Source organism: Vicugna pacos, chromosome 14, assembly GCF_048564905.1.
Source record: "Vicugna pacos chromosome 14, VicPac4, whole genome shotgun sequence".
Classification (NCBI taxonomy): Eukaryota; Metazoa; Chordata; class Mammalia; order Artiodactyla; family Camelidae; genus Vicugna; species Vicugna pacos.
Genome location: NC_133000.1, coordinates 44,438,392 through 44,510,480, shown reverse-complemented (window position 1 = coordinate 44,510,480; position 72,089 = coordinate 44,438,392).

The following is a 72,089-nucleotide window of genomic DNA, read 5'->3' as shown; positions in this document are numbered from 1 at the left end:
TCGAGATTTGCAGATACTAACTAATATATATAAAATAGATAAACAAGTTCATACTGTATAGCACAGGGAACTGTATTCAGTATCTTGTAATAACTTATGGTAAAAAATAATATGAAAAAGAATATATATATGTTCATATATTACAAAGCATTATGCTGTATATCAGAAATTAACACAACATTGTAAATTGACTATACTTCAATGAAACATATATATACAGGAATAAAAGGAATGAGGAAGTGTAATGTTCTCATGGGCATGAAAAGAAGAAAACTATGGACAAACATTAGACTCAGCCATGGCTATTGCTAGAAATTAATTTCTCCTTCTCAGCAATACTACCTGGTGACTCTTTTAGACATTTCTGCAGCCTGATCATTACTGAGGAACTTACTGTCTGCTGAGCATTATGGTTGACACTCAGTGGGAAGAAAAGATGGGAAAAATTGTTCCTACCCTGGTCTTCTTGCCTCCAGCAGGATTTCTCAACCTTGAAAATTATTAACATTTTGGGCTCCTTAATTCTCGGCTGTGGTGGTTGTCCTATATGTGCACTGTATTATGTTTAGCAATATCTCTGGTTCTACTCACTGGTTGACAGATTTCACCAATCAAAATAGAATCCTGATATTGCCAAGTGTTCCCAGGGAGTCAGGAGTAGGGGAGGTAGCAAAGTTGTTGTTGCATGGTTTATAGCCATACAAATACAAGGCCTGCCAGGCTAAGCTTTTGATGTTCCTGTTTTGTTTGTTTGGAGAGGGAGGAAGTCATTTTGATGGGAGCATCTGGGCAAGTCTTTTGGAGAAGATGTGATTGGCTGAGGACTTTGAAGAAAGGACACATTTTTGACAGGGTAAATGTGAGTTGGCCATGGAGGTAAAGGATTTGAAGCAAAATCTTAAAAGTAGACTAAAACAAGGTGAGTTTTTAGAGAACAGCCAGTGATGTGATGCAGAGAGGTGATGTGAAATTATCTTTGCTTATAAATAATGAAATGGTAAGTTCACACAGATAATAAAGACAATGACATTGGGTTTTTTCTTACATTTACTAGGAAACCAATGTAAAGTGTAATTTCCATTTATGAATAGAATAGGGGTTAGAGAGAATTTAGAGAAGATGCTCAGCCAGTGTTTCAAAGGCTAGGAAATAAAGTCTGAAATTTTAAGTTTTAAGAACAAGAAATAATTTAAGAAACAAGAGGTTGGGGAAATTTTATGATGTGCCTTCAACTGATGTACATCCCCCATTGAAACCTGGGGTGGAGATAGAGTGGAACTAGCCAAACATCCCGTCTGTTCCCCAGTGCTTTATACCCCTCTGTAGGTTTGTGGGCTCTGTGACCTCGCCAACAGGATGTGGGGAAGTGATGTGCCAAATCAGGAAGAGCAGTGAGCGACCTCACAGCTGGATGTTCCACTGTTACAGCAGTCTGGAAAATCAGTGCTCCACATGGTGTGGCTGAACGATGAAGTCGCCTCCGTTACCTTGTGTCTCTATGTGACCACATGGAACAGAGTCTCCAGTCAGCCCACATTGCACATTTATTCTGCTGTAACTAAGAAATTCTTCTCTGTTGTATTTAGCCTCTGACCTTTGGGAGATTTTATTTGCCACAGCACTAATGAACCCATTTGGACTAATACAAAGCATCCTGTGAAAAAAAGTTCAATTCAGCACTGAGGAGAAATTCAGCTCAAATGGAAGTAAGAGAAACTCTAAAGTGAGAGAGTTAATAAACTCATCAATTCTATAAAAATCACAAAAATGGGGAAAGTAAGTCTCTATCTAATTCAGTTTTTTAAAATGTGATCTTAGGCAAAAGTTAAGTATTGGAATTAATAACTCTTTGAGATCTCCTTTTGCACTGAGATTCTGAGTTTGGTCCTAATCTTCTTTTCTAAGTTTATTTCCTACGGTTCACCCGTATAAACCATCTTCTCTAGCCAAATAGCTTCAAAACTTTCCTTGCTCCAGATTTATTCATACATCCTTTCATCCCCAACCCCCCACCAAATCTCTCCTTTTTATCTCTACTTATCCAATTTCTATCTACCTCTCAAGGCTTATTTCCATCCACTCCTACATGAGACCTTCCCAGACTCTGACTTGATATAGTTTTTCTTCTAAACTATTAGTCTTGGGATTTATTCATATATTGTTTGTGGAAATCACTTATTTCTGGCTTAGCCTGTATTTCTTTTCATTTCCATGCCATCCTGAGAAATGTGTTAAGGATTCCTGAGAGACAGAAGTTCTATTGCTCAGTGGACAAAGTATTTTGCATGTGGTAAATAGTTGATAAAGATTTAATGACTGCTGTTGTCCTGTGGTTTTCATCCTGAACTATCCAACATAAATTCCATTTTTAAATCAAACATATTCATTTCCTTTTGTCATCTGCGTAGTTAATGTCATTTCTTTTCTTTTCTTTTCTTTTTCGCTAATATCATTTCTAGTGTGACATCATGTAATATCTAAAGGCAGGTCAGAGAGGTACAATAGGAAAGTTTCCATATGCCAGCACTTCCATGTAGATGGAATTGAAACACATGTCCTCTGGACAATGAACTTATGTGACACTTGTTGGCTCTTTATGTCACAACTGACTCTACTCAAATAAATTTATTCTTTGTTTTTATTTAAAAAATTATTGAAATATAATTGATTTACAATATTAGTTTCAGATGTACAGCAAAGTGATTCAGGTGTATATATACATACATATATATTTTTTCTTTTCAGATTCTTTTCCAGTATATGTTATTATAAGAAATTGAATATAGTTTCTTGTGTTATACAGTAAGTCCTTGTTGTTTATCTGTTTTGTATATACTAATGTGTGTCTGTTAATCCCCAACCCCTAATTTATCCCTCCCTGCCCTTTCCCCTTTGGTAACCATAGTTTGTTTTCTATGTCCATAAGTATGTTTTTGGCTTGTAAACAGAATCTGTATTTTTTTTTTTTAGATTCCACATATAAGTGATATGATATGATATTTGTCTTTCTCTGTCTGACTTACTTCACTCAATATGATAATCTCTAGGTCTATCCATGTTGCTGCAAATGACATTATTTCATCTGACCACCCTTATATTCTTTGTCCTCACTGACAGAATGTATTAAGACAAACTCTAATAATCAGAACACTTACAAAGGACAGACAGAAGATTCACAGAAATGCTGGAACTCCAATGCTAAGTAGAAATTAGGATAGAAAAGAAAGGACCCGAGATGAAGAACAATGTGGTTACTGTGTGACTATTATATCTTGTGATGTATCACAGAATAATTAGAACTCCATGCCAACCAGCAAAACAATTGTGGCAGGCCAAAGCTCTAGCCTCTCTGCTTCCAAACAAAAAGGTTTTCAGGAGCTGAAAGATACTTGCCCACCCACCACTGGCAGCGTAGGTAACAGTCAGAGAAAAGTTAGAACATGTTAAAAGAACCAGTTTATTTACAATGCTTTTGACCTAACTCTTCAAGTGCTTCAAGATTCAGCCTGGTGAATTTCTACTACACAGCCTTTTTTGTACTGACTTCATATATGAGTAAATCCTAGATATTCTTACCTGAAAGATCAGGTTTTATGAATATAATCAAATAGGAATAGTCACCCTTCAGTTACTTTTTGTCCAAAAATGCAAAGCAGTGAATGAAAACATTTGCCATGAATGTTTTCTTTAATTTTATTTTTTAATTCCAGTTATTTTTAAGGCAATGCATTTCCAGATTTCTTGATTGGGGTCAAAAGTTGTTGCAAATCTGAGTCCACCCAAACATGAGCATTGAATGAATATTTACCTTTTTTTTTTAATTTCACCAAAAAGAAAAGAGACATCAGTGTACACTCTGAATGAGACAAGCATTTATGTTTAATACTATTAAGAGGCCAGTTGTTACCAGATGATGCTGTGATGATCACGAAATCAATTTTGTGAATAAAACTATAAATTCAGGAAAATATATTAATGGCTCAATATTTTCCATATTAACTATCCTTCACCCAAATCTACTTCTGAAGTTAAACAGAATATGTGTGAAAGGATCACAGCAGAAGAAACATGTATTCTTTCAAACTTTTGAAACCTCATAGGAACTCTGTTTCCAAGCATGAAGTTTAATGTGAGGTTCTTAGTACAAAGCCCAGATCTTTTGTTTATTTTCTTAGAAATGTTTTAGGTCAAATCCACCATTCCAGCTCTGCCAGAGTGTGCTATAAGGGCAAGCTCTTTGAGTTTAAAGAGTAAAACAAGAGAATTCTTGTCCTACATGTGCTCCATCGTGACCAGGGGTCATTTCTTTGAATGTGCTTTCTGAGTTTTCTCCTCTGTGTCGTTTCCCTTAAAAAGTTAAAGGTTAAATAAAGTTGGAAACAAAACAAAAATAAGAGATTAGTCTTCATTTTTGGATTTTAAATAATAGTGGCAAAAAAAATGGTACTGAGCTCCTTGCCGCTTGGTAATTGCCCAAAAATAATAAGGATGACAAGAAATTGAAAGAAATAGAAAAAAATCCCTCCATCTTTGACGCAATTAGAAAACCTCTGTAACCTGAGCCACAGTGTATGTGGAAGGGCTGCCAGGTATGCAGAAGGTCAAACAAGAGTGCAGGAAAATGCAAAGAAAAGATGCCCCTGACTGCAGAGCTTAGACAAAGACAACAGGCACAATTTTTCAAAAAAGTAGCCACTTTATGGGGGAAAAGTGTGTGGCATTACGTTGTTTGGAAACATGGGAACAGGGTCTTGGGTTGGTCCTAGTTGCTTCTCAAGACCCAGTCTGGTACAAGGAAAGGCAGGGGCAGTGGATGTAACAGAGGAACCACATGGCTTGTCTTTTTGGCAAAAGCTGCCTTTTGGTGAAGCAGGCCGAAGAGGAGACTTGACTTTGTAATTAACACCACAGCTATCAATCTTGGTTGGCTAAGAGGAGGAAAAAAGGAATTTGTTCCCATACACTCCCCGATTTCATCAGGAGAAGTACTACCAATGCTTGGACAGGGCCCTGAGCACTCTCAACCCCCAAGACAAATGTCACTAAAATAGCAGCTTCAGAAAGTATTCATCTCACTCAAAGATAAATAATTATGTTAAAGAATAGGACAAGTCTCTACAAAGACACTGCAAGGGAAAAGAAGACAAAAATGAGTAGGGAAAAAAGGATAGAAGAAGAACTCTCCTAAGAAATATTTGCCATGGAGGATATAAAAATTGTGATTAAACATTGCGATTAAACATTGTGATTAAAATTCGTGACACAAATTTTAAAAAACACCTAATGATGCAAAACATCTCTATGAATCAGGATCTCACTGCAGAGAACAAGGTGGAAATAGAACAAGGTACCCGAAGCAGATGAAACGTGAACTGACAGGACTAAAAAAAAAAGCTGAAGAGAAAACAAAATAGCCACAAAAATGAAGATTGTATCAGAAGCCATGCAAAAGGGAATAATGATTGCTGAAGTCACAGTATGGGACAGGGGTTTCAAGATTTTATTAAATATGAATGAACGAGAAGTTAAAAGTGACTAAAGAAACAGAAGACAGGAAATACAGACAAGGGGGATACAACATATTCATAATTAGTGTCCCTCAGGAAGAAGTTATAACAGAAAATAAAAATAATGATTGAATATAACTTCCTAGAAGTAATGATAAGTCACAGGTGACCCCAAAATGAATCAAGAAACTACTGTAAAATGTCTGGAAGTTATTTGTGAATGTGTTTAAATAAGTCTAAAACAAAAATAATTACAAAACAGATTGTTAAAGTTATAGACCTGTCAGTGCAGATATTTATAGACCTGTCAGTGCAGATATAAGTAACAAAAGCTGGGAAGGGGGAGAGGAAAATATAAGCTGTAGTTAGCTACACTAAAATGAAGTAATACTGGAATGGGTTGGGCTGTTGATCCAATATGATTGGTGTCCTTGCAAGAAGAGGGAAATTTAGACACAATGACACAAAGACAAGAACACTGTGTAAAGACAGAGACACCCAAGGAGAGCACCATGTGACAATGGAGGTCAATTACAGAATATCTACAGAATGATATGTCTGCAAGTCACAGAAGGCCAAGAATGGATGGCCATCATCAGAAGCTAGAGAGAGGCAAGGAAAGATTCTTCCCTAAAATTTTCAAACGGAGAATAGCTCTGCTAACACCTTTTTTGGACTTCTAGCCTTCCAAGCTGGGATACAATAAATTTCTATTATTTTTAAGCCACCTGACTTGTGGTTCTTTCTTGCAGCAGCCCTAGGACACTAATGCAGACAGAAAAGAGTTAGGAGACTTTAAGACCAGAGATTTTCAATATGCTGTCACCATCACTGGTTATCCCCATACTTTTGGTAACTTTTTTGGTCACGTGCAGCAGGGCACTGTGAGTGAGGAAGGAAGAGGGAGCAGACCTTGGCAAGTCTGTGGTTGGAGGGAAGATCACCACAGTGGGGAGCCAAGACCTGGACATCCAGTATTCCCCAAGGGGGGAAATGGGAGCTGGAGGGGCCAGGGGGACATAAAATAATTGAAAATACCCAGACATATTGGAAGTGGGCCCCAGGCATCCTGCTGTTGGTGGGACGGATCCCTAAGTCATTTAGCTGGATACTAAGTTGGATTATAGTAAGAAAGAAACCGTAAGGAGTTCTGTTAAAAGTTAGGAGTAGCTTTCTTGCAGGAAAATGAAAAAAGAAGGCATTTCTTTGTACTTAAAAAAGAAAAAAAAAATGGGAGTAGTGGAGAATCAGCTTAAAGATGGAGGGTCTAAAGGAAACTGAAGAAACTGTGAACTCTTCACAGTGATTCCTTGGAGACCCCACCCATGAACCACCTCCCTGCTAGAGCCAGGGTGGAATGCGTGGGACTCTGGTCCCACTGCCATGAGCTGGGGAGAATTTAACCCTCTGTAATAAACGGGACGTATATTCCCGTGCCCTAAAGGAGACCCCAAATGCATTTTCTCTCAGAAATATCACAATAGAAAGTATTTGAACTGTAACTATTCTTCTTTTGGATAAATAGGCCGTTGAGGACTTTTCTAGAAAGTCAATTTCTCTTCATCACAATGCTTCAGTGGGGAAAATGCCATCCCTCACTAATGCATCTTTGTGACGTGACATGCTCAGATTGAGAGTTCTCTGAGCATATGTTTATGTCTAAGGTCGAGTAAGCGTGTTTCATGGACTCAAATCAGAGGGCCCAGGTGTTAGTCCTGGTACTGCCATGACTTTCTATAAATTACCTTAATTTTTCTCTCTCTAAAATGGGTGTGCTAAATTCACTGTCAATTTCTTAGGATTGAGAAGTTTGTCAAATGGGAAAGTGTTTCAAATCCTTCACATTTATATTAATTTTTTTTATTCTGAGAGAAAATCTTATAACCAAAAACTTCTAGATCGCTTCATCCGAGGAATTTAAAATCAACTCTCTCACAGTTTGACTACTTTCTGTCAGTGCTTGTTTTTGCTTCATGGTAAGTCAGTGACCCTATCAAAGATGAAAGTTCCAAATTGTAAGTGGGATCTGCACAAAGTTGTGTTTTGTTGCATTTGTACAAACGAGAAGCAGTTTTTACAGTCCAAACACACCTTTTAATCTTTTTAATAACAAATGTGGTTTTAACTGTATAAAGTCATCAAGGCTTTTGGAATATTGAGGTAATGCTGGACTGCTAGAAAGAACAACCCAGAAACTTTGAAATTTAAGATCAGATGAGGTAAACAAATAAGGAAATCAGGGAGCCGCCTTGACAAACATTATGTTCATGGTCACAGTACACCAATTTATATTAATTTCTATTTTAATCACTCTCTGCTTTTAAACAGAATTGCAAAAACTATTTACATTGGAATTTCCCCAAGATGACTTCAAAGTCAAAATTACACTACCTAATTCCCTGTATTTCATAAAATTTGGGTTTCATTGAGAATTAAAAAAAAAGATAGGAAAATCTCTATAAAATCAAAAGTAAAGAGAAATCTATTCAAGTTAAAGAGCAAAGAGGAAAACAAACCTGGCTTTGAGCTGATTTCATATTTCAATTTGGAGTCACGAACCACAGATACAACAATATTTCATATGATGACCTTTTGATCTATGCCTTTTTTTTTTCTTTTGGTTCTTTTTCACCAAACGTAGTTTTGATGTCTGGCCCCAGCTCAGGTATTTATTCAGCTTCATTTACTTTCTTATTATGTCCAGGTTTTCTGTCAATACTGCATTTGGAGAACAGATTTTCAAGATTGTGCACAATAGCCTTCCTAGCACTGATGTCTGGGCAGAAATTGGGATATTGGTGTCAGATTGTTCCTATTGATCCCTGTTTGTTTCTTTGTTGAGCGAAGCATCAGAGACAGCTATGCTTGTATTTATAAACTCTGCCTCCTTGGTCTTGAGGGCATAATTCGAATGGCAGAACTGAGCCCCTAAAGTCTCGTGACCAATCGCAAGCTCTCTCCCACCTTGGGGTGGGGGGTGCCCAATCAGAAGGTGATTCTGAAATTTCCAACACAATGGAGCGAGACTCCCAAGAATTCGAGCTATACTTTTGTAACCTTCAGTAGTTTCTGTGTTTTGACCTTACTGAACAGCTGTTAAAGGAATTATTCTTTCATGCTTGGCAGTTTTGTTTTGCGACTATCTTAAAATTCCCCGTAAACAGAGATACAGCGATCTGCATGAGCCCATTTCAGGAGAGTGAAGTCTGACTTTTTATTGCAGACATAGTATTTTATTGTATTGTCCTAGCTTCTGTTATCATCCACCTTTGTAAAAAGATTGTAAATGGAATGCTATGCTGCTGTCTGTCGTAAAATTATAACTTCGTCTACTTCCAAAAATGTGCAGGTGTCTCTATGTCTAGATTCTGCTACTGAAATGGCAGAATGTCTATTTCGACTGAATTATTAGACTATATATTTGTCATGCTCAGTTTTGAGATTGAAAGGCTGAGACAGATTGTAAAATTATCTCATCAAATTGTAAGGGATAAGTGAGACAGAGGTGACGCAGGGACTCAAGGCACAGAAATATTTTGGAAAGTACTGTATAAAGACTGGTAATATGACGACTGTGTATTGTGTAGACAGTGTGCCTCTGTGTTGTATATAATTGTGTAAGAGACCAGTGAGCGGATAGTATGATAGGAGCTTCTGGAATTCTGGTTGCAGACATTACTAGGATATAACCAAGATGTGCTACTATTTCTAGAAAGTGTAAGAATGAAATCTTGGCCAATAATTTATTTGCCCTCAGAGTCCCTTCAAATGGAAGACCTTTTAAAAACCCGAAAACTACCAGATTTAGAGATTTTTAGAGGTCATTTATTTTACCCCAGTGCTCACACAAGACAGGACATGACACCTCACTGCCAGGTAATATCCCATCTTCTGGGCCTCAGAAGAAGCGAGTTCTGCAGCGAACTACCTCGTGCTGACACACAGCGACCCTCCCTGCCAGTGTGCACTGTGTCCAGGCCTCATTGCTCAAATTTCCCTAGATCTGGACACCATAGCTCTACCCATAAAACTTTTCACACCCTGGAAGATTGCTAAATTATCTCTGACTTCTCATTTAGAGGAGAAATAATTCTCGTTCTTTTAGCTTTCCCTCAAAGGTATTAGCCTTCAAATCTTTTATCACTTTCATTGCTCTCCCTTGGAACCTGTCCAAGTATTTCACAGGCCTCTAAAGTTTCAGAACTTCGGCCTGGAAGCCATGTTCTGACAAGTGAGAGGATGACCTCGAATTTAGCAGAACACACATTTTCAACATTCCTGGAGCATTGCGTTTGCTCTTGTAAACTACAGTGCATACAAAGCACGTGATCTGCTCTTCCATATCACCCTTTGTGAATCTCTAGTATTTCTAAAATATAGCAGAGAGACATTTCCCGTCTCGGAGTTGTGTGTCATATTTCTCCCCCAGAAGAGATGGAAGCAGACAACCAATACCCAGAGTCACCAAGAAAAGAGCAGATTTATTCTATTTAGCAACACCTGACAAAGATGATAAAATAGAAAACAAATATGAAACAAGCCAGGGAAGGCCTGCTTGTTATATGGGATGAAAGAAAGGTGGAACTAAAAAGTGACAGATTGAAGTGGTCTTTGAAAATGATTGTTATGAACATTTCAGCATCATTTTCAAGAGTATGACGTGTTGCCCTGATCCATGGTGTGCACCGCTCTTCCAGCCTCAGAGGGGAGAGCCCAGCCCAGTGGTTTGTGGGGTGGCTGCCTGTGTGTCCACCCTGGTGAGCTCTGAACTGGGAAACCTGGTCTACCTGCCAAAAGCCAATTTGCTGAAAATGGCTTGGATCTAAACAAAAGTTAACTTATTTGCACTAAAGAACAAGGATGATTCACATTTTTGTTCATTTAGTGCAGTGATTCTTGACTGTTTTTTTTTTTTTAAAAGAATCTTCGAAAGTGCTGTATGAGCTAGTCCCTTTCTCCCTCTCCAGGCATCTTGCAGCTCCTCCCCACTTACACGCCACTGCTCACAGCCCCACCGAACTGCCTTCAGTTCCTCAGACTCACCGTGCTCATTTCACCCTGGGCCAGTCCTCTTTTCCCTCTCATATAGCTGACTCCACTCACCGTTCAGTATCAGATTAGTGTCAGCTCTGCTAGAAAGCCTTTTCTGAACTCCCTTGACTCGTCCAAGAACTCTCACTGGGGGCTCCAAGAGCATCCATATGTCCTCTCCTAAAGCTTACCCTGGTTCATCATAACACCTTATGAATTTGTCTTCCTCCGTAGGCTGGAAGACCTGGGAAGGCAGGACCATCTTGTTCTTGTTTTTCGTAGTATGCCCAAGAACTAACATAGTGCTTGGCATGGAGGTAAGTTCTATACATTTGTCGGATAAACAACTACCAACACCAGCATTATCTCATTAAATCACAAATATAATTGAGTTACTTTTCCCCCTTAAAAACTTTGATCATTTTTTAAATTAAAGTATAGTCAAATTTGCAATGTTGTGTTAATTTCTGTTGTACAGCATAGTGATTCTTTTATATATATATTTGCCATTACAAGGTATTGAATATAGTTCCTTGTGCTATACACTAGGACCTTGTTTATTTTATATATAGTAGTTAGTATCTACAAATCTCGAATTCCCAGTTTACCCCTTTCCATCCCCTTCCCCTACCCCCATAACCATAAGTTTGTTTCCTATGTCTGTGAGTCTGTTGATTATTAATTGACTACAGAATCCAGCGCAACAGTCTTACAAAGCACTTTTTGTCCTTCACGATATACCCACAACATAACATTTTACATTCCCTCTCTCAATTTTACATCTATATTCTCTCTTTATATATCAAAGAACTAATTCTTGCCTTATATATTGACATACCTTCTGCTCAGCCTCACATCCTTTTGATCTGACATTTTACTCCAGCCTCTACTGAAGCAAAGAGCTGAGCGAAGTTACCCCCTGACATCTCACTTCAGCTTCCCAGCCTCTCTCTCATTCCCTACCCCGAGGCTTCTCTGCCACCTGCCCTTGAGATTCCCATGGGAATAGTTCAGCCAAGGGAGCTAACACATCTGGGGCCACCTCTGACCCTTGCGGGCAGTAAATAGAGCCGTGTTCCATCTGCTGAGAAGACAAATCTGGCGTACAGTCCACACGTCCCTCTGAGGATCCTGAAGGGTCTTCAGCTGCGGTCGTCCCTGGTGGCAAGGAGCTCAGGACAACATCTTTGGAGTGGCTTTTCCTCCTTTACACTTTTACAGTTCCTTTTTTTCCCCACTCATGTTCCATGTATTTGCTTTACAAAATAAACTAGCTGCCAGCAAGTCTTACTTGGTTTTGGAAAAACCCAGGGCTCAAATATCTTAATACACCACGTGCATCTTTACACTTTCCATTCCCTCTGCCTGGAATTCTTCCTGCCCAGTCCACCCCAAGCTTTTTTCTCTTTTGAAGTTCCTAGTCATCATCCAAACCCTTACCACAAATGGCATCTTTACAGTGAAGCATTCCTTGACTTCTAGACTTAACTAGTACATTCTCTGAGCCCTGACTGCATTTTGTATGTGTTTCTTTTACATCTCACACGTAATCACGTTTCACAAAGCCAGGAGAATTTGCAAATGACATGTATTCACTCATTTAACTTACATTTGTTTATAAAATATTTTAACAAATGCTTGTGTGTATAGGTATTTTGAAAGGGATCTAAGTAAATAAATTTTTTACTATTGATATTCAAAATTAGACATTGTATTAAATAAACTCTATTTGTATATTTCCTTTGACTCAGACTGAACTGATAGAGTGTCATCTACTTTACATTGAGCAATATCCTGTGTGGATTATTTGGTGGTTCATTCCTTTAAAGAGGTTATACCTATTAGCATAAAAGATTATTTTTCCTGCTGGCTGAAGGAGACAGGGGACCCCACAGGCACTTGTGGGTGCCCCAGTGGCCTTGAGGGACAGTTGGGGGTGAGGTTGACAGAGCCAGAGAAAGATGAAGTACAGCCCCAGTGCTGGGGGCTGCACACCAGGCATTATTAGCTGAGGGGTTATTTTCACACTCAGGCAGCGTTGTGCATGCAGGTCTCCACGTGACCTTGTGACCTTGTGCGACAGAGTGGAAGCTGCCAGTGTCCTTGTCTTCCACATAATCCGGACACTAATGCAACGTAGCAAAAGCAAAGCACAGACCACGAGACCAGAGAGAAGAGACCAATGCTTGGCCCCCTGGAGACCTCGCTGGGTCCCCAGGGCTGCTTCGTAGGGGTGGCAGAAACAGTTCAATTTCAGTACTGGCTCTTTCTGTGACACTGTAGTACCCATCTGGGAAGGGCCAGAGAAACTCTGTGTACAGAAGTTTACTACCCCGAGGTACAACTTTGGTGGCAGAAGAGATTAAAAATACGTTTTTCTCAATTCCCTCAAGTATATAAGAATCAGTAAAGATTATGTGTCATTTTCTCAAGTCTAAACCGAATACAAAAATGTTGTTTGGGCTGAGGACTAGACGTGCTACTTTTCACCTTAAGGTGTTAATGTATGTTGATTCCTCCCGGGTATATCGTATGCGTATATGGATGTCTCTTTTTACTGCCTCTGTTAATTGGTACTTTTTAACTTCTCATGTAAAACCACTTGTAAGGCTACGTTTAATGCAAAAACCTGCCTGACTCCTTAAATTATGAAAATCTTATTCCTCAAAAGTCAATAATCTCAGGGCCCTATGAATTTATTATAAATATTAAGCTTTGAATAATGTAAGCTGATCCTACCTGATGGGATTTCGTTCCTGTCTTCCTCTCACAACATATTAGAACTACCCATGATCCTCTGGGTAAACCCCAGTGGATGAAAGGGACTTCGCGGGGGAGGTGGATCCTTTGGAGGTTTGATGCCTCGGTGGACGGCGCGTCCTCTCCAAGCTAGTCAGCTCATGTGCTTGAATAGCCTTGTGGTTTTATACGGGGACCTCTTAATCACTTGTTAGCCTGTTTTTTAACTGGATTTGTTTGGAACCAGAATAGTTCTGATTAGAAGCAGGAGTTTTAGAAATGATATTATATTAATTATCGGGAAATATCAGTTATTTAAGGTTCTTATTGCAAATTACATTTTTGATAAGATAATTTGAGATCTCTGAATACCACAGAGAATGTTTTATTAGAATGATATTATACCATCATCACAATAATAAATGCCTTATTATAAAAGTTCAAACACATTTATTCATTATTTAGAAACCAGAAAGAATATTTTAATAATTCATTTTTTTCTTTAGTAGGCATATTTCAAAACAAAGAGACACTGATTTTACGGAATGATGATATACTCTACACTCCAGGTTGGGAGAGAATGTATATTTTGATTTTTTTAAGTGGTACAGTAAAGCATGTAAAAGCTACAAAATCATCCTTTCCATATTCCCAACACTTACTGGAGTGTAGCAGCCAGCTGTAACTTCAAAGGCATCTGTAGTCATTAGGCTTCTTAATGAAGTGACATAACAGAATGAAGCAAGGTTAAGTTGAAATAGTCGGTCCAAGTTTGCCTACGTAATTAAGGCTCTGAGACAATGATGCTGATTGTCTTTTGCACTACACAGTAGAGAGTTGTCTCCTATAGACTCTAAAAAGCATGGCCATTGTTCTTTGCACAGCTGTTTAGTCTCCAAAACAGACCTGGTGAAAGGACAGAGGCTGACAGCTCTGGAATTCCTCAGCAGGACAGCAGATCCAGGAAGGGGCATTAGAAGCCTCCAGTGAACTTCTGAAGGGGATATATTCACAGTGAGAATGAACCCTGGCCTACTGAATTCAGGTTGCTCTGTGCAGCAGGATAAAAGATGGATGTCTTAAAAACACCCGTTAGTCTCCTGGGTGAGACCTCTTGGTTATGTGTTCTTGCTCTAGAGCTGCACTTCTCAAACTTTAAGGGGGCAAGGGAATTACCCAGAGAGCTTCTTTCAAGGGTGGCTCCCCTGAATATCCTGATTCATAAAAATGGGGCAGGGCCCAGGAACCTAAATATTCACGAACACTTAAGCTGAGTCTGAGATAAGTGTTCGAGGCCACACTTTGAGGGCCGTAGTGTTACTGAGTCCAAGCTCATACTGTTTGCTGCACTACAGGCCACTATGTTGAGAGACAGGTTGTTGGGGCAAGGAATAGTGACTTTATTCTGAAAGCCAGCTCACCGAGGAAATGGTGGACTACTGTCCCAAAGAACCGTCTTACTCGAATTAGAATTCAGGCTCTGGGCAACATTCTCAACTTATAGCCAAAGCAGTAGAATACAAAGGTGAAAGTAAAAGAAACAGATCCAATTTGGAGTCAGATTTGTTCTGCCTTACAACGAGAGAAGTGACTTAAATTTGACACTGTGAGCACACTGCCCACCAAATTTGTCTTTAAATGGTTTCTCTGCTGCCTCAACTGCAAATTCAAGAGTTACTGGTCAAAAATTCAATGGACAGTTTTCATTCTCGCCCCACCCTTTTTCTTTTTTTATTTAAATCCAGGAGTTTAAAGATTTAAAAAATTCTATTGGAGTGGGGAGGGTGTAGCTCAAGTGGTAGAGTGCATGTTTAGCATGCATGAGGTCTTGGGTTCAATCCCCAGTACCTCCATTAAAAAAATTAAACAGATAAACCAAATCCCGCCCCCCCCCCAAAAAAAAAACTGAAAAAAAATTCTATGGTAAAGTTTTTACCAAGAGAGTGAAAGAGCCCAAGAGGAGAGTTTCTCACATCCACTCCCTCATTTCCATTTTCCTTGCGCAAGGGGGACCACTTTCACCTTTGTAAGCTGGTTATTTTGCATCTATAATCATATCGCTAAACAACATTCTTGTATTTCTTCTATCTGTTCATTTTTCAGTTTTAGTCACTTGTGGACTTCCTTTCGTCCCCTGCTCCTTCCTTACATGAGCATCTTTCCTATTGACCGACCCCCATTCTCTCCATATAGTGAGATCATAATATTTTTTTCTTTTTTTTAACTGTAGCTTAAATGGATTTGTTCACCCATTTATTCACTCAGTAAATATTCCTTTCTTTTTTTATTGAAGTGTAGTCAATTTACAACATGTCACTTTCTGGTGTACAGCATGTTTCAGTCACACATATACATACATATATTTGTTTTCATGTTCTTTTTCATTACAGGTAACTACAAGATATTGAATCTAGTTCCCATGGTATGCAGTAGAAACTTGCTATTTATCTCTTTTATATACAGTAGTATCAGCAAATCTCGAACTCCCAGTTTATCCCTTCCCACCCTTGTCCCCTACTGGTAACCATAAGTTTGTTTTCTATGTCTGTGAATCTTTCTTTTTTTTTTTTAATGGAGGAACTGGAGATTGAACCCAGGCCCTTGTGCATGCTAATCACAGGTTCTATCACCAAGTTATACCCTTTCCCCCGAGATCATAATTTAGATTTGGTACATATTCCTGCACAATTTTTTCCTGGACTTAATAGCTGACTTTTTTTTTTTTTTGCTTCATTTGCTGTGTTTATCACTAATTCTACTCCAAACACTTGTACTTGTCTAAATTTCTTCTCTGTCTAGTCCAGTGCATCTGGAATAAATGTATCAGTTTTATCCTGTAGAAGACATCACTCAGGAGTTTTATGACCTGCTCCCATCTGGAGGGGTTGGTCTCTACATGTCTGAGCAGTTGTCTTCTTGGGATCCCCTTCCCCAGCTTGTCCCTTTGTTTCTGTGTCATTTCGGAGCTCCTGCACCCTGTACTCTGTATTTTCCTCTTTCCTTGCTTTACTTACTCATTTTGAAGGACATATTCATGGCATCCTGCACAGAAGATACAAAGACAGTTGTTTTTTGAGAACATGCATATCTGAAAATGTCTTTTTTCTATCCTAAAAGTACTTATTTAACCCCACTACTAGAGCTACGTGATACATCTAATCCCTAAGTCTTTTGATTTTTTTTCTTTGTGGTAAAAATTGAGTTATATTTTGTGATAGTTTTGGCTTTTCATGTTGCCATTTAAAATCCCGTTCTATAGAGTATAATAGTCCTAGATTGTATACATATTTCCTTGTCAGTTTCCAAACTGTTTCACTGTTATCCGTTCTCATGTTATCTCCATCTTTGTAGGTTTATGTCTTTTCCAAAACAAATCCCTTTACTTTATAAACTCCCTAAAATGAAGGATGTGAAGAGGGAGTCAAAATCAATATCATCTTCCCTCTGCCCTCTCTACATGGAAGCAACCTATTTTATTCATCTATGTTGACCTCTCAACAGCATCGAACACAGTTACTCATAGTTTTCCTTCTTAAAATACTCTTCATTTTGCTTCCAGGACAGCATTCTTTTCCAGTTTCTCTTTTTTTCTGGCAGCTCTTTTTCAGTCATCCTTAAAGACTCATGACTCTTCTCTACCTAGACTTTCAATGTTTTGGCTCCCTCCAAGTTCAGTTTTGTGCCTCTTTTTTCACTTTTTACTCTCTTCCCAGGCAGTATTACATTTTCCCTGTTTCACGAACCATTCTATTGGTGATCCTAAAATGTATATATTTGTTCTTTCCTCCAAACATTTTTGAAACTCTCAACTGGTATCACTACTTGGATATCCTACATGCTTCTCAGTGTCCTTTTCTTGGTCTTCTATTGACCTTTATCTTTATAAATAGCACGGTACAGTGTCCTCTTACTCAGACATCTTTGATGTCTCCCTCTTCCTAAAGGATCCCCTGTGGTATATCCATCATTAGTTTCTTCTGTTTTCACCACCAAAATATCCTTCCATCTGCATCACCACCCTCCTGGTCATCTCTTACCTGGTTGAGTGTATTAGCTGGCCAAATAGTCCTCTTACTTTTATCCTTGTTCTTCTCTAAACTTCTCTTCACAGGGCAGCCAGGGTGGTCTTTCAAACTACAGAGTTGATTCCCTCATCTTCACACTGTCTTCACTGCCATCACCCACACCCCTCAACCCACATAATCCTTGCCATTTTTTTCCGTTGCTTTTTCAATAAACACCCAAGTTCGTAACATGTGCTGTGCCTCATTTCTCACCTCATCCAATAGCCCCATCCCTCTTGCTTTCTTTATTCCAGTCAGCACCCATGGAGTGCTTTTAATTCCTCAAAAGTGATGGGTTTCCTTCTGCTGCAGGACCATTGTCCATGCTCTTTCCTCTGCAGGAATGTTTTTCTCCCATCCCACCTCCTTCATCAATGAACACATTCAGCTCAAATATCACTTTCTGAGTGCCTTTCCTGACCCCACCCCGGATATCTTTGAAGGAACTTCTAGCTTTCTTAAGAGTGTGTAGTCATCCTTTGGGTCACTTAACATAACTTTAATTCCACATTTATCCAAATTATTTTTACTAGTGTCAGTCTACACTCTTGAAGAAGAATTAACATTGATTTAAGGGTATCTGGATTTGATTTATTCCACTGTTATTTGGTATTCCTAACAGCACTAAGTAAAAGTGATTTGATGGCCTTTCTAGTGTTTTGGGGACAAAGAAACTATGTTTCTAAGTGACTTTCAGATTTCGTAAGCTACAATCATATAAATACTCTCCCTGGGCTAAAGGAAAATAATAATTAAAGCTGTGCTTCAAGAGTGAGCAGAAGCTTACTGGTTGTATTAGTTTCCTTGAGTTACCATAACAAATAGCCACAAACTGGATGGCTCCTAACAGCAGAAATTCCTTCCTTCACAGCTCTGGAGGCCAGAAGTCCGAAACTAAGGTGTCAGCAGCATCTCACTTCCTATGGAGGTTCTAGGGAAGAATCTTTCCTTCGGTCTTCTGGCTTCTATTGGTTGTTGGCATCCTCTGTGTCTGCATCACTCCAATCTCTGCTTTCATTTTTTATGAACTTCTCCTCTTTCTGTCTTCTTGTCTGTCTCTTTTGAGGAAACTTATTATTAGATTTAAGTCCCATCCAGATGTCCAGGATGATCCTATCCTGAGATCTTTAGCATAATTGTATCTACAAAGACCCTTTTCCAAATAAGTTCCCATTCACAGATTCCAGGTGGATGTATCTTTTGGGGCCACCATTCAACCCACTACACAGGATGAGGGAATAGACTCTGAAATTGTAGTATTTAATGGCCGGGTTAGGGAGGTAAAATGAGAGAGTGAAGATTGAGGAAAAGCCAGTTGTCCATCAGGATCTGTGAGAGGTGGGGTTGAGAAGGAGAGAGGGTGTGGGTGTAGGGGTAGAGGGCAGGGTGTGGATGTGTAACAGAGAGTAACAAACCTGACTCCATTATTTGATCTATTCCTTTAGCTCTAACCCTTGTGCTCTGTTGCCTGGGCGTGGTCATACTGGCTCTGCACCTTTGTAAAAGTGTACTCCCTCTAGTCTGAAATAGACAGGAGAGTCCATTCTCAAGGCTCTGACCTCTAATGGTATAAGACTTTCCCATTCATACAGAGATAAAAAGTTACAGAACAGAGAATAACAATTGTCTTGTTGGAGGATTACTGGAACATTGTGACCAGACCTATGTGGACAGCTGCAAAAACAATGGATTTTGGCACCAAGAAGTTCACAACAACCAGCCACATCCCCTCCCCTTTTAGTATAAAAGAAGCCTGAGATCTAACTCAGGTAAGATGGTTCTTTGGGACTCTAGTCCATCATCTTCTCTTTTCCTGAATAAAATTTCTATTCCTTGTCCCAAAAACTGGCCTCTTGATTTATTGGCCTTTTGTGCAGTGATGACCAGTAAGAGCTTGGACTAAGTAACAGATGTGGTGCTGGGAAAAGCTCCCCAGGTAATTATACTCCTCCTAGTTGAGAACCCCTGTCTTATAGAATAAGTTTCAAATAAATGTTATCCTCCCCTAGGTTTGGTACACATTATACTTGCTTATGGGGATCCTAGGAGCAAAGCACACTTTAACAACTGTTTAAGGTAATTTTTGAACTTAGCAGGGGACATCTCCAGGGAAAGAAGCTTCTCCACTTTGCCACACATACATGTAGCCTCCAGAACTCCAGAGGACTGGAAATTCAGCAAAGATTGTTAACATAGAAGACAAAAGCAGTCACACGAAAGAATAGGAAGCCCTTAAGTGGGAGGCTAGGAAATGGCTGTAAGGGGTTTCATGGGAGATTTACTGTAACTATAAGAAATAATTTACTTCTCCTTCAATATTTATTGAATTTGAATCAGTTTGTTAGTGAAAAATGTCCAACCTATCAATGATTTCCTTAAAATGAAGACAGGTTTTTATCTGGCCAGTGTGGCAAAGTTGTGGTCTTACTAAAAGGATGAGGAAAGAGACAAAAGGCCATTGCTGGGTCCTCTGAGCAAAAGCATCAATGTTGCCTGGGAGTTCCATAGAAGTTCGGAAGCTCGGGCCTCAGCACAGACCTGCTAAATCTTAATGTGCATTGAAACAAGGTCCCCACATTTTTTGAATATACATCATCATCTGAGAGGCACTGGAGTAAACTAATTTTGTGTACCCCTGCTTCTGTGAAAAAAATGAAGCAGGTGGTCAACGGGCCACCCTGTAGCTCCTATGAAGGCCTGGCTGCATTAAAGTCTCCTCTTTGATTACAAGCATCAACATGAATCAATTCCCCAGCTTGGTCCAAGATGATCTTTCCAAAGTTTTGCATTGCCAGTGGGAATGTGGCATTAGGCAGGCCAATGAAGAGACTCCTCCAAAAGGAAGTAGGAAGGCTTGCTATTTTGTGAAGAGTTTCATCAAGCAGGAACCAGGAATCCATTCTTACTGAGAAACTATCAGACTGGCTGCTTAGTGAAACTCCTTTTCTTCCCTCACACACTCTAATACAATTCTAAGTAACCTGGCTTCCATCCCAGGGTGTCTCCTGTGTTGGAGTGCAGGCTACAGACACTATGACCCACGCAGTCACGTCACCTCTTCCTTTTAAAAATGTTTTTTGGTAACAAAAGCTCACTCGTTCTCAGAACAATGGCTGTGGAAGAAAGTTACAGGATTCAGTTCTGGAACAACTGCACAGACCAACCTGGCTGAACTTGTTTCGTTTAAGAGCTAATCAAATCTGTATCATCATACAAACTTTTCTGCTTGCTTGGCCTTGTTTTAAAAAACAATACCTTCTAGCTGTTGGGATTAAATCCAGTATTACACAACACAAAGGTGAACCTTTTAGAAAATACTGCTCAGTATAAACATGAACAGTGGAATCAGGCTTCCAACACTAAGCATTTTCATCCTGAAAAATTGCTCAATAATTTTTCTGTACTAGTCATAATTTTAATTAAAACATTTTAATCGGCCTGTGCTTAGAGACGCAGGTGGAAAGCAATGTTAAACAAATCCATAGGAGAGAAAGTGACAAAGGCCTATGGAAGGTGGGGTCCAAGGGTGCAGTTTCATGGTTTATTGAGATGAAAAACCTTGCAAAAGTGAAAACAAGAGAGCAATACTTTTGACCTTTTGACTTGGAAAATTTTCTAGACCAAGGCTTTGATTTGTAAGGTGTAGGAAAAACATTTGTCATTGCCATTTATAGTTCTTTAAGTGTTTCTGAAAGGAAATAATTTTTTTAATGAGAAATCATTACTGAGGAACTAATAATTTCATTTACTACCATTTCTAGAAATGAATTATGCTTGTAAAACATACTTTAGTCATCTGATTATCTGATTGAAAAACTACAGAAAAAGGATTTTTTTAGAAACAATTTTTGAATTGCCATATATTTCATCTCTTTAAAAATCTCTGTATATGAAAATGAGGACCCGAAACTAGCCTAGCAGCAAAGCAAAGGGGCTAAGTGATCAGACTTTCTTATCAGATACAACTCACTTGAGCTTTCACTAAACCACTTGTTAGCTCTGTGACCCTGGGCAAATTACTGAACCACTCTGTGCTTCACTGACCTCATTTTAAGAAGAGAGAGAAAAATAACATGACATACATAACACAATGAGGCTGTTCTGCAGATTAAGTGAGAAAATATATATAGTGTGCTTGATAGACTGGCACTTAGTAAGGGGTAATAAATATTATCTGACTAATGTGTACTATTATTTTGATCACTTATTATACTTAAGATAACTGACACAAAAAAACAGCATTTTTTAAAAGTATATGAAAATGTGAATTAACAACTATATTTTAATAAAAGCCACATTCCAGTTTCTGATGAAGAAGGTATAGGGTGGGGGAGGGTGTAGCTCAGTGGTAGAGCACATGCTTAGCATGCATGAGGTTCTGGGTTCAATCCCCACTACCTCCATTAAAAATAATAAATAATAAATAAATAAATAAATAAATAAATCCAATTCCCCCCAAAAAACTTTTTAAAAGAATAAGTGGATTTTATTCAATTTCAATGTTTTTTTTAAAAAAACTGTATAATAAAGCAATTCCTTTGAGACCTATGCACATAAAGCTATTTTTATTTAAAAAAAAAACAAAACAGAAAAGCTACCTTAATGTTTAGTATAAGACTTTAAGCTGAAATAGAATTTGATAATTTAATTATATTCCTTGTAGTTATATTTAAGTTAGTGTAATTCAAGGATTTTATGTACGAAAATGAGGAACTCAGTAAATTAAAATAAAACATATAGATAGTAAATTTTCAGCACTTCCTAGGTGCCAGACACAGATTACACAGGCTAATACAATTAATCATTACAAGGATCATATGAGTGAGGTACTCATTTTACAGATAGATAAACTGAGTGATGGGAAATTCATACAATTTGCCTAAGGTCTCAGGGTTAATAGGGAATGGGACAGTTCTCAAGCCGAGTGACCTGGGTCTAGAGCATGTCCTTAAGCATCACACTGTGTGACTTGACTAATACCTACAGGTTAACAATCAGAAATGCTTATAGAGCAATCAATCAACATCGCAACTGACTACATCTCCCCAAAATGTACATTCTGGCTTTCAATTATCCAAAGTTGACACGTTTGCTATAGTTTAATAAGATAAGTGTATTCCTAATTAGAGTAGGTAAAATTTGATTCCTCTTTCTTTCTTTTCTTTTCTTTTCTTTTTTTTTTTAAGTTTCTGATTTAGTTTTGGTTATAGTTTGCTTTATTCCGCTATCCCACTTTCTACATCTCTCCTACTGTTTCAGTAACATTTCTGTTTCAAATGTCAGTGTTCATTTGTGATGATCTCTTATCCAGGAATTATCACGTGAGCTGGCATCTGTTTGCTTCTCAGTGCCCTGTCCCTGCTCCCTGGCTTGGCCTCTGAGGCTGCCTCTTAATATGCTGTTATGAGGTGAACTGTGTCCCCACTGAAGACATGCTGAAGTCCTACTTCCAGCACCTCAGCATGTGCCCTTATTTGGAAATAGGGTCTTTGCAGAAATAATTAGTTAAAATGAGGTCTAAGGATTCTGTAACCAATTGCAGTGTTTTCTCCATATTTCTAATAATTTTCCAGATACCAGCTGAGTGTTCTACTACTCAACTCAATTCTGATACTATTTACCCTGAGATAACATCATAACTCACAGGTTAAGGGTTCAGTCCCACAAGACTGCCCCCATCTCCACACACATACACTTCAGACAGCAGTCAAAAGTCCAGGATGTCACCTGTACTTCTGATCAACCAGCTTTAGATCAGAAGTTCCCACAACCCCTTTCTTGGGTTCAATTAATTTGCTAGAGTGGCTCAGAGAACTCAGAGAAACATTTTACTTACCAGATTACCAGTGTTTTACAAAACAGTACAACTCAGGAATAGCCAGATGGAAAAGATGCATAGGGCAAGACATAAGGAAAGGGTATGAAGATTCCATGCCCTCTCCAGGCACACCAAGCTCCCCAAATCTCCCCATGTTCACCATCCCAGAAGCCCTCCAAATCCTGTCTTCTGAGGTTTTTATAGAGACTTCATTACATAGTCATGATTGACTGAATCATTGGCCACTGGTGACTGAGTCAACTTCCAGGCCCTCTCTCCTCCCCAGCAGTTGGGCAGTAGGACTAAAAGTTCCAACCCTCTAATTACAAGGTTGGGTCTCTTGGCAACCAGTCCCCATCCTTAGTTGTAGTCCAAAAGTCACCTCATTCACATAATAAAAGACTCTCTCTTTTTCCATCATAGAGAATTTCAAGGATTTTCAGGAACTCTGCGCCAGAATTATGTCGAGCACCAAAAATATATTTCTTATTATAAATCTTAACACCACAGGCCATAACAGGGTAGAATGGGCCCTTGATCCAACATGGCTGGTGTCCTTATAAGAAAAGGGAAATTTGGCCACAGAGACAGACACACAGGGAGAAAGCCATGTGATGACAGAGGCAGAGATTGAAGTGATTCAGCTGCAAACCAAGGAAGGCCAAGGATTGCTGGCCACCAGCAGAAGCTAGAAGAGGCAGAGAAGGATCCTATCCCTAGTCTCAGTGGGACCATGCCCTGCAGACAGCTTGATTTTGAACTACTAGTTTCCAGAACTGCGAGAATTCATTCCTGTTGTTTTACACCACCCAGTTGGTGGCAGTACTTTGTTACAGCAGCCTTCGGAAACTAAGACAAATGCCCCCAAGTGTTTGTTTGTTTGTTTTTGGCTCTCATTTTAGTATTCCTCCCTCTTCAAACCCTGATATCTCATTCTTTTGGATCAAGGATCTCAGAGCTCTCCAAATAGAAAGTTAGCTAATTTGAGCGTTAGCTAATTTGAGCGTTAACATGAGAAGGAGAGAAGGCAGTCTAAATAGAACACTCGATCTTACCAGGTAATGGAGCTCATTTTCAACAATCCCTTTTGGTGAGAATGTTTACACATGTGTTCTCTCATCTAAAGAAGCAACGCTGATGTCAAGAATTTCAGGCTGGGAGGAAAGAGGGCAGGATCGGAGGAAGCAGAGAGGGTAAGGTCTTGGGGCTAGTCCCTAACTACTGTTCTGGTAGGTTCACATTATCCATTTTTAATATTCTTTCCTGGCCCTCACTGTGATTAGTAGGGATCTGGGATGAATCTCTGTCTTACATAGTTGCAGAGCCTGGATTATAGTGTTTCTCTACACCTCTTCCCCCAACACCATCTTCAGTTTACACGGAGACAACATTTCCAACACCTGGACCTCACTTTTCCTTCATCTCCTTAACCTTAGCCACTCTCTTCTATTCTAGGGTAGCTGTCACCAGACAAGGCCGTCGTCTTGAAGTTATCATCACTCACAACCATTTCCAAAATCTTACATCTTAGAATAACCCCTCCCTTGAATTCTCCAAATCCCTCATTTTGTAACCAAGCAGGACCCTGTGGGGACTTCTAGGGTCAGATCCCTCCCCTGTACGCTCTGCTGTAGTTCCTCTCCAAAGCACCCAGATAACAGTATCTCATGTAGATTCCCTGAGTTTTTCAGATGCTAAAAACCACCACCAAAGCGAAGAAATTAGCTACTTGATGATCGAGAGCATGTGGTCCCCAGACCTTCTGGTGCCTAGGGGTTGACGGTGTTGACCACCCTGTTACCTCAACATCAACCAATCAGAGAATTGTGCACAAGCTGATCATGTACCTTATGACCCCCCCCCCAACCTGGCCTTAAAATATGCTTTGCTGAAACCCTTTGGGAAGTTTGGGGTTTTCATGCCGTGAGCCACCCTGTCTTCCTTGCTCAGCCCTGAAAGAAACCTTTCTCTGCTCCAAACTGATGTTTTAGTTTCTTTATCCTCTAGGTGCATCAGACACGCTCACTTGTATTTGGTAACAGTTTTAAAAAAGAAGTATGCTTTGTTATTCATATTACAAGCCCTCCACCCACTTCCTAGAATCTTAGAGATCACCGCCCATCCCCACAGTCTGCTTTCCTTCCCTTCACTGACTCCTGCCCAATCCTTTATAGGGAGCTTAACCTTCCTTCCCAAACCCTCACCCCCTTACCTTTTGTCCAAAAGGACATTTGCCCTGTTTGACTGCAACACTGTTTTTCCACCCATGCATTCAGGCTGCTGACCATTTCTGGAGAAAGCTAATCTGTTATTTCCTGCATAACCTTATGTTTATCCAATGGAAAGGATACGAGGTCCTCACACTCAACATTCCTTTACAGTATGACTTGATTCCTAGTCATGCTCCCTATAGGATCCTGAGAAATTTGTAGAACCATGCTTGAAGCCACAAAACACAAATACACCCTTGCCTTCGTGCATACCTTCCAGAGGTAGCTGTGTACCTACCTCGTCTTTTGATCTGAAGATCTCTAATTTTCCTGTTCTTTCTACGTGAAAGACTTTTAAAATTATACACAGATGACGTACATGTATAATGATTTACGCAGAGTGAGATGGACTCTGTGAGAAAGTCTGGGCTTGAAAAATTTAATTCAGAGTTGTATTTGCTAAACCCAGAAGCCACGGACCTGAGGTAAAGATGACTAACTATACTGAATAGTTCCAAGAAATTTCTTTTAAACTTATTTTTTCCACTCAAAAGTGCTTTTAAAAGTCTTGAGAGACAATAAGGGAAATACAATAAGACAAAACAACATCACTAACAATTCTCCAGACTCTACTGCCATCCATCTCGAGGGCACCCATCATACTGACGGACACAAGTTAGGAAATTAAAAGGTATGTTGTGTGAGCACTTGTATGTGGCTTGGCACACCTTTTACCCAAATCTGCCCGCTTAGTAATTAAAAGAGCGAGTGTTTATTTATCTATCTATTTATTTATTTTACTACAATACTGTTTTATAGACCTGGCAGCCAAAGACAGCACCTGGAAACTTACCTCATTCTCCCTAGGATCCCAGCCTCCACAGCTGTCCTTAATTTTGCTGAATGAAAAACATTGAATGGTTCTCCCAGTGCTTTTTAAAAATCACTGAACACCATTTTACCAAAAAACAGGCTGGGTGTACTGAGAGTTGGTATGCTGATTAGAAAAGATAACTTTATTTTCTTGTTCTGTCTTAAGTATTTCAAATACTGGAAGAAAGGAGTGAAAAAACATTAGCTCCTGTCTGTAGATACAGAACAGAACTGGTGGAGGGACAATGGGAAATTTGAAATAGAACTAATTATTAATTCTAGAATAACATGTATAATCACTAAAATGGAAAGAAAATATTCAAGTACCATACAGATTTTGAGACAATTTATAAACTGGAAGATAATATATCTAATCAGACATAGAAATAACTTCTTCCAAGAGTAGTAAAATAGATGTTTCTGCCCCTTTACAATACCTTGCCTCGTATGGAATGACTTTAATTCCTAATCTAGGCATTTCTTTAAGATATTTTGACATTATGTTTGCAGCAACATGGATGGACCTAGAGATGATCATACTAAGGAAGTAAGTCAGACAGAGAAAGAGAAATATCATATGCTATGACTTTTGTATGGGATCTAAAAAAATGACACAAATGAACTTATTCACAAAACAGAAAATGACCTAAAGACATAGAAAACACACTTATGGTTACCAAAGGGGAAAGGGGTGAGAGGGATAAATTGGGAGTTTGGGATTAGCAGATACAAACTACTATATACAGAATAGATGAACAATGAAGTCCTACTGTATAACACAGGGAACTATATTCAATATTTTATAATAGCCAATAATGTAAACATATGAAAAAGAATATATATGTATAACTGAATCACTATGCTATACACCAGAAACTAACACAACATTGTGAAACAACTATACTTTAATTTTAAAAAAGGAAAAAAGAGATATTTTAATATTATGAGGCCATGCATGAAAAAAATTCTATTAAAGGAATTTTGTAATGCCAATTATATACTTTAAGTGAATACATCTTTTATTCTTTTTTTTTTTTTTTTTTTACTTTGGGGATTTTGTTATTATGTTCTTCGGGTGTGAACTGAAAATCAGTTTGATTATGATGGATATAAATACTTATGATTGTCGTGTATTAAGCATTTAATTATTACCAGGCCCTATGTGAAGTACATTACATACACTGATCATCTAATTCTCCAACAAGTCTATGAGGAAGTGGTGTTAATTTCCCCTTCAGCAGATAAGGAAATTGAGTCTTGGACTAAATTTCCTAAGATAGCTAGCCAGTTAGTGTTGGGACTTGAACTCACATAGCCCATCTCTGGAGTCCATACTTTCAACAACAATGTTATCTTAACTCCGTGCATATGGACAGTCAGAGAGCTAAAGCAATTAGTTTGGATTCTGTAATGAATCCAGTTTTATCTACACGCAATCAAACAACTGATTCTCCCTTAGTATTTTTAGCTTTTTTTCACTCAACTGCTCCTTTCAAACCTACTACATCCTACACATTCAACAATCTCTCTTAATCTCCCTTCTGGTTTTGCTTTTGTTTGTTTGTTTGTTTGTTTACCCCCATACTGTTTCAGAACATTCACAAATAATTTTTAAACTTTCTTCAGAATGCCTTGACATAATAGTTGAGTTCTAAAACTCACTACAAAAGTCAAAAGGTTAAGCCAACTTGTGACTTGGGCTAGAACTTGAAGATGTAGGAAAGAATGTGTTTTTCAGTCTCCTAGCTTTGCAAATAAACAATTGTCTTTCTCATCCACTTTTATTAGTCTACTGGTTTGACAATATACTGCTGAGAGAGCAGAATTTGAGAGAAACGTTTAGCTTTGAATCATCAATGAATATCTTTGACTGCTATTGGATTTCCCTAGAGCAGGTAGATCCAACTTCAGGTTAATTTTAAGTCTTTACCATTGTGCTGACTGTTCAAAATGGTCTACAGTTTACATGTCTGTTGTGTTTATGTGAATGTTTCCAGAGTACAGTCATCAGCATCCTGAACTTCCTAAATGTCTGTCGCAAGAAATTTTACGACTCTTAAAACCTCTTAGGTGAGAAAGTTTTCTGAAAGGTTGAAAATTCAGCCAAATGGTAGCTTCCAGGTTTCCTATTCCACCTAAATCTTGTCTTTCTTTGGAAAGTGGTTTGAGTACAGTTTATCTCATACTGTCCAATAAGGCTTAGATAGATGGTACAAAACCTCCATTGTAACTCTCAGAGAAGACGGTAGCCAATAGTTCGTTATGTACTGGCTAATTAAATTAATATAGGGAGACACTGATGCTTGACAAATAAAATGTGGTAAAGATATATTTACTGAGCCTTTACAATCACTGAAATGTGGATTGTTTTAGTAGAGGTATCACACAATAGAATTAGGTGATTTGCTTTTAAAACAATGCAATTGAAGTTTATCTTCAGTCTTCCTGATATAATGATACTTCAAGAATAATGCTTTAATTTTTCCAGAAACTTAAAGTAAGAATCTCCTGGAAGCTTGCCATTTTTGGCTGGTATAATATTTCCCAATTATCTGTATTTTCCCACTATAATTTCATCATCTTTGTCACATATACCCCTATGCTTAGAAAAAGTAATTAGTGGTTAATGAAAACAATTGGCTCATTAAAAAAGGAGAAGTTCCCTCCAAGGGAGTTTTAGGAAACATGGAAAGATTTTTAAGTCTATCGAATTCATGCACTTGCCTTAGTTTAGACTTCTTGTGCCATATATTTTTGACAGTAAGACATCCTCACTGCTACCTAAAGGGCAGAGAGTGGGGCTGGGTGGGAAGAAGAGGATGTAGGAGGGACAATTTACATACAAAATGTAGAAAAAATTCATAGCACAAGTGATTGTGTATCAAGCATAACATTGGTTGGGAAATCGTACAAAAGGAAGCACAGTATTTCCTAAGACATCATGACCCTGTAACATTTTGTCATGCCAACTTCATGACATCATAATGTCATTATTATGACAATAACAAAAACTAGCTTTCTTATATTAGAATAACTTCATTTTTTCTATGGTATTTGTAGTAGTCTTCTAGGACTGCCATAGTGAAGTACCATTTTCTGGGTGGCTTGAACTTATTTTCCCACAATTCTGGAGACTAGCAGTTCAAGATTAAAGTGTCAGTGGGGTTGGTTGCTTCTGAGGGCTCCCTCCTTGGCTTGTAGAAAGCTATCTTTTCCCTGTGTTTCACAAGGTCTTCCTTCTGTGTCCTAATCTCCTCTTCCTGTAGGGATGCCAGTCATATCAAATTAGGGTACACCCCAATTGACCTCATTTAACCTTAATTATCTCTTTAAAGACCTTATCTCTCCAAATACAGCCACATTCTGTGGTACTGGGAATTAGGATTCAATATATAAATTTGGGTTGATATAATTCAACCCATAACACTATATAAATATTTATATTAACTTAGTGTATAGATTTTTATTTGTAAAGCCTGCTCCCATCACTCAAATTTCCTATATATCTCATGTTTCTGTAAGCATGACATGTTAAGTTCTTCTTGGTTTCATAGAAAATCTATTTTTATACATAACAGATGTGTGATCATGGGAGAAATATTTGTTAGATTATAGCTCAGGTCATTTAATAGATATTTGACATATTTTCCCAGATGTATTTTAAACATTTAATGTGCTTTTATGTGTTTAAACCAAATGTTCTACTTAAGGCCTCAAAAAATGCTAGCCAATCACACATATTTCAGTACATTGGTACCAGCTAGCTTTTATGTCATAAAATAAGGTGTTTAATAAATTTCCAGTGAACTTTCAAAGTCAAATTTTAGAGAACTCCCTCCAATTGTAGAAACAACCAGAACATGTTCAAAAAATTAAGTAGAATGTTTATATGTTGGACCTGTGAGCATGTGGTCTCTGTGTGACCATATAAGAGTTTTGGCTCTCATCTGAAAAAATTGATGAGCATCTTTTAATCATATTTTAAAATTAATTTTACATGTGCATTAAAATATTGATTTCAATAAGTTTTTTATATAACAATAATGAAATTTTGATATGTAATAGTAATATTTTAAACATTTAGAAAGTAAACTTCCATGCTATTTTAAAAAAAAATTGTTGCCTTTTTTCTTCAATGTAACATTCACACATTTTATTCAATGTTGTATTCAACTTAGAGCCAAAAAAATATACTTTAAAAAGTTTTGTTGCTAAACTTGCACATTTTATAAATTCTGGAGAGACAACCGATCTTTTCCAGCAGATCCTGAGAAACTTCTGCACCAAGCTTGCTATCCAAAATAACTCTTCTTTTCTGATTAATTTTTAGCTCTGCCATAAAAAAGTGTTTATAAAACATTAATGGGCAATTTAACTTCAGTTTCTGGAGAGAGAATTCTGCTGCATCAGATCTTATATTTGCCACAATACAGCATTCCCCTTCCCAATACTTGGACTTATTTCCCTGTAGGTCTCACCATCTGCTATTGATGCCTGTCTGAAGGAGGAAATCCCTCCTCAAGCAATTCTTGTTCAAATATTACTCTTTAATACTACTACCTTCCCAGGTTACAAATTGTTCCTCTATATTTGTACCCCAAAGTCAAATCAGTAGATAACTATCTTCAAAGACATTTAATGACCAAGTGCCTTTTAATCCATTAAACCCAAAAGCAAAAAAGAAGAGAAAGTATTAGAAGTTTCAAAATTCTAAAGAAGAAAGCTACCTAGGATGTTGTATATCACAAACAGATATTTCTTAAATAGCCAAAACAATTTTTCCCCCAAAAAAATCCTTTAGGAATTTGTATTGTTCCCGTAAATATGTATCATTTGATCTTTTGCGAAGTCATGGGGCTATATTGGATTTTTTAATCTTTCATTTTTGGTTACCCTTAAGTTACACTATACATTTGAAAATCCTCAATGTGGAACATGTTTTATGTATTTTCTCAATTTAATGACGTGGGATTTGTCAGGTAACTTTCATTTTTGTGAATGTAGAAAAGGTAAAACTATCATTTCAGGAACCACAAGAAAGTCTTGTTATATCTCCTTAATTCATTTTAAAACATGACTTTCACAGGTTTTCTCTTTTTTATCATTCCCCAATGCACCGCCCTGACCCCCGATCCAGCAGCTTACTTAGCAAACTCTTACCTTTCATTCCCATGAATTCCCTGCTCACTCCCTGAGTCACTTTCCCTAAGAAACTTTCCTCATCTCCAGGATAAGTTTTTATATTTTCCTCTCTATGTTCTATTTTTCTTTTGCACCTGGAATTCCTTTAACTGATAATTCAGTGCTATTCTGAGACTTAGCCCCTTCTGACATGATGAATGCAAGTTTAATACATGAATGTGCAAATTCAAGAAGGAACCTAGTTAATATCCTCTTAGATCTACGTCTTCACAGCCTCCAAACATACCTCATATATCAAAAAATTAGACCAGCATGTAGGAAGTTTGAATTCAGGAAAAATGACAATCTTAACTGAAACAAAGCAAACTATGAAAACAATGTACATTTGAAATATAAGTGCTTTCTAAAAAGATTGTCAACAACTGCTAGGAGCCAGCTTCTGAAACTTGAAGACCAGCTTCCTGGGGCCCAGGTTATCCATTTAGAGTCGAAAGAACACTTTGTCTTTTGTCTGGCTGGGATTTATTCTCATGTGCCTGTAGAAAGTGATGAAATACCTGTTTCTCTGACACACCTCAACTGCCCCAGGAAAGAGTTAATGTGGACAAACCCCTTCAGAGAAAGAGATTCCAATATATTTTTAAAACACTCTTTTTACTTGATAATCAAAAAGTTTTTTTTTTTTCAAATCTAATCTAAATCCCATCCACTCGTACCTCTGTCACTCTATCAATAGAAAGAGAGGCACATCATGGGTCAGCAAAACTAGAACATATAAGTTCTAGGATATATTATAAAACATAGTAAGTAATAGTGGGAGGCCAAAGGCACAACCCTGCCACTAAATAACCCGTGTATGTCCTCACAGCCATCATCTGTGGAAAGTGATGCAAGTCAGTTGACTTTGGAAGGGCTCTCATTCTTGGGGCAATCACCCATCAAAGTTTTCTTCTCCATGAGTGATACAATCAGAATCTGTTACACTAGACAAAACTTGCTGTTCCCCAAGCTTGAGGGCAAATCTTTCAGCCTTCAGAAAAGAATTTATCAGTTTCCCTCCCACTGAAAATCAAGAGCTGTCATGAATGCCCTGTGCCCAGAGCCTGCCTTGAATAGCTCCACATCCACCCTTAGTCTGATAAAGCATATTATCTGTCCAGTGTGTTTGAGCTAAGATATTGCTTCTGCAAACACTCGTCTTAACATCCCCAGCCGCTCTAGGGCTGTGGCCCACCATGACTGCAAGATTTGGGGTACTCTTTTGGTGATACTTGCTCTCTCATAAGTGATATTTGGGGCATATATATTCTATAGTCAACCTATTTTCAGAAAGCATAATAAAACAGCAGTTTTGATTTTATGACCTGGAAAATTATTAATAAGGTATAAGATAAATATGTAGTATATGAAAAATAAGTAAACCCATAAATGCCACATTTTAGAGATTTATACATGAACTATTATCTTCAATAAAAAGCAAGCAGATTCAGCAAAAATGTCCTGAGAAGTGCTTTAATCTAGTACTGATCATGACATTTTTTCTTTTACAAGATAATAGATCTAGACATTAAAGAGACCTCTGGATAGACTCCCTCTGGAAGGGCTGGGTTGACAAATAGGAATTCTAAAACTGACTCCATGATACTGAATTTCTCAAAAGTAATTGACCATTCTAGTCAAATAAAGCTGGTGTTATATTAAGAGATATTCTAGACTGTCCTTCTATAGAAAATGATTTTTTTTCACAAATATTCACATGCTAATTTGGAAATACAATAAGATGATTTCCATTGAGTAAAGTATGCTTTTCTTGGAAGTTTCATTACTGCTTTAAAAAATTATTTACTCTCTTGAACCTAAATTTGAAACTTGATTGCCCTTAATTTGGAAAGACTGCCATTTCAAATCTAGGTCTATTCCAGAGAAAAGACTGCTTTGTTTTATTCAGCTTATGTCTCCATGTCCTTTGATTATTTCAGTAGACTACAGCTTATTTACTTTAAACACATCCTAATTGCTATCAGTTGTACATTCAAGCTGACTTTCAAAAGAGGCAATCAGGGGATATGGGGCTGGCTGTGTATAAGCAGTTGCTTAAGTACACACAAATTAGTATTATGCATCTAATAATCTTTTAGTTTTAGTGATTAGACCCATATTCAAAGTACTTAAAGTAAAAAGTTGTGCATGCTTTCCTAAGTAACAAGATGCACTGAAATCCTAGTACATGCTCCAAAGTGAATTGATAACATGAACTTTATACTTCTAGCCCTCACTGAATGCAGTCAGAAACTGAAGCTCAAGAACTTCGGTAGATAGTTATACACTATATAATTATCTATAGCTATATAATGTATAACTATATATTATAAATGTATGTGTGTGTGTGTGTGTGTGTATACACACACATAAATATGCATCTATCTATTTATCTATCTACCTATAGAGGGAGAAAAAGAGAAAAAGTTTTCAGTCATCTATTGTTGCATCACAAACTACATCAAAACTTTAATGGCCTAAAAATACCAATCATTTTCTTGTGTACATGGTTTTGTGGGTTTGTAATTAGGGCAGGGAATTGCAGGAGTAATTCATTCCTTCTGCTTGATGACTAGCGCCTCAGATGGGGAGGAACAAATGAACAAGTTGGCTGTGTCAAAGAAAAATCTCACCAGAGTTAAACAGGCAAGGAAGACTTTATTCAAGACTATTGCAATAAAGGAGAGAAACTGAATTCAACTCTACTGAAACAAAAGGGGAGAGGCAGTTAAATGCTTACGTGAGCTGGTAAAAGTACTGGGGAACATTAAAGGGGAGGCTGGTCAATGTGATTGGCCATTTGTGCTTGCTAAGTCAGGCAATTACCGTCCCACAGAGATTGGAAGATGGGAGCTCTGTCTTTCTTGATGTTTACATTTCAAAAAGATGGCTCCCAGCCTTGAGAAAGGCATTCCTGGGTTGTAAAACTGGCAAAAAGCTGAGAGATTTACATCTCAAAGGGACAAAGAATTTACAGTTGCAAGTGTTCTAAAGTGAAGGATCTAAGAAAAGTGAGGTCAGTGGCTTAGAGTCAAGAAGAAATCTTCCTAAAGTTTAGTCAGGCTGAGGTTAACATTAAGGTTGCCTTGGTCAGTTATTGTAATTTGACCAGGTCCATGTCTAAGGCCTTGTTTCTGATGTCAACTGGTTTCCTTAGATCTTCTCCACACCATGTCTGCTGGCCCTGGAATATCCAAGAGGTCTTCTTTACTCATGTCTGGGTCCTGGACTGGGATGCCGGAACAGTGGACGTGTTTGGGTTTCTTTCCCTCCTCACAGACTCTCCATATAGTTGCTTCTGCTTCCTTGTAATGTGATGATCTCTTGATGGTCTTATTTCTCACATGGACAAAAACTACAATGCTTCTCACGGCCTAGTATCTGAAGTCCCAGAATGTCAATTCCACCACATTTTATTGGTCAAGTCACTTAGTCCAGATTCAAGGGGAAGGAAATTCTCCTCCATCTCTCAATAGCAGGAGTAGCAAAGAACTCATGGCTATCTTTAATCTGCCACTGTTCGCTATATGGAGCAACACAGCCATTCCTGCAGTTAGTTATATGTTGGAGGTCATATGACAGAAGGATATTACCTGAGCCTTCCATACAAGTATGGAATAAGGTTTAAAGCATAACTAAAAATGAATGTTACTTCAGAAGACAAATGCAACAAGTGTTGAATGGGAAATTGATTGACCTGAATCCTACTACAGGGTTTCTTACAATTAGCTGTCTGACCTTAAGTAAATTAGTTAATCTTGAAGGCTCCTTCCTAGTCTAAAATTCTGTTACTCCAATTACCAGTATTGCTTTGATTTGTATTGTTAAGCATGCACTGAGAACACATATAAAAGACCCAGGAACCACTCTCATTAATTCACCATTAAAACTTTGATCATGGTAATTTAAGTACTTTGAAACCCTAGGAAGAAAAATGATATATCAGGGAGCAATATGGTTATTGAAAATAGTAATAGAAAATACATTTCTTCTTGATGAATCTGTTCCAGATGCATTTCACCATTGCACTCCTGCTCCTAGGTACAGTGGGGAGGTTTCTGTTTGGTTTTGACTTTATCAGACTCCCAGGTAGAGCATTCTCACCTTTGCAGAAGTAGGAGTCATCTCATTGATTGTCTTGAGTAAAAGGAAATGGCTCATGCATCTTTTCTACATTATAACAAATGTCCTTTTGCATTATAATTGAATGGTGATTGTTGTGTTCAATCAATGGGAAAGGTTAAAGGAGCTCTTCTGCCAGCATTTTTAATGGAGAAGTCGATTAAGATTCAGTTTAATCATTCTGGCTGCCTCAGAATTAAAGCAACAAAGACCATCAATGGCACTATAATTACTAGTCTTTCTGTAAGTTTACACTGCTATTTATGCAGCTATAAATTTTATTATAATGCACAATGCATCTAGGTTAACTTGCTTTATTTGCAATGTAAAATATTTGCTTTAACTGTATGAAGAAAAGAAATTGTTCTGATAAAGTATATAAAATTCAGCCCAATAATTGTTTTAAAAGCCTGAGAGTCCAAGTGAATCAGTATGATACTCTGTGTTAAATAGTTTAAGGTCATGGCCTTAACCTTGGGACACTTGAGACATATTTCAGTTTATTGAACATGGAGACTAACATCTCTCCCAGGTGACTGTAAAGGGTCAAATGTATTATTCTAATCCCTGTTCCAAACAGAGAAAAGGTCATTATACAGTACCTACTGCATGTTGTAAAGAATGAAAAATTCACACTGGGGGCGTGGGTGCAAATCTATTTTAGACTTGGCCTTTAAAATGTTTTTTAAATTGAATGATTAAGTGGTGATGAACCAGAAAAAATACCTTGAAATTGATCCCATTTATTAATTAGTTTGCACATGTAAAAGGTCTTTCTATAAATAGTCAGAAGACTAGAGAAAAATGTTCTTCTTGAATGGAGGGATGACTTTCAAATTAACCTTTTTTTTTGACTATAGAAATAATGCTTATAAATGTACTTATTACCATTCAATACTTTGCATAATTCAATATATATATAGAGAGAGAGGCCTATGGAGGAGTTTATGTCTTAAAAGTTTATACTTGGCCTACAGTTAACAAGCCAGTTGTAGGTAGTGACACTAAAGAGAGGAATTAACTGAAGAAAATATAGAATTTGTATCCTTGCCTTGAAAAGGTCCGCTTTGCCATGATCTTTGTAGAGATATTTTGAAAAGCAATGCTTTTTAGTGAATTTGGGATATTAGGAGTTCAATTAAAGAGCCCAAAGGGCAAAAGAGAAGGAAATTTGTGAGGTGAGAATGAGCATTATTTATCATTTAATTTATATTGGAATATGGAGCCTACTGAAGAAAGACGCACAGGAAGGAAAATAAGCAGCTATCATTCTCTAAGAAAAAGAAATAATTCACACCTTTCCAGCTACTTAGATCTTCCACAACTTTCTTCCGATAAATGGACAAGAAAAAAAATTTCATTTTCAGTGTTGAAGAGAAACCTCATTCTCGACAGCTTTGTTGCATTACATAATAGTTGGAAAAACTAAGGGCCTGTGAAATGCACCATCTTGTCAGAGTTCCAGATCTAACTAGTAGAGAACAGGACTGGAATCCATGTCTGTGTCCCTCTAACTTCTTGACTTTGTCATATTTGTTGGTGTCAAGCTACATTCTAGAGTTAATGTTTGACTTCTGCATGCTTCAATTCTACACATATTTTGCTTTGGGATATATCCAATCATTAGTCTTTTCAAAACAACTTTTGCCTTTTGATTTCTTTACAGGAAACCAAGAGAAGGAAACTAATATTTTTGGTGGACCTTCTATACGCTTATGCATGTGAGGTGTTTTAGATACATTGGAAATTTTAATCTTCTTAATAGCCTTATCTAGTAAGTATGATTGACTTAGTTTTTAATATAGAAACAGGTTCAGAGAGGTAAATACCCTACCCAAGTTTATGAATTCTACAGTTGCAAGACCACGGTTTTTTGGACTTAAAATCCATGTTGTTTCCATAAAAATGTGTGTGTCCTTGGTAACAGTAGTTACAATGCCTTCGAGTTTAGACAATAAAATATTCATACTACACCTTTGATTGTCAGAGAAATCCATATCAATTGATTTTTTAAATTATGCATGCATTTTTATAAGTTTTTTCCTTTCATTTGTGAACACACAATGCAATTCAATTTCACTAATAAAGTGCTCTGTTTTTTCTGTTGAAATTATGAAAATTGGATTTCATTGTAAAGTGTATTAGGAAAGATAGATAATTACAGTCAAGGAAAAGCTCTTATAATAACAAATTCTTTGGAAGTATATAAACATTTTCCTATTACATCTAAATAATTTACTTCCAATATCTAAATGACAGTACAAATGACCAAAATTTCTACTAGAATGCTCTAAGAATTGTACATGAGGTATTATAAATAATCTTGACTACTAGTAGATTTAACTTTGTTTAAAAATGTGTGTCTATTGATGCAAAGCTCATGAAAACCAAAATATCAAAAAATGAAAAGATTTGGCTCATAAAAACCAAAAACATTGCATCATTAAGCCTATGCTAATTCAAGTTCTTATTCTATATAGAATTTGTGTGTTAAATATGCAAAGCAGGCCTATTGCTTGGTCAGAAGTTAATTCATTTACTTGAACCTAGATAAAATTTAGTTCTATCTAATCATGACAATTTAATAGACATTCTCTCTAATTAGGGCTTTGTAGTATATAAATATAGAATTAAATCTAATTAAGCAAAAAAAAATACCCCTTGTTCTGTACAGTATTTTATAAAGGCCTATTTACCATATATATGTGGAGAGTAGGCAAAGAATTCCAGCAAGAATACATTTCCTTTTGTCCTTTATTGGTCATTGACATTTTCATTGGTTTTGGGTTAAATAGCACAGGGCCATTGCAGAAGATTTTCAGTTTCAATCTGACTCTTAGCAAATTCTGTAATTTCTTGCTTGTATGAGATTATCATTCCATAGTAACACTCCAAGATGTGTAGTAACATCAGTCTGATCCAGAGAATCTCAGGGCCAACTCAGAGCATTTGTTTACCAGAAATAATCAAGATCAACAGGTATTTGAAGCAACCCATTGATAATGGCCACAACATGAATGATACAAATACTCTCTACAGTTATTTAGGATCTTGATGAGGACATTTACAAAATATCTGGTCTTTACTGGATTTGTTTACCATATTAAGATGTTGCACTTTCTCCTGCAGCAAAAGAGAAGTATCAAGTTTTAAGGCAGGACAAAACCAGATCTGTATTTAGAAAGATAACTCTGGTGATGTTACAAAGATTAGTTTGTTGAAAAGAGTTACCTAAGTCAGATAGATAATTTGTGAGGCTGTTGCTTACAGCAAGATGAGAGAAAGAGTTAGCAATAGAGTTGGAAGCTGGGAAGACAGCTGGAGTGGGAGGTTGGGGGAGAGGAGACAATATATCAAGAACTAAAAGAAGCTGGTTGAGTGGGTACCAGTGGGATAACAGGGTTTAGGGAGAGGTAAATGACTCTAAGGGGTCTAACTTAGACAAATAAGTGGATTGAACTATCATTTCAATGAATGGTGAGAACTTACTATATTATTTTTCTCTTTATTTCTAATATTATTTGAACATATTCTCCATTTTAATAAAATACCACAGATAGCAATTGTCTTTTTTTTTATTTAAATTAGGAAAATGGTGGCCAAATTAATGAGAAGTCATTATCTGGTAAAGCATATCCTTTAAGGTTTCCTCAATGGACTGCTTATGCTTTGACCTTCAACTTCAAACTCAATCTACCAAACTCTAATTAATGATAGCCATGCTAGAGTGTTTACAGTGATGTATACTGATGTCTGAAACATATATGAAAAGGACTCAAGACAAAATTAACTGACTTATAAATATGTGATAAAACCAATGAAGCAACATGTTAATAATCATAGAATTTAAGAGATAGGTATACGAAGTATTTACTGTGTAATTCTTTCAACTTAGTGTTTGAAAATATTCATAATACTTTATTGGGAAAAAAATCACTCTACCAGTCTTCCATCTTCCCAGTTCTTTTTCCACCCCAAATCATTTTCTGGAAATTGATATACATGCCCCCAACCATGAGGGTAGGCCAGTGACCTTCACTAAGCTAATCATGATACTTCATTGACATAGCTAGGATTATTTGTCTCTGAATAGTCACATGATTTACCACAAACCAATTGGAATCTTTTTCAAACATGTTTCTTCTGAAGATAATGGGGAAGAGACTGTATCCTTCTCAGAGAAGGAGCAAAGTTGTGTACATTAAAGCAAGTAATCCCCAGATTTCCTGGAGAAACATGAGAGAATGAATCTAATGCCAAGCAAAAGCAAGAAAGTGGGTCTACTATGTGCTGAGACATTCTGTCTCCAGAGATATTATAACTCTTGTTCAGGTTCCTAAAATCACTGTTACAACCCTGATTCCTGCAGCTCTTCCTTGAGTATTGTGAGCAACTCCAGAACACTTCCAATGAATCTTCCCTTTTGAAATATTACTTCAATTACTCTAGTTTAAGTTGGATTTCTGTGTCTTGTAACAAAAAGTACTTGACTACTTTAAGAGCTAACATGTATATTGTGGCAGAACTCTAAGATGATCCCCAGTGGCCCACACTCTGGTATAACTTCCTCTTGAACATGCCGTCACAGAACCTGTAACTTGCTTCAAGCCAATAGAATATCTCAAAGGCAATGAAAAGGTTGCTCCCTTTATTACATCACATAATACAGGACTCTTTCTCCCAGACTGGATAAAGACATTCTCTCACTGGCCTTGAAGAAGCAAGCTGCCACGATGTGAGAGGATCTGTGAGGGCGTCACTTGGAAATGACCTGTGGATGGTCTCTAGGAGCTGAGAGGCTCCCCTGTGACAGTCACCAAGAAAATGGGGAAGTCAGTCTTAGAACTGTGAGGAATTGAATTCTGCCAACCATCAAGTGAGCTAGGATGAGGACCCTGCTCTAGAAAGCAAAGCTGCCTGCCTGACACATTGATTGCAGCCTTTGAAGACATTGAACAGAAGTCTTGCTCAGCTATGTCCAGACTTCTGCCATAAAAGACTGTGACCATCAACAGATGACTGGATAAAGAAGCTGTGGTATATTTATACAATGAAATACTACTCAACTATAACAAAGTATAAAATGCCATTTGCAGCAACATGGATGGAACTGGAGAAAGTCATTCTAAGTGAAGTAAGCCAGAAAGAGAAAGACAAATATCATATGATATCATTCATATGTGGAACCTAAAATAAAAGAAAAAGAAAAAAGAGGACACTAATGAACTCATCTGCAAAACAGAAGTATACTTGCAGACATAGTAACAATCTTCTGGTTACTGGGGGAAAGTGGGTAGGAAGGGATAAATTCTGGACTTAGAGATTTGCAAATGTTAACCACTATATATAAAAGTAGATAAAAAACAAATATCTTCTGTATAGCTATATAAGGAACTATATTCAATATCTTGTAATAACATTTAATGAAAAAGAATATGAAAATGAATATATGTATATATATAATGCATGACTGGGACATTATGCTGTATACCAGAAATTGACACATTGTAACCGACTATACTTCAATTAAAAAAAAAGTGTGAGATTAAAAAATATGTATTGTGAGCTCCTAAATTTGTAGTAATTTTTTACACAGCAAGAGAAAACTAATAAGAGATTTTGAACACATACCACATGCCAGGTACCACATTAGAAGTTTTAGTCCATTATCTCATGTAACCTTTATAACAATTTTTAATCTTATGTCATAATATTACAACCATCTTACAGGTGATAAATTTGATAAAACAGACATTTAAAGAGATTTAATTATAAATATGGAGTGAAGCCCTGATTTAAACTCAATAGTCTGGCTTTGAAGCCTTCTGGCTCAGAATATCTTCCCCAGACTCTTTCCTAATCAATGTATTAGCGTCACAGCATCTAAATACAAACTTAGACCTTTACAAAAGCCTACGAATTGCTTTCGTATCACACTCCTTTCACTGTCCTCCCTTCCTCCAGATGTTCCATCAGATCATGTTACCACATCATCTTGAAATTTTTCAATGGCTTCAAAATGCCTATGGAGGAAAGACCACACTAGTTAGGAGTGTATTGTCAGGGTTTGTGTGTGGAGGCGGGGAGGGTTGTTTCTCTACCCTTCTAGGCTCTTCTGACTGATCTAAGAATTAAACTGACATGAGACAGATTCACAGGAGAAAATTAAGCAAAAGTTTAATAACACGTATATATGGAAGAGACTCAGGAAAACTGAGTAACTCACCCTCCCCTTAAATACCATCTATGGCTAAAGAGAAAAGAGGATGTTGGGGGTAGTGGTTTCAGACTTCAAAGGGGAGGAAGGCAATTCACATGGTGGTGGAAAAGCCAAACGTTTGGTAAACAAATGTTTGCTGGGCCATCTAGAGACAATGGGCCACAGAGAGGAATTTCAACATGCAGACTTTTATAGCTTCCCTTCTATCTAAACACCTAGTTCATACCATAGTTATCGATGGTGTTAGCTCCCTTCCTGGAACAAGTCCTCTGTCTACATTGTTTAGGCAGTTAGGGGGAAAGTCAAAGGTTCTTCCTGAGTCTTTCAGGTCTTTATTGTTTTTAACTCAAAATAATCCATGATGCCAAAGAGATATTTTGGGTTGGTAAATTCTGTTTCCCTACAGTGTTCAAAGATTTCTGTAATATGGCTACTTAAGTTCAGCCAATGAAAGTTTAGGTATGAAATTGAATGTTCACTGTATTTGCTCGGTGAGGAAAAAAAAATGCAAAGGGAACTTGCTTCAGAGCATTGCTTCTCCCGGTTTAGTAGATGCAGCTAAGCGGTGGTTGTTCTGTTCATTGTAAGAATCAGGTTGAGTAATACATCTAAATGCTAACTGGCTTATAAGCACTAAGGAGATGAGTGAGCCAGAATGGAAGTCATATGGGCCGGGAATTCCCCTTCTGTTGACCACAGAAGGATAGGCATAATCTATCAAGAACAGAATGCATGCCATACTTTGTTCATTAGCATTTAAAGAGGATGTTTGGCATCAGACAACAAATACAATACTTGCAAGATCTTGGCAGCGGAATGTTTTGCCAATTAATGACAATCCACAGTTTTTAAGAAAAAGACTAATGCCCGATATTATATGGAAATTGTTTCATTTTCATTAATGAAAATAAAATGAAATAAAATGAAAACCCTTGCTCTTCCAGATATCACACTTCCACCATGACAATCAAACAGTAAGAAAAAAAAAAGAATATTTTCTGAAGAGCAGGGAAAAAAACAGGTTTCAGAAACTCTCAAGAGCCATCAAAGCACAGTAACTTACAAACCGACCCACACAGGCAAAAACACGTAGTAGATAGAAGTCCAAGCTATTGTAGAGTGTGGTTGTCTGACCACAAACCACACAGCCTGGTGAGAAGCAGGAAAGGAACAAGCATCATGTTGATTAGATCACAATGTATAATTTAATTATGTTTAAACATAATGTTCATATTTGCATATACCAGGAACTCAACAATATTCTTAACAGTGTGATATACACATACATACACACATGCATATATAAATACATACTTGACTTTGTTCAATACTGCCCCTTTCAAATTGATATGATTTGAAAACAAACATTAGTTTCTAAAATTAGGTAGCTTAACAATGCAGTCAAAAAATAAAATTTAAAGTAATGTGATGATTGTTCTTAACATATATGTATATATTATTAAAAACATCATATAGAAATGTGTGTATGTATAGTAAATTATAATCAGATTAACATGTATATGTTTAAAGGAAATTATCTTGCCTAAACATTAAAATATATAAAACAATGTTAGCCAGGATGAGGTGAAATTGATGCTCATATATTTCTGGGAGTGTAAAATGATATTTCTTGGAAAACAATTCTGTTATAGCTAACATTTATGCCTCTTAATCTGATAATTCCTCTTCTATTGCACAATCAGAAAAATGTAGAAAAATGTCAATTTACACCCAAAACTATCTCTATCAATGTTATTTATAATAATAATTTAATATAGCATCAGTATCCTAACAAATGGAGAATAATAAATTATTTATATTACATCCATGTGATAGAACATCATCAAGCTATATAATATTGTCTATAAAGAAATATTATAAATTATATATAAATAAATAAATATAAATATATATACGTATATATATATAATATTATAAATTATCCTGTGGCTAAAATAATTATGGTTATTTATTCATGTATTTGTTTAACTAACTTATTCATGTATTTGTTTAACTAATCCTAATATGTACCAGACCACTGGGCTAGGTACTTGTATTGAAAATGCCTCCAATCTTTAAGAGGAAGATGTAGACATAAATAAATGGGTTGACTAATCTTCATAGACTTTTTGATAAAAGCATGTACTTTGTAAAAGTGAGGGACAAAGACAGTTTTAGTGACTCTACCTTGGTTGGAGGTAGAGAGAGTCACTCAGGAAAAGTTTTCTGGAGAAGACAATGCTGACAGTAAATCTTAGAAAGCAGGTATATGATGCTAAGTAGAAAGGTAAACAAAAAATCATATATAAACTCAAGCTAATTATGCTGGTTTATAGCCATAGCTGTGTTGTGGAATTATGAGGGACTGTTAGTTTCTCCATTACATTTTTTTTGTATTTTCCAACATTTCCACAATGAATGTACATCATTTTTACTTATTTTATTTTTTTTAAAATTTTTTATTGATTTATAATCATTTTACAATGTGTCAAATCCAGTGTTCAACACAATTTTTCAGTCACTCATGGACATATACACACTCATTGTCACATTTATTTCTCTGTGATTTATCATAACATTTTGTGGATATTTCCCTGTGCTACACAGTGTAATCTTGTTTATCTATTCTACAATTTTGAAATCCCAGTCTATCCCTTCCCACCCTCTACCCCCCTGGTAACCACAAGTCTGTATTCTCTGTCCATGACTCTTTAAATTCCACATATGAGCGATCTCATATGGTATTTTTCTTTCTCTTTCTGGCTTACTTCACTTAGAATGACATTCTCTAGGAGCATCCATGTTGCTGCAAATGGCGTTATGTTGTTGGTTTTTATGGCTGAATAGTATTCCATTGTATAAATATACCACCTCTTCTTTATCCACCCACCTATTGATGGACATTTAGGCTGTTTCAAGTTTTGGCTATTGTAAATAGTGCTGCTATGAACATTGGAGTGCAGGTGTCATCCTGAAGTAGATTTCCTTCTGGATACAAGACCAGGAGTGGGATTCCTGGGTCATATGGTAAGTCTATTCCTAGTCTTTTGAGGAATCTTCACACTGTTTTCCATAGTGGCTGCACCAAACTGCATTCCCACCAGCAGTGTAGGAGGGTTCCCCTTTCTCCACAGCCTCTCCAGCATTTGCCATTTTTGGATTTTTGAATGACGGCCATTCTGACTGGTGTGAGGTGATACCTCATTGTAGATTTGATTTGCATTTCTCTGATAATTAGTGATATTGAGCATTTTTTCATGTGCTTTTTGATCATTTGTATGTCTTCCTTGGAGAATTGCTTGTTTAGGTCTTCTGCCCATTTTTGGATTGGGTTGTTTATTTTTTTCTTATTGAGTCGTATGAGCTGCTTGTATATTTTGGAGATCAAACCTTTGTCGGTTTCACTTGCAAAAATTTTCTCCCATTCCGTAGGTTTTCTTCTTGTTTTATTTCTGGTTTCCTTTGCTCTGCAGAAGCTTGTAAGTTTCATTAGGTCCCATTTGTTTATTCTTGCTTTTATTTCTTCTAGGAGAAAATTTTTGAAATGTATGTCAGATAATGTTTTGCCTATGTTTTCCTCTAGGAGGTTTATTGTATCTTGTCTTATGTTTAAGTCTTTAATCCATTTTGAGTTGATTTTTGTATATGGTGTAAGGGTGTGTTCTAGCTTCATTGTTTTACATGCTGCTGTCCAGTTTTCCCAACACCATTTGCTGAAGAGACTGTCTTTATTCCACTGTATATTCTTGCCTCCTTTGTCAAAGATGAGTTGACCAAAGGTTTGTGGGTTCATTTCTGGGCTCTCTATTCTGTTCCATTGGTCCATATGTCTGTTTTGGTACCAGTACCATGCTGTCTTGATGACTGTAGCTCTATAGTATTGTCTGAAGTCTGGGAGAGTTATTCCTCCAGCCTCTTTCTTTCTCTTCAGTAATGCTTTAGCAATTCTAGGTCTTTGATGGTTCCATATAAATTTTATTATGATTTGTTCTAGTTCTGTGAAATATGTCCTGGGTAATTGGATAGGGATTGCATTAAATCTGTAGATTGCCTTGGGCAGTGTGACCATTTTAACAACATTGATTTTTCCAATCCAAGAGCATGGAATATCTTTCCATTTTTTAAAGTCTTCTTTAATTTCCTTCATCAATGGTTTATAGTTTTCTGTGTATAGTTCTTTCACCTCCTTGGTTAGATTTATTCCCAGATATTTTATTACTTTGGGTGCTATTTTAAAGGGGATTGTTTCTTTACTTTCTTTTTCTGTTGATATATCGTTAGTGTAAAGAAAGGCAACTGATTTTTGAACATTAATTTTGTAACCTGCTACCTTGCTGAATTCTTCAATCAGCTCTAGTAGCTTTTGTGTGGACCTTTTAGGGTTTTCTATATATAGTAACATGTCTTCAGCATATAATGACACTTTTACCTCTTCTTTTCCAATTTGGATCCCTTTTATTTCTTTCTCTTGCCTGATTGCTGTGGCTAGGACTTCCAGGACTATGTTGAATAGGAGTGGTGATAGTGGGCATCCTTGTCTTGTGCCACATTTTAGTGGGAAGCTTTTGAGTTTTTCACCGTTGAGAAATATGCTGGCTGTAGGTTTGTCATATATAGCTTTTATTATGTTGAGATATGTTCCCTCTATACCCACTTTGGAGAGAGTTTTTATCATAAATGGGTGTTGAATTTTATCAAATGCTTTTTCTGCATCAATTAAGATGATCATGTGGTTTTTGTCCTTTCTCTTGTTGATGTGATATATTACATTGATCGATTTGCGTATGTTGAACCAGCCTTGTGTCCCTGGGATGAACCCCACTTGGTCATGATGTATAATCTTTTTTATGTGTTGTTGGATTCTATTTGCTAAAATTTTGGTGAGGATTTTTGCATCTATGTTCATCAGTGATATTGGCCTATAATTCTCTTTTTTTGTAGTGTCTTTGCCTGGTTTTGGTATCAGGGTGATGGTGGCTTCATAGAATGAGTTTGGGAGTATTCCCTCATTTTCAATCATCTGGAAGAATTTGAGAAGGACTGGTATGAGTTCTTCTTTGTATGTTTGGTAGAATTCCCCGGTGAAGCCGTCCGGTCCTGGACTTTTATTTGTAGGGAGGTTTTTAATTGCTATTTCTATTTCCTTTCTAGTGATCAGATTTTTCAAGTGTTCAGTTTCTTCTTGATTCAGTTTTGGTGGACAGTGTGTTTCCAGAAACTTGTCCATCTCCTCTAGGTTATCCAGTTTGGTTCCATATAGTTTTTCATAATATTCTTGTATGATATTCTGTATTTCTATTTTGTTTGTTGTAATTTCTCCATTTTCCTTTCTTATTTTGCTAATTTGTGCTCTCTCTTTTTTCTTCTTTGTGAGTTTGGCCAGAGGTTTGTCGATTTTATTTACTTTTTCAAAAAACCAGCTTTTGGTTTGGTTGATTTTTTCTATGGTCTTGTTAATCTCTATTGTACTTAATTCCTCTCTGATCTTTATTATTTCCTTCCTTCTGCTGCTTTTTGGGGCTTTTTGTTCTTCTTTTTCTAATTGATTCAGGTGGTGGGTTAACTTGTTTATTTGAGATTGTTCTTCTTTTTTGAGGAAGGCCTGTATCACTATAAACTTCCCTCTTAGCACTGCCTTTGCTGTGTCCCAAAGGTTTTGAGTGGTTGTGCTTTCATTATCATTTGTCTCAAGGTATTATTTAATTTCAGCTTTGATTTCCTCATTGATCCATTGTTTGTCCAATAACATATTGTTTAATCTCCATGCTTTCCTTTTTTTCTCCTTTGTTTCTCTGTTGTTGATTTCCAGTTTCATGGCATTGTGGTCAGTAAAGATGCTTGAGATAATTTCTATCTTCTTAAATTTGTTGAGGTTTCTTTTGTGTCCAAGTACATGATCGATCCTGGAAAATGTTCCATGTGCACTTGAATGTATATTCTATTTTTAGGGGGTGTAATGCTCTGAAAATATCCACCAAATCTAGTTTTTCTATTGTAGTATTTAATTTCTCTGTTGCCTTGTTTATTTTCTGTCTGGAAGATCTGTCTAGTGATGTTAATGCAGTGTTAAAATCTCCAGCTATGATTGTATTCCCATCAATATCGCCCTTTATCTCTGTTAGTAATTCTTGTATGTACTTAGGTGCTCCTATATTGGGTGCATATCTATTAACGAGTGTAATGTCTTCATCTTGTATCACTCCTTTAATCATTATAAAATGTCCCTCTTTATCTTTCTTTATGGCCTTTGTTTTAAAGTCTATTTTGTCTGAAATCAGTACTGCAACACCTGCTTTTTTGGCTTTTCCATTTGCATGGAATATCCTTTTCCATCCTTTCACTCTCAATCTATATGTGTCCTTCTCCCTAAAGTGGGTCTCTTGTATGCAGCATATTGAAGGTTCTTGCTTTATTATCCAGTCTGCCACCCTATGTCTTTTGACTGGAGCACTTAGTCCATTAACATTTACAGTAATTAATGATAGATGTGTGTTTATTGCCATTTTGAACTTATCTTTGCAGTTGAATTGGTATATCCTCTTTGTTCCTTTCTTCTTCCTTTTGTGGTTTGGTAATTTTCCTTTGTATTATCATGGATTTTATTTAATTTTTGTGACTCCCTTGTAAATTTTTGATTTGTGGTTACCCTTTTTTGTAAATCTATTAACCTATACCTGTTTTTATTAAACTGATAATAACATGATCTCAAACCCATCCTACTGTTAAAAAAATTTTAAAAAGATAGAAAAAAAATTCTATATTTCCCTGCCTCCCTCTCCCACTCTCAGTGATTTGTATGTCTTCTTTTATAATTTCGTGTTTTCTTTATTTGTAATTCATGAGTTATCACCTTTCCAGTTGTGAGTTTCTCATTTCTGTAGCATCCTGATGCTTTTCTATTTAGAATAGCCCTTTCAATATTTCTTTTAGCATGGTTTTAGTGTTGCCAAACTCCTGCAGCTTTTTTTTTGTCTGTGAAACTCTTTATTTCTCCTTCTATCCTAAAGGATAGCCTTGCAGGATAAAGTATCCTAGGCTGCATCTTTTTTTTCATTCAGGGCTTTGAATATATCTTGCCACTCCCTTCTGGCCTGTAGTGTTTGTGTAGAGAAATCAGCTGAGAGCCTTATGGGCGTTCCCTTGTAATTCACTCTTTGCTTTTCTCTTGCTGCCTTTAGAATCATTTCTTTATCCTTGACTCTGGCCATCTTGATTATGATATGTCTTGGTGTGGGTCTATTTGGATTCTTCCTGTTTGGGACCCTCTGAGCTTCCTGTACTTGGATATCTGATTCCTTCTTTAAGTTTGGGAAGTTTTCAGTCATGATTTCTTCAAAAACCTTTTCAATCCCCTTTGATCCTTCTTCCCCTTCTGGGACCCCTATTATGCGAAGATTGGGACGCTTTATATTATCCCATAGGCCCCTTATGCTATTATTATTATTTTTTATTTGCTTATCTTGTAGTTCTTCTGAATGGGTGCTTTCTATTGCCCTGTCTTCTAGATCACTAATTCGTTCCTCTGCATTAACTAGTCGGCTTTGCACAGCTACTAGATCATTCCTCATCTCTGTCAATGAGTTTACCCATTCTGCTTGGCTCTTCTTTATAGCTTCAATTTCACTTTTGACATATTTTATCTCTCTAAGCACTATCTCTTTTAATTCCTTCAGCAATTTGATCACTCCTTTTTTGAAATCTTGATCTAGTAGGCTATCGATGTCTATTTCATTGAGCTTTCTTTCAGGGGATTCCTCTTGTTCTTTTAATTGGGAAAGGTTTCTCTGCTTCTTCATCTTGCTCATACCTCTCTGGCACTGTGGTTTATGGAGTATCAGTTGTCTATTTTGGATCTTAAGGATTTTATCTATCTAATGCCTATTTATGAATAGAACTTAGGGAAAAAAAAGAAAGAAATAATAGAGAGAGAGAAAGATTTTTAAAAGAAGGGAGAAAGAGAGTTTGAAAACAGTGTATAATGAATAATAGAAGAGCAAGTTGAAGCAGAGTATTAATCAGGTTGAGACGTCCTTTTAAAACCTTTAAGAAAAAAAAGAAAAAGAAAAAAAAGGGGGGGGGAGATGAATAGATGTATTTGAAGCCTGTGTCTAATCAATAACAGGACATCAAAACCCAAGAGAAATAGAAATGAATTAAGAAGTAAAAATTAAGAGAGTAATTGAAAATAGAACAGGTAAAAACAGATTTAAGAACAAACAAAAAACAAACAAACAAAAAACAAAAACAAAAAACAAAACAAACAAAAAAAGGGGTTGTCGGTGTTCTCCTGGAGTCTGTGTGCTTTTAATGTGAAGTCCTTCTGTTTTCGTCCTGTTTTGGAAGCTCAGCTTGTTTTCATAGGCCCTCAGTGGGCGCCCTCTTCTGTGCTGCTCCCAGCACCTGTTGGCAAGCAGATCGCGCCTCCTCCTAACACGGGGTCAGATGCAGCTCTCCTCTGCTGTGGGCGGGCGGGTCACTGCCCCTCCGGATGCCGCAGTCAGATGTTGCAGACTGGCCAGGCAGGAGGGTGGCCGCTAGCTCCGCTGCTCTGTGCGGCTGCGTGCTCCGCCCTGGTCGCGCTCCGCCCTGGCAGTGCTCCACGGGTGGGCTCGGGGAAGACTGAGGGGCAGCCTCGTCCCTGCTCCGAGCCAAGACCCAGCTCCTTGTTTGTCTTTGTGGAGCAAGTTCTCTGAGGGACCAGGATGGAAGGATCCCACCTGCCCCGGGCTGTAGGCCCATCTCAGTCTGGCCCTTGAGGCTGCCAAGCCCTTAGGTGCGGATGCAGGTTTCGCCCCTGCCCCCGCCTGGGTGCTAAGCGCCAGAGAATATGGCGGCTGTGCCTGGGCCCCGCCCCTCTTCCCCTGAAAAGTTTCCGCGGGTTTTCAGAGATGGGGGTATGCACCCTTCCCCCGAGAGCACATCAACCTTGCTGTTTTATAGAGGGCCCAGGTTGTTCTGTCCTGTACACCCACAGCCACGGCGCCCAGCCCCTTGCAGTCCCCCGGGGCTGCCTCCGTGCAGCCGCCCCCGTCCTCCGCCCGGCTTGTGCAGCCCGGCCCTGCCCGCCGCTGCCGGCCCGCATCTCAGGCTGGGTGTTGGGGCGACGCTCTGTGCCCATTTAACTTAGTTCTGTCAGACAAGGGCTGCTCTGTACAGATCCGAGCCTCGGAGGCTCCCCCTCCGTCCCGCTGGCCTCTCAGTTGGAGAGGGGAGACCTAGCGAGCGAGCGCCAGTCCTCCTTTGCCGCTCCCTTCCCGCAGGACCCGTCCCGTGCTGCTTTGCCTTTTGTTCTTTCTTTTTTCCTTTTCTCCTACCAGATTTCTGTCATCTTTATCTTTTGAAGAGGGCAATGTTCTGTCGGAGTTCCGCAGGTGCTCTGGTTGGCTGAGTGAGTCTGTAGATGTGGATCTTGGTGTATTTGTGGGAGAGGGTGACTTACAAGCGTCCTTCTACTCCGCCATCTTGCCTCTGATGTACATCATTTTTAAATTAAAATATTTTAAGAAACAAATATAAAAGAATCTATTAGACACTTGATTGGCTGTTCAGAGCTGATGTTTGTGCCAAGGGTACCAGTTCCTGGCACCGCCAATGTTGCAGACACAAGAGATGCCATTGCTGCTTACAGGAAGCTTTGTGGTGCCCCAGGTGCAAAGCCGTTTTTATGTTGTCCTCATGCTTCACAGACATCCACACAAAAGCATTTTCTTTAAGGACCCTTCTGTCCATGGGGATTTCAGGTTAATCTGTAGATTTTACATGGATCAAAATATTCAATCAGACCTCATGTTTTCTTCCACAACCCTTATACCCTTCCTAGCTGAGTAACAAGACCACTCTTCATCCTTATTTTGTAAACACATAAATAACAAAAGCACTTCTGGAGGTCCCAGGCACATTTCAATTTCAGTTCAGGTGCAGACTACAACTCCTGCTCCAAGAATGAAGCAAAACATACAGAAACTCCAAAATGACAACTGGTAAAAATCCAATGAAGGTTTTAAAAAATGAAAGGTTCATAGAAAGAGCTCGGATCTTGCTCAGATTCGATTTAATTATGACAATTTTCATAATACCACTGCCAGCATATACATTCATTGGTTCTCGGTTGGATCCAAGTAGCGCTGGTTTTTGAGGGACAAGCAGAGACAGCAACAGTGAGACTGGGTCTGGGAGCCAAAAGTCATAAAAGTGTTCTTGCAGATGGAAAAGGGCAACCAGAAGAATAAACAGCTGGAATGACAAGACTGAACGTAACAAGGAAGAACTGAAGGATGAAGGACATTTTAACGTGTCTCCACGGGGATGGGAAATCCTCTCCGGGTCTCTAGGAATAGAAGGGCTGAGGAGAGATGACATTAAACCCCACCTCCCTCTTTGTTATAACACAGCAACTGCTGACCTTATCTGTCTGGAAAATTAAATAATCATTCAAAGGGATGAGCAAGAAAGTGGTGAACTTTTACTTTTCACTTGTAAACTCTCAGGTGGTCCTAGGTATCTTTGCTTTATTCAAATGCTATTTATTGAGATCGAGAAACTGATGAGCCAGACACTGTACCAGGGGCTAGACATGAAAAGATGGATGAGAAATAGTCTCCGGTCAGATCAGGGAGACAAACACATAGAAAAATAATTGCACTACAATGTGATACATGCTAGTGGGTGATAACATTATTTATAAAATGAGTTGGGATCTGAGGAAAAAGAAACCTCTTGGGATGGTAGAGGCGACTACATAGGAGAGGGAACCTTTAACCTGTGTCTCAAAAGATAATTTGAACGTTCCAGAGGAGGAAGATAGTAAAGGGTCTGCCAAGCAGAGAGAAGATCGTGAACAAAGGCACAGAGGCATGAAAAAGATGGTACTTTTTATAGAAAGGGTTCAAGCAATGAGACCACACTTGAAGCACAGCAGGGGGTGTGATGGAGAGGAGCTCATTTTACGACACCAACATGGCTGTGTTAACCCAAGCCGGACTAGCCCAGAAGAAGGAGAAAGGGAAACTGTAGAGTAAACCCACTTATGAACATAGATGAAACAACCCAAAAGAAATATCAGGATATAGAACTCAGTAGCATATAAAAAAAAAAATACTAAAGACTGATTCACACTCTGTGAAGAGGGCTTCAGAAAGGCAAAAGCTGGCTCACAAGTTATCAAAATTATAATCACTTTTATATGTTCTCACTGATTATAGAATGTGAGATATGGTAAAATTTCAAACCTTTCTAAAACACATCAGGAAACATTTCTAAACACAAGGTAGGGAACAAATTATATGTAATTCTACCTTCTAGAGCTAATCACAGAGGCGAGCTTACATTTTCTATGGACTACAAACATATCTATGTATCTAGTTCTAGATTTTGTCTATGTTATTTCTATATACAAAATGTGATCAGTATAGGATAGTTTTCACTTTTATAAAAATGTGGCATCTTTTTAAAACAAATGTATATATTTATGGAATTATAAAAGTATTTCAATTGGAAAAGTTCCTACAAGTGGGTTTTCTGATTCAGAGAAATACTGGGAGGCTATGAAAAAATAGGCCTTAAAAAAGTATTTTTATATTCACAACATTTTGATTGAAGTGTATTGAAGATGAAGAATATTATCGATCTTTAAAATCTTTGCTATAGAGCCACAGAAATATTTTTTCATTGACATAATTTACATTTTCTTTTATTATTAGTGAAAGTAACTGTATCTTCATATGGTTCTCTAATGGCCCTTTCATGGTCTTTGTTCATTCATTTTGGGACTGGGGTAGCTGTTTGTTGTTATTGTTGTTACAGGAACACTTTATATATGTTCATTCACAGTTATTCAACATCTAATATGTGCCAGGTACTCTTCTAGGCATTGGGGATATAACAGTGAACAAAGACTTGCCCTCAGGAAGCTTAAATTCTATATATTTATATAACAGAAATGTTATAAAAGTGAAGCAGGGTAAGAGGAGTAGATCTTGATGAGAAATACTGTTTTATATGGAGAATCCAGAAAGATCCCTCTGATGAGGTGGGGTGTGACCAGACTGAAGTGAAAGGATGGACCCTGCAGATAGCCTGAGCAGGGGTGTTTCAAGAGGGGAAATGAAACATGTAGAGAAGTGGCTTAATTATTTGTTGAATTTATAGTTACTTATTAATATTATGAGTTAAGTAGTCAATTATTCATTTCCCTTAAGAAAAGAACTTAGTAAACTTACATTCCTCTTGTACTAACCCTGAGGTTTGCTGACAAAAATTTGGAAGCAGATTAACACTAATTTTTTCTTACATTGTGTATTTCTATTTCAAGAATCCTTTCAAAAATATTACCTTATACACAATGGGGACATTTTTTCAGTTGTTTAAAGTGTTTCATTGCTCAGCAAGCTTCCTAAGAATTTATTTTCTTCTGTCTTAAAAATTTTACCACTGATAAATTTTCACTAAGCTAGATTACTTCCTTGAAGATTTTATATGTAAAGTCTCACCTGTTCTTTCAGTCCAGGAAATAATTCTGTGCTCAAAATTTTCTTTCCCCCTTCAGTTCCAGCTATCTATCTATCTATCTATATCCTTTCTTTCTTAATCTGCAGTTCATCTTTTTACTCTATACTCTGATATCATTGGATTTGAGAATCAGTCGTTCTGATTTGTGTTTCACCCATTCCACTCTTCCCTCATTCCACTGAGGGGTTTACTTTTATGTTTTTGATTCTATAAAATCTTTCAGTTTCTTAGCTTGTCCTAAATCTGGCAGTCTGGAGTCAATCAATAAAACCGTTAATGTCATAATCATTCAATTGTCATTGAGACTGAATGGTGACTACTTCAAGTTCTCTTCTACCTACTGCATTACTACGTCAACGGGTGACACTTGATCTAATTGGACAGATCAATCCCCCTCTGCTTGTTGCTGACTCCTGTCATATACCAGTGAGTCTTCAATGTATGATCAGACCTATAAACATAGGTATGCACTTTTCAGCAGGGAAATTGGACATCCCACTTGGTAAGACTGCCTGGGTGTAAATTCCAGCTCTTTGTTTACTACCTAGATAATGTACTTCTGTTTCCTCATTTGTAAAATAAAGACAGTAAAAGTACCAAACTCAGGGGGGGGGGTTAAGATCAATTTCTATGTAGCCACCAGGCTTATTTTTCTGAAACTGCACATCTGCTCAAATAATTTCCCTTTTTAAAACACTTTTAAAGGAAAGAAACAAAACTACTGGCTGTGGAAATAATCCTGAAGCTAGTTCATGAAATTCTAATCTATAGCAGTGGTGGTTGGAATAGAGAGAAACCAAACCCATTGAGAAATACTTGGCCTGTATAAATAACAGAACTTGAAGTGGCGTTCATTTTAAAAAGTATGAATCATTCACTAAAAAATAATTAAACAGCTACTATTTAGGAGCTGATTTTAAGAAGAAGTCAAAATCAGATTAGTTGCCTTCAAGGAACTCATGATATAATGGAAGAGACATGCAAGCAAATAATTTTAATTCTAAGTGTTAAGTTCAATGCGGATGTGTGCAAATTCTTATGGGAGCATGACATTGGGTATAAGAAATTCTCCCCAATGGGTCCCAGAAAAGACTTAATAAAGAAAATCACTTTGGGAATAATCTTTAGAATAAGTGAGGTAGGTAAAGAGAAGAATAGTGTTCTATGCAATAAGAAAATAATGTGTCCGTGAAAGAAAGGACATAAAGTCAAGGAAGTGGTTACATGGTTGGAGTGTGAGGGAAGACTCTGGGAATATTGGAAGATCAGATTGTAAAGGCAGCAAAGGATATATTATGGAAGGTATTTAACTTGGAGCTTATAGGCAAAAGAGAATAATTGAAAGGTTTTTAATACAGAACTGACATAATCTGGTAGCAGAGTACAGCATGGATTTGAGAAGGCTAATGGGGGAAGCATAAAGATTAATTAGGAGACTTTTATAAAAACTCAAGTAAGCAGTACTGGTGCCTGAACTAAAGAAGAGAAGTAGACATTACATTAAATGATTATAATACAACTTGCAAAATTATTCAGAGACTATAGATACATATCATCCATACATCTCAAGTCTTAGAGGAACATAAATAAATCAAAAATTCCTGGGTCAACAGGAATATTACCCATCAAAGGGCTATTATCCATCAAGTCCACTCCTGGGCATAAATCTGGAGGAAACTCTAATTTGAAAAAATGCATGCATCCCAATGTTCATAGAAGCACTATTTACATCAGCCCAGACACGAAAACATGGAAGCAACCTAAATGTCCATTGACAGAAGACTAGATAAAGAAGTTATGATACACACACACACATATATACACACAATGGAGTATTACTCAGCCATAAAAATAATGAAATAATGCCATTTACAGCAACATGGATGGACCTAAGTCAGAGAGGGACAATTATCACCTGATATCACTTATATGTGGACCCTAAAAAAAAATACAGATTTTATTTACAAGCCAAAAATAGACTCACAGACATAGAAAACAAACTATGGTTACCAAAGAATTGTGGGAGGAATAAATTAGGAGTTTGGGATTAACAGGTACACAGTACTGTATATAAAATAGACCTACTGTATGGCACAGAGAGCTATATTCAATTTCTTGTAATAACATATAATGGAAAAGAATCTTAAATGTATAAAAAGAAAATGAAATATAGAAATGTATATGTATAACTGAATAGCTTTACTGTACACCTGAAACTAACATTGTAGATCAACTACACTTCAAAAAAAATTAAATTTTTAAAAAAGCTATGCCAAAATGATCATAAAATTACTATACCAAATGCAATGGATCAAGTTTCTCAACCTGTGGAATAGCTGAAAGTCGGTGACTTTCAATCCCTAGTTATTACTGGGAGTTCCTAGAGGAATGTGTCCCTTGTGCTCACAAACCTGACTGTGGCAGCCTTGGTCACTACATGATGTCTATTCTTTTGTTCTGGTCTAGCATGTTTTCATCTACTCCCTGCAAGGCCCTGCTTCTGCCCCTGCTGATGTGTCCCTTGTGAGAAGGCCAGAGGTCATAATAACGTCACTGGATGCTATCCAAACCACAAACCTTAAGTGCCAGAGGTGGGGTATGTTCTTTGTTGTGGTGTTGAGAATGACCTCTTCTCAAGCTCTGTCCACAATCTGTCACTTGGCCCAGAAGCAGTTCTGTTGATATCCAAAATTTCACAGTTTCTCAAACAATTCCATTGTTTCAGACCCTCTTTTCTTACTTGTGATCTCACCAAATTTCTCATAAAAATCTCTGTCCATATATATCCTTCTAGGCATAGAGGCTCAAGCATTAGCTTCTAAGAATCTGATGAAAAACATTAGATTTCTTTTCGTTCTTTCTCCTCAGCCCCAAAGAATCTTCCAAAAAGTAAATTCATTTACCTGTGATGCCACTCTCCCTTTCCCAAACTCGATTTTTTGGTTATTCAAAACTAAAAAGCTCTATGTTAATAGTAGCTTCAAGAGGTACCAGTAAGGATCTCAGTCACTCACAAATAACAGAAATTCAATGTAATTTCTTATAATGATAGGAGTTATTTTCTGTCCAATAACAAGACGTCTGAAGATTTCTGGTCCAGAGCAGGTAACGAGACTCAATGATCATCTGGGACCCAGGGTTTCTCCATCAATGTATAATCTCTTCTTATGCTTGTCATCTTGTGATTGCAAGAGGGCAGCTGTGCTTCCAGCTGTTGCTTTTAAGACACAGACAGGAAAAGGGTTGAAAGATCAGAAGTCTTTTCTTTGAGAATCAGTCTTTTTATTCTAGAAGGCAGATTTCCTAGAAGACTTCTTCAAATATCTGGCCATAATTGAGTCACTTGGCTACTCCTGCAATAAGATGGCCAAGGAAATGGAGTGCTTACCTTTTAAGACTCCAGAACTGAAACAGGGGAGAAAATGGTTGGAACTGAATGTTGAACGGATTTATGTTTTGAATGTAAAATACCATGGAAATTAATTTGGGAGGAGGTAGTTTATATTATATCATGGGGCTGGGTTTGCTAGATAAAAATACAGGATAATTAGTTAATCTGAAATTCAGATAAACAATGAATTTTTAAATTATTATATAAGCATGTCCATGCAATATTTTGGACATACTTACACCAACAATTTTTTTTGTTTATCAGAAATTGAAATTAAACTGAGTCTTCTGTGTTTGATTTGCTAAATCTGGCAACCTTAAATGAGGTCTTCTCCTTTTGGTTACCAGATTGTCTAATAACTTAGCTAAAATGTATGGGCTCTAAGTTATAAAAGAAATACTAAACTGTTTCCATAGTATACTAGTTTCAGTTTTGTCGCAGTGAAATCCAGATAGCTGTCTAAAGCCCTTCGAGGCCTTTCCCTGAGACAGCCTGACAGAGTGGAATATAGTTTCTGGTCTTTGCTGATATGCCTGGAGGATCCTTCTTTACTTCTCAGTCCAGACAGGTAGACCCTGTCAGTCCGTGAAACACACACACATGTGCGCACACACATGCGTGCGCGCGCACACACACACACACACACACACACACAGCTCTCTCTGTCCTCCCCATAGCCTAAGGGTGGGAGGAGCTAGTAATAAAACCTGAATTTGTTTACCTGGTAGAAGTTAAGTATGTCTGTGTTCTCTGTTTAATAAGAGTATCCCTGAACTAGAAAATCAGTCTTTGACTGAACTAAGAAAACTCACCAATATAATTTCTTAAAAACAGTTTTTAATTTAATTTTGAGTAACTAAAAAATACACTCAAGTGGTTCCCCCAACAAAGGAGTGTGTGCACCAAATGTCTCCAACTCTTTCAAAACTCTTACAAAAATAAATCCAACTCTTACAAAAATAAAATCCTCCAACTCTTACAAAAATAAAACCCTTCTCAAAGCTTTGAGATTGCAGATTTCCAGACTTCTACCTTCCTTAATGATTGTGTGACACCCTTCAGCAGCAACGTGTACCCAGGGGCAGTTTCTCCATCTGGGACCTAGCATGGATTATCCAGTCCAGACATGATGGCTGAGATGCACACCTCCACTTTTTCTCCCCCCTTATTACATATGTACTCTGGCCATGTAGTTCCCCTGGAAAAAGAAAATGTCAGTCGTTGTGTGACAGGAAATCACTGAGGATCTGAGTCAAAGAGAAAGAGGAAAGACTGGTGCCTGGGAGAGATGGCCATGCAAAAGTATCCAAAGGAGCAGTGATGTCAAGAGCTGAGGATAGCTATCGAGCGTTAGAGTAAGAAACCACCTCAGCCCATCATAACACCTAAGAGGTCAGAGCATCTTCCCTCGATGAACCATCTGGGTACAGCCTAGAAGCAGATTAAATAGTTTACCACAGGGACAAGGTCTTCACTGCCACTACAACTTGGAAGGCATGCAGCAAAGACTACCCCTCACTTCCTCCACCCTAAAAATCTCTGTCTTAACAGAAAGGCTGGTATTGCCATGACAGTTGATGGCAAGGGCTCTAAGCTGGGCTGAGCCATTGGTGTTCAACACAATACCGTGTCTTGGAGAAAGAAAGATTGGCAGTCAAAAACAGGGGCCCCAACAGGGAACTGAGAAGATTCTCCAGTTCCCTCTCTAAGAGACAATTAGAAACAGAAATGGTTCCTTTGGGCTGAGAAGACCTCTCTTGTTCTTGGACTCTTTATGGATGGGGTCAGAGGCCCCCAGAGATACTAAACATTTTGAATATTTTGCTAAATAGGATCTGATTAGATTTTAACTTGAAAAAAAAAGATGAGATCCTTTTTATATCTAAGGGATGGTGTTGGTCATGCCAGTTATACCTACAATTATTTGTGTCTAAACTCTGAGTGTCTCAAAGACAGAACTATGTCTTCCTGTGTAGGCTGGACCTGAGCACCCAGACACAGTGCACGTGTATAATATATCTCTCTTGAATACATAAATAGATTCATTTCTGACTACTTCCTTCCATTTCTCCCAGGGAAAGAGAAGAGATGTCATCATCCGACTAATATGAAGAAGTTTGCTTGATGAGATCAGCAACTGTTTTTATTAGTCACAACTGAGAAAGGTCCTTACTCACACAAGTAAAGCTACATTAATAGAACACACAGGAAAAATTCCAGATGTCCCAGAAATATTTTAAACACCATAATTTTTGCCACCTGTAAATTAGCAAATGAACTTTTGTGAACAAAGAATTTTTTTTAATTTTTAAATTTTTTTAAGCAAGAAATTTTTAATGCAATCTTTAAAAAATTCTATATGTGATATTTCTCAATATTCCTCAACTTCTAAATCAAGAATCCAGACTTAATTATTTAATCTTCTCAATGTGTTCTTCTTCTCACAATGTTATACAAACACAATAGGCTTCCAAAAATAATGTCTTCTATTCATGAGGCTATAAAGTTGCTAAAAATGCTGCAATGGCCAGCCTGATACGTGTATATTTGTGAACAAAGGTGAATATGTTTATGTTGAATAGATCCCTAAAAGTTAAACTGCAAGATCAAAATACAACTTCCTTTAAAATTTTTGATCTATAGTGTCAGTAAAGTGTATGAGATGGCCCATTTCCCCATATCCTCATCAAAATTGGGTATTATTTATATTTACAATTGTTGCTGGTCTGATGGGTTAGAAATTGTCATTTCAATATTCTTATTTTAATTTTTCAGATTACTAGCAACATTGAGCATCTTTTTTATGTTTTATTATAATTTGTAAATATTTCCTGAGAATTATCAGTTCTTATCTTTTTCCCATTTATCCATTAGATTATTTTGTTACTTGGGCCCATCTCCAGAAGCTCTCTATGTTTTATGGTCTTTTAAAATAATCTCATTATTATTTTTAAAAATCACTTATGTGGGATATTGAATTTAAACTATTTAACATGCATCCCTGAATCTTGTAGATGAAGAGTCAGGTCCTGAGTTTGGTACCCTTTCAATATGGTAATGATTCCAAGAACTTGTTAAGTAAAACTACAAGAGTTAATTATATTATCTCATCCTAATCACTATCACTGTTTCTCTCCACCTCTAATGTACTATTTATAAAAAGGAAGAGGAAAAGTAGGTAAATGACCACTAAATGGGAAGATAAAAATTGCTGGCTCTTGGGTAAATAGGAAAGATGTATACCCATTGCTGATCCATATTACAATTCAGCCCAATTTAATATAAACTATCAGTAACTTTAATCATCTGATACACTTTATAAAAATCAAACATACTAAAATATTATGTTGCAAACCATAAATTGGGAGAAATTATTCACATTGCACCAAGTGTACAGATGAATATGATTATATTACAAGATTCATTTAGTAAAGTGTCACTATTAATGGGGCACACCTAATGCATAAGGTAATGTGAAACTAAGGTTAAGCATTAATTTTCTTTTAATTTAGGATACATTTTCACCACAAGAAAAAAAAACGGGTAAGGATGGATACATATTTTGTTCTTCTTTCAAAAATACTTTTGAATAGTGTGCTAAATTGTGTTCAGGCTTTGTGTGTGAATTCCTGGATTTGAGAAAAAAATTTATTCATTCATTCATTTTTGTCCCATAAAATATCCATGCAGATACTCTGATGAGTTTTTGTGCACTCTTCATTAATTCCTATTCATATTCTAATGCCACCTAGCATGATCCTGACACTCAGGGTCTATAATGATGGCACGATCTTCTGAATGATCATCAGTACTCTGGGTCAGTATCTTTGTACCTGTTCATCACCACTACTGTCCAAACCATGGCTTCATGATTTAAAGGAAATGCTCTAGTTTGAAATCAAAATACTGTCTCTTATTCTGGGAAGTGGTGTTGAGACGATATGTTTAATTATGGCTCACATGGGTGAATCTCCCATCAACTGAGACAGTACCATCAGGCATGTCTGGGCTTGTCTTAGAACACTGCCCATGTCAACTGGACAGTCAGTCCACTAGATTTCTTCACTCATAGGAAATCAAAGGGAAAGCAAGTAGAGAAATCACTAGGATTGCAAAAATAATTTTAATAATAGACAAAAATTCAGGATAATAATAGTAACCAATTATTGGCATTACAAGGTAGATATTATTAAATAGAAAAAAATTGTAAGATGAAGAAGCTTCCAAAGAAATAATTTGCTAAAGTCCATTGGGACTCAAAGGTGTCAGAGCCAAGATTCAGATCTCTGCTTTCCCTGCCTCTCATGAATTCTGTCCCTCAAGAGAGCTCAGGGAGATAAAACTTCCTCTCGTTCTTAAGACTCTCTCAAAATAAACATATGGTAAATTTTAGCATAAGTAACTAATAAAATGATCTGTATGTCAAACTGTCAAACTGTAAGAGATTCAGTGTGCTAAAATCCCAAATTTCAAACAGATTAATTAGGGGATTTTTTTTAATTTACATTTTAATAGCAGTATGAAGGTGATACCAGGTGGGACCCTGCAGGCACCCCCACCCCCCAACCCTTGCCTCTTGTTTATAGCCTCATGTTACTTAGGCTGTTTCCCCCAGGATCATACCCCAACCTCTTTCTTGAATGAAAAACAATTATTCTTAGGTAAGCCTCAGGAGGCAGCCATAAAGAGAAGAAACAAAGACTGGTTAGAATTAACAAGGCTCAAGATGGTAGAGAATTTGACTTCCAGTGGACTTTGAGCCTCATTATATGCTTATAATAAGGTATTAGCATGCTAAGTGACACACCCACCAGCACCATGGCAGTTGACAATTGCCTTGACAGCAGCTGGAAAAACCCAGACAAAGACAGTTAAAAAAGGTGATCGGCTCCAGCATACCTGGAATGAAGACATGATGGTAGAAGCCAGTGAAAGTCCACGTGGCCCAACCTGGAGCTAGAGCTGTCCCCACTGGCCATCTTGACTGAAGGCCCTGCTCGAGCACTTTCTTTTCCTCTTTTGAGAATAAAGCAGCTTTTCACTTTGTCCCTCTTCCTCTGCTCTGAATTCTTTCATAGCCAACAGCAAGGACCCACACTTTGATGGGGTTCCTAATTTAGGGCTCTCACTCTTCGCTAACATAAGAACCAGAAAAGATCTGGGAATGAAAGTGTTTGAGCAGTGAGTCAGCACCATTGTCAGATGTTTTGAAGTGGATCACAGCATATTCACTGCGAATCATGGAAAATAAATCCATGGAGATTAAGTTCTCATGAACTTCTCTCTACATCTGTTAATTTCTGACTTTTGGGAATAGTTATATTCTCCCACTTACGCTAAAAGACCTAATTGGAATTTTATGCTTTTTTTCATTATATTCAGTCATCAACTCTTTCATTTGACCAATATTTATTGAGCAACTACTGTAAAAATCAGGCATCAATGAATTAACAACTTCTCCTGATCAGGTTAACTTGGTATTTTTCATTGAATTGAAAAATGGCATCAATTCATTTCCCAATAAATACAGGGAACTACGAGGAAGAGAAAAAAATGTCTACTCCAACTTTTCTAAGCCTAAAACTGTCTGTAATGAAGACCAAGATGATCCTTTTCTTTTCTTTTCCTATCAACTCATTTATAATACAGTTTCATGATTTTTTGAATGAGAAAGAAACACACAGGAAACGAGAAAGTAATCATGAAGAGGGCAATGAGAATGAGTTCTGGAAACTAGTTTTCACCTATTTAGAGAATCTAAATAGAACTTAAGTTACAAAAGCCAAAACTGGTGAGTCATTGCTGTTTTTCCTTCCTCCCTTGTCTTCGGGACCATCAATGTCATGTTCAACCTGACAGTGAAGATAATCCAAAATAACAGATGTACCCTGACTGGGGCCAGCATTTAAAGACGTAAAAATGTAGGTCAAGATAAGGTATAAGCAGAGACCTCCCCTTTTCTTTAATGTTAATGACTGCGTATCATACCGTGGGCTTACATGAATGCTGGTCCTACATGGATGCTGAGTCAGGGGGAAGAAACTGAACTAGAAACATGATTCTGCAACTGTCATACATCCAAAACACAAATGTAGTAAGGGAACCCAGCTGGCCACACAAGCATTTTTAAATTTCTGCTGACTTAAAGAAAATGGAAAAATATTAGTTGGCAAAAACTAAGTTTTATCCCGTCCAAAACCTTCTACTCAGGAGACAAAGAAGAAGCAGCCATTTAAAATGATGCTTTGTGTCAGTAAGTTTATTAAATAGTGAGACTGGCAATGATGGGGAAAAGTAGACTGTCCATCCAATTAAATTACAGAATATTAAAAAGGTCAAAGCAATATAGAAGTCCTCTAATTCATAGAAAACACTAAACTTCTGATTTCTCATGCTCCTGACAAAGACTGTAATTGCAATTTGAAAAGGGTAAAATATTTATCTAGTCCTTTGACAAAGATTGAAATGAGAATGACACTGGGCAAATGTAACTTCACAAATGTAATGTGAAAACTAAAAAATAAGAAGACTGAATCAATATACCTATTACTTTTGTCCTTGCAAGGAGGATACACAAAATGATTATTTTAAAAATCATTTTTTAACCTTTTAATCTAAGTTTGAAATTATCTTCTTATGTCAAAATTATATTCTTTGCCTAAAGTCTCCATGAGCTTCCATATCACATAAGCATGAACCCTTTATCTCTTGGTGGTTTTTCTGTTAATATCTAGTTTACTTCGCACATTGTTGAAGACATTCACGAATGGGAGCCCTGTATGTGCATCAAATCTTTCTAAAGGAGGGGGGAATAAACTGCAATGTGTGCACAATAATGGTGTGACTGTGTTTGCAATAAACATTTAAAATGACCGACTTTCTCATAAATACACTAAGTAGGATGATCTATGAGATTTCTAATTTATTCTTGTTTAAAATTTAACCATGCTTTTTTAAAGCATATCAATTTTGTTAATACCATGTAATTAAAACATGTCAGTGCACAGCAAGTTTTAGTCTAAATTAATGACTATGAGAATTATTTTAATTAAATAACCAATTATAGAAAAATCGCAAGCATGAGAGCTGACATTTAAATGAATTTCATTTAAATTGCTTCTTAACATTGTCCCATCTAGGACACTAATGCTAAATGAACTATTGTATCAACTTAGATTATCACTATTTTTGTATGCACATAATGTATTCATATTCAATCACTGGAACTGAGCAGAATATTTGGTATCGATCTAAAACTTCTATTAATAAGAACACAACAGAATGAGCTGAAGTAAAAACAAACCATCTTTCTTTTTTCATTCTTCCTCTTTTTTTTTTTAAATGAGCTTCTAAATGCTATTATTATTCTCACAAGAAAAAAAATGTTTATACATTTGAGAATTACACCAAGTTAAATCAGGAGACTTGAAATTCTCTTGTAAGAGGATGTACGTATATATGACTTCAATGCCCAGTACATAGTGGGGCTCAGTCAATGCCAGTTATCAGTGATAATGTAAGTGTTTCTTTGTCTTTTCTTTTTTCAAATGTGATGATGTGGCCTATAGCTTCCTCTTGGACCCTGGACATTTCAGGACCCTTGTCAGATTAAGAGGTTACCTGTACTCAGAATCCAGTACCTGTTTATATGTTTGCTTCTATAAAGTTCAAACAGAGCAGTGTCATTTTCGTTCCTTAAATAAATTATTGCTATTATTTTTTACATTATAAAATTCAATTTCTACTGTTCATTTCATAGTCATCCTTCCACAAATACAATTTTTATTTAAAAAATCTCAACAACCTATTATACCCACTAAAAATGTTTTAACTTTATAATGCTATTTCTGGTAGAAGAGAAGGTTGTCTGAACACGAGACAATTTATGCCAATTGTGCTGGCTTATATATTGCAAAATGTAAGTGTGGCAGGAATTACAGAAAGAGCTAAAGTTTTATTCCTGTAAAAATTGAAGTTACACACATTTTGATTCATTGCCAAACTATCAGTAAGATTTTGAAGGAGGTGTTTTATCCATGTAGACTTATTTCTCCTTTGTTTGCTGTCATAGTACACAGTTTGATGCACAATTTATGATTCTAAGTGGACCATTAATGCCTTTTAATTTATTTTTTCTAAGATGAAATTTTATACACCATTTTGGGAGAAAGTCTTATTTACTTAGTAGTTTGAAAGCTATAGTAAAAGGTGCTTTCTGCGTGTTTTGTTAGAACAAGAAGCAACCCACATTTAGATTTGACTAGTTAATTGTTCTTCTTCATTGGAATGCACTAGGGCATGTGGTTTAATTATTATGTTCATATTTGTAGACTTCACTTTTTTTAATCATCAAAGAATATTTAATATCAGAAAATGGAATATTTTTTCCCACATTTTTCACCTTGCTATCACTTTAAAAATAAAGAAGGAAAGAAAAGGCTACTGCATTTGTTGTTCATTGATTAACCAGTAATGTTATGTATAAATAATGTATCTGACAGTACGGCAGCTCACTTGGGACATTATGCCATTTACTACAAAATAGGATGCAACAGACAACTGAGCAGTGAGAACAAATTAAACATCTTTCCTTAGTAACTTCAGCATTTTTATTAGGTGATAAACATCACAGTGAGAAGAAAGCAGATGTAGTTATTTCAGTAATATTAACCTTAATCAAAAGCTATCTTGACATAAAGCATAATACTTTTGCATTATAAAATTTTGTCTAATAACAATGGAAACTGAATTTTCCAAGGTCATTATGAGATGGTATCTGCAAAAATTAATGATTGTCTTGTGTAAAATTTCATCTATAGCTACTGAATTGTATTAATATTGATGAAAAAATTTAAAACATAAATCCAGTGTTGTACAAGCATGAAAAATGTCCAAGTATTTTCAATGTTGTGTTGCTTTTGCCTCAACAAATGTGTCTGATTGTGTTATTTGACCATATGTGAATTTCGTTCCTTTAGAGTTGTGTTTATATAATCTAGCTCTTTCAGAAGCATCTGGATAGTGAATAAAGTTAAGAGCAGTTATGTAATTAGCAATCAACATCCACCTCTCTTTTCTTGTTTTAGGCCATCACTTACTCATGGGGATACAGAGATGAGAACCCCTGTCCTTAAAGGAATTTACAACTCAGTGACTGAGAACAATTGTTGAAGCCTATTTAATACATAGGATGCACTGTTACAACAAATCTTCCCTTCCTTTCACTCAGAAACATTTATTGTGGGCTTACTATGTGTCTGGCACTGTTCTGGGATCTTTAATATACATCAGTAAACAAAACAGACAAAGATTCTGCCTCATACCATGTTTATATTCTAAGAGGGGGAAATAGTCCACAAACAATAAACAAAAGAAATACAAAATTTATATGGCAAGTCATAAGGTGAAAATACTTTTTAAAAAGGAAAAGGAGGTAGCTGGAGGGAAAGAGCATGGAGTGGGCAGTCATAAAAGCGGTTGTCAGAGGAGGCCTTGTTAACAAGGGGATATTGGAACAAAGAGCGAAGGAGGTGAGAAGTTAGTGTTATTTTGGGAGAAAAGTAAACCAGTTGGAGGGAACAACCAATACAGTGGCCCTAGACTGGGACTCCTCCTGGCATAGCCAAGAACTGCCAGGAAGTCAGTGTGACTTCCTGGCATAGCCAAGAACTGCCAGTGTGACTGGAATGGAGAAGGTTCAGAGAGGCACTGGGATGCCAAATCATATGGGTCTCATGGGCCATGATAAAGAATACGGCCTTTGTAAGAAAGGGAGAGCCATTTTAGGGTGGTAAACATGGAATTGACATGATCCAACTTACGTTTTACAGGATCACTTTGTTTTCTGTATTAGAAATTCACTGTAAGAGATCAAGAGTACAAGGAATGAAACCAGATAAGAGACTATTACAGCCAATCAGGCAAGAAATGATGGCAGCTCTAATCAAGACGGTGGCAGCGGAGATGTGAAAACTAACTAAACTGCAGAAATAGTTTAAGGATAGACTTGAAAAGATTTCCAGACTCACTGACAGGAAGACATCAGTGAGAGAATGGAGGTGAGAATAACTCCAAGATTTTTGGCCTAGTACCTAGAAGAATGGAGTTGCCATCACGGCTGAAGAAACAGATTAGGGGCAAGAGGCAAACAGGAGTTCCGACTTGGATGTGTAGTTTGAGATACCTATTACATGGCCTAGTGGAAATGTTGAGGAGGCAGTTGGATTCATCATTCTGGTGAGAGATATGGAATGAGAACAGAAGTGTGGAAGTCTTTGGCAGCTAGATGGTATTTAAAGGCATGAAATTAAAGATACCAAAAGAGTAAGTGTAAGACGGAAAAGAGATGAGTATAAATACCTTTACAACTCCCTTGAAAGTCCCAGGTAAAAGAATCAGCAAAGGAGAAGACAGCAAGAAACCAGCAGGTGGAAGGAAAACCAGGTCAAAGTACAGAAAACCAATGGAGGGAAGTGGCAGTGATCAATTGTGTCAAATACCACTAACAGTTCAGGCAGATGGAAACTGACCACCAGATTTAGCAACGTGGCCTTTAACCAAAGCAGTTTCACCTGATGAATGTCAGATGGGAGTGAGTCTAAAAGAGAATGGAAGGAGTGGGGGAGGTATAACTCAGTAGTAGAACACGTGCCTAGTATGCACAAGGTCCTAGGTTTAATCTACAGTACTTCCATTAAATAAATAAATAAACCTAATTACCTCCTCTTCTCCCTCAAAAAAATAAATAAATAAATAGTTTTTTTAAAAACAGAGAGAATGGAAAGAGAGAAATTAGAGCCAATAAAATGATAAGTTTTTTACTGAAGAGTTTTGCCCTAAGAGAAGCAGCAAAATGAGGTGGCTGCTGAGGGCAGGGACGTTCAAGGGAATCAGATATTTTTAAAATAAGGGAAATGACAGCAGAATGCTTACTTACTGGTGGGAAGATCAATTAGAGGATGAAACACTAATGGAGGAGAGGGAGGATTCCTGGAGTGTGATTTCAGCCGTAGAAGGGGTGGGATGTAGACACGAGGGGCGGGGCTGGCTCTAGGCAGAAGGTGAGGTAGTTGGGTCTGTGGCGACAACAGGAAGGAAGCAGGGTGTGTGGGTCCAGATGCCAGTAGGTGGTCAATGTGGTGAAGTCTAACAAGTTTCCTTTTGATTGCTTCGATCTCAGCAGTCAGGCATAAATTTTAGCTCTAACAACAGATGTTTTCCAAAGCACTTGACGGAGGAATTTATAACAGTCCACTGAAAAACAAAAACAAAACAAACAACAAAAAAATCCACAACACTGTAAATCAACTATACTTCAACTGAAAAAAAAAAAGTTGACTGGTGTTGGACAGATGAAGAAGGAAAAGAGAGAGGTCAGAGGTCTTAACAGGTAGAGAAGAGCACACATGCAGAGTGACAGTAACTTGGATTTGCACTTTGTTATTCACAAAATGACTTTAATTCCATCTATCAGTTTTTCTTTACAACAGCTTTTTGAAAGTCATCAATGCTTCCATTTTACAGAAGAAATTAAGCCTCAGCCAAAGACCATTGGCCAATAAATAGACAACTGGAATCTAAACTTTTGGAAGGAATTCTTCCTAAAAGATCTATTAAAGGTTTTTAGATTTAACGAAACATGGTATTGTTGACCAGACAAGAGAATTCATTATTATGATCAAAATGGAAAAGTATTCCAAAAATAGGAAGATACTGTTACTAGAATTAATCATTATTATTTCTATTTTGCTGATAATAATTTCCTTGCCCAATACAGTCTGATGGCTTCTGAAATTTTCTTTCGCAGGAAGAGAGGAAGAAGGAAAGAGAGGCCAAAGGAAAAGAGTCGGGAGACATCCTAAAGAGTCCTAAGGAGACACTGCTGAGCAATTAAACTCAAAAGTACCGGAATCTGAGAGGCAGCTGATGAAGAGTCAGGACAAAATAAAAAAGCCCAAGAAGGTAACAGTGATGTGATTCACGTTTCTTCTGACTCTCTTTTGAATTTAGTCCTGATGATAAAGCAGATCATTTTTCCGATTTTCCTTATTCATTTTTTCCTTTGTTCCCATTCTAGAAGGCCTTCTCATTTAAGGAAGAGAGAGAAAATCCCAACAGACTTGGGTATAGACATTGATAACATAATCCTTACCAGAGGGAAAATTCAATAAGTGGTTGACAGAAAACAACTCAATAAATTTAATTGTGAACAGTTAAGGCATTCCCTCACCCCTATCCCCAGTAGTAAGTAGTCCCCTTCCTTGTAGTCAGCTAGGATTTTCTTTTCTTTAATTAATCCCCCAATACTGAGCATTCCACTTAGTGCCATGCTCCATGGGTTGCCAAGTGCATCCATATCATTATCTCATTCTATTCTCACCACAGCGCAGTCACCACAAGTTTAGTTGGTTGGATCCCCAGCTAGAGTGGCTGAGTGAGTGAAGGAACCACATCTGACCTGTTCATCAATGTACTGCCAGCACAAAGCCATCTGGGAGGGGAGGGTCATATCACAATGAGTAGGATGCATTAACCAGGCGAGCCTTGTTTTCGTTCTGTAGATGACTCAAAAACCTTTTAGGGCTGGTAAGTGGCATTTTGAGGGAAGGGTTGTGATTCTTAATCTAATATTATTTTCACATATGCGGAGTCTCGGGATCACCATTCCTTCAGAAGACAGGAGGTCAGGAAGAAAGCAACTGTGTGGAGTAGATGTGCCTAATTTAAATCATATTTAGAAATAAGTTTATGTGGTAGGTTATGGTATCATACTATCCATTGAATCTCTGTTCTCCCTGTTATACTTCATGAAATGTAATTAAATAGATCTTTTACTAGCAAAATATAACTGTGTGTATACTGAGGGAAGGGTTAGATGATTTATTATCCTTGGAAATCTTATGCCTATGTATGATGCTTTGAGAAATCAGTCTTATTATACAATTGATGCAAACTTAATAAATCTTTTAAGACTTGCCGTTAATAAAATTGCCCCTTTCAATCTCACAAAATAGACATTTCTTTTTTTTAGATTAACATGTAATATGGTTTTGTACTAACTCTTCTCGAGATTCTTCCTGAAACTATGCTTATCACTTTATATGTTATCTAAGGATAAAAAGCTAGCTAGTATCTCAAAGAATTTTATATATATATATATATATATATATATATATATATATATATGTACACACACACATATATATACACACGCACACATACACACACATACATATACATATATATACATACACACACATACATATACATATATACATACACACACACATATATATGAATTGTACTTATGCTTACACTTCTATTAACAAAGGTAAACCCCTGTTAATGTTTTCCACTGGAAGGGCAGCTTCTGGAAAATTAAAATTTTGACTCAGGTTAATAACCAGCTAAAGTATGCTCGACCCATGAAACTGAAATGAAATCACAGAAATCTTCATGTTAAACATCTTTTGAAAAATAGAGATGTTTATATAAACCTAGTGCAATATTCTTCTTTTTAAGTAACAGCCAGAATTTGGTCATTTGTCATCATTCTTTCAGCATTTCAGCTTGCATTTCATTGATCACTTGTTGACAATTGACAACACCTAACACAGACTCCATACGTGTGTCATCCACGTGGCCTCCGCAACTTCTCCACGTCATGTTGTAGTTTCAGATCCTACCACTTGATGGCAGATACAGTAAAAGCCAGTCAAGAAAGGGGGAGAGCAAATCCAAACATGCACGGAAACCCTGCTGGAAATGCAGAGGCCCCGGACGTGAGAGGATCCCTACTTGCTTCACTGTAGGGATTCTGAATCAAGAAGCCACCCACAACGGAATGGAGATGATAAAGTGGGCATGTGTGTCAGCTGGGGAACAGGACCATGCTGGGAGGGCAGGGAGAGAAGTGGAGAGGGAGGAAGAGACAAACGATAATGGAATTGGGAAGAACAGATCTTGAATTCATCTAAGGTCAGGAAATGACAGTCACAGTGAAATAACAAGCCTGGGATATTCTGTATCAGTTTTATGAGGTGGCATCTATACATGGAGGGGAGAAACAATGTAACCTCCATATTATCTATCTATACCACTTTCTCTTTAAATATATTTTTGTACATATATGTGTGTGTGTGTGTGTTAGTTTCCAAGGGCTGTTGTAACAAATTACCACAAACTGGGTGGCTTCATACTCTCACAGTAGTTCTGGAAGCCCAAACTCCAAAATCAAGGTGTCATCAGGGTTGGTTCCTTCTGGAGGCCCCAAGGGAGCCTGTGTCCTAGCTTCTGGTGACTGTCAGCAACCTTTGGTGATCTTGGCTCATGGACACATCATTCCAATCTCCACCTCTGTTTTCACATGGCCTTTTTGTTTCTGTCTCTGTGTCTCAAATTTCCCTCTGCCTTTCTCTTATAAGGAC